This window comes from Tachysurus vachellii, chromosome 2, assembly GCF_030014155.1.
Source record: "Tachysurus vachellii isolate PV-2020 chromosome 2, HZAU_Pvac_v1, whole genome shotgun sequence".
In the NCBI taxonomy this organism is placed as follows: Eukaryota; Metazoa; Chordata; class Actinopteri; order Siluriformes; family Bagridae; genus Tachysurus; species Tachysurus vachellii.
The window spans coordinates 23455267-23516214 of NC_083461.1; the positions used below are offsets into that span (position 1 = coordinate 23455267).

A 60948-nucleotide genomic window follows, 5' to 3' on the forward strand; every position below is an offset into this window, starting at 1 on the left:
GTCTACCAAGTATATTTTTATTGCTTAAACTAATTAATTTAATTAAACACAAATAATTTCTGATGCTAATCTTCACTCTAGTTTCAGCAAAACTAGCTCACCATCGTACAATTGGTACAAGGAATCATTTGAGGAAACTGTGTGGATTTATTGCTTTACTGTGTTATATGTAAGATACTATATACACACATTAATGTTCTATCTATCTATCTGTCTGTCTGTCTGTCTGTCTGTCTGTCTACACAACATTACACATATAAGCAGTTGCATGAATAATTTCTCAATTTTTAAGTATTTCATGTTTTTAATGCTCTACTAATTTCATGTTGCACTTCCTCTGGTTTCTCCTTCATCAGAAAAGTTGAAGCCCTATAATTCAAATCAAAACAACACTAAAATGATGTTTTATCACACGTCTTTCTGCGTAGCTTGTACATTGATTGGCCAACATGTGCTCAGTCCCCCTCACTGACGTTCATTACACCTGCAAATGAATCCGACCCACAACATTCTCAAACACAGCTGATGATGTGTTCATGACATGCCTGAAAATAATCAGCCCTCTCACCCCCCAAAACAGTCTGGTCCAAAAAAAAAATATCAGCCACAGCCTTGCTTCTTCATCACTGTGCCTATGTCCAGTGTAGTTAAATCCCAAATAGTCCACATTAAGACAGCAAATAATCTGATGTGAATGGGAATAAAGATCATAAATCATCATATCATATTATTTGTGCCATGTAGGTCTGGAAAGTAGACCCTTTATAAGACCCATTGAGAGTGATCTTTAGCCCTCAACTGATCCCTGTGTTCTGCTGAGGTTCGATTAGACCCTCCTCATGTGAACAACATTATTCTTCAGTCCATAAGACTGACAGTGACTAATCAAAGACAGCACACAATACTGTATGAACGCTTCTCTTCAGGCTCTGAACTTGCAACGTGTCCATGACACAACGCATACTTTCAAATAATGCCAATTCTCTCTCTCTCTCTCTCTCTCACTCACACACACACACACACAACATTTTCTTACATGTTGCATGTTTAACATAAATGCTTCAAATCACTAAGATGCTGACATACCCCATGTTCAAATACGATTTCTTTTACTTCAAATTGATATTTTTCTGAATGAACAATAAATGACTCCAGACAAATAATGAAACGTAGTAATAAAGAGGAGGAAGATGATTCTCGTAGATGCCATTCTGACTTGTGCTACTATAAAAAAGGGAAGCAAAAAAAACAGATTATTTAAATTTGTTAAATATAAAACTAAAGTTTATTAAGATTCTTCGTTACGCAAACCCTGCAGCCCAGTTTCTGCCGTTCAGACCACCCTTTTTGATAAAAACATTCATTAGCAAGTAAATAGTAGGGTCAAAACCTGCTTCAATCAAATACCAGAAGAAAGTCATGAATTAAACAAATCCCCCTTAAACAAAAGCTTGTGTAATGACACGCAATCTTTTAACAGCATGTTTTGCTACTTATTACTATTTGAATGTAAACCCAAATAAAAAGGATGGCTTTCAGAAATAAAAAAAATTCCATGTCCAATAGATTAAATAAAGGTAAAAAAAATAAAGCAACAACATGACTAACAGTGCAATACGATATGTAATAAAGTTCCCTGTTAGTTTGTATCCACTGTTTTTGGGCTGTGTAACATATCATGAAGATGCACATGTGTTCATCTACGCCATGTTAAATCCTGGTAAGAATCGTCCACCTCATCACTCAAAACCACTCAAAACTTCCACGTTGTCCTACAACTGAGTTCTCTAGACATGGTTTTATTCTTTCTTGGTGAAGGAGGGGGTCTCTCTCTCTCTCTCTCTCTCTCTCTCTCTCTCTCTCTCTCTCTCTCTCTCTCTGTTGAACATGCTTAGGATGTTGAGCGCCTCCCTAACACTGCTGGCAATATAAAAGCCAGGATGAGGTGTGTGTTTGGGCAGTAGGGAGTGTGTGTGTGTTGGGGTCTGGGTTTGGACTTATAACCTCGACGTGTATGATCGGCGCCTGCAGGAACTAAAGACACAACACTCTCGCCTCAAAGAGTCTACATGTCTAACATTTAGACATGTTCAGCTTTGTGGATATCCGGTTAGGGTTGTTGCTCGCGGCCGCGGTTCTCGTGGCGAGAGGACAAGGCGAGGATGACAGTGAGTACCGTGATTGTGATTTTTCTTTTTGTTTTAAATATGTTTGACAAAAGGAGAAGATTAAAAAACTGAAAAGTTGAATTTACATTTAAAATTACATTTCATCTTGCATTTGCATTTACAAGCTTGCCGCATCTTTAGCACAGCTCCAATTAGTAACCCGTGTACCAAATGAGGATAAATAATAATGATAATAATAATGATAATAATAATTATTATCATTATTATTATCATTATTATTATTTCCAAAATAAAAAACTCACGCAGCTGCTCTCAACTTAGCGATTCTATTTATTTATTTATTTATTTATTTCAAACGTCGTTATTATTATTTTTTTTTTTGCCTGACAGAGAGGGCGAAATTTATGTAGCGTGAGACAGATGTGAAACATCTGGACAAGTTTTGAAGCGCAAATCAGGTGGAGATCTCAATCAAACAGATGCTGATCTGTTCTAAGAAGAAATGTAATCCATATTTAAAATGAAAACAAAATGTTAAAGTCGATGGAAATCAGTGACTGCGCTGATGTCGAGAGAAAAGTTAATAGGGTTTAATCGATGATGTAGTCTGGGCGTTGAGGTCTGTTATAACTAATCTTAGTCAATGGCGGCGCCTTGTGGCCGGTTTGTGTATTGCATAAAGTCGGATTTTTTTTTCCCCAGGGGGCGTGGTGTCTTTAGTGATAAGTTCACGCCCATTGAACGAATATTGTGGGTTAATTTTCTGAACTAGACTTCAGTTGACATTTTAATTTAGCCTAAGCCAGAAAAGTCATGACATTGACATAAAAAGTGATTTAAAGTACAGGACTGTTTTAGTAGAAGTGAATTAAAAAATGCATTTTTTTTTTTCAAACAGCCATAATATCTATATTTCCAGCTCATTTCAAAGCCATTCAACATTTCAATGTCTGGTCTGTGTGTGTGAGAGAGAAAAAAAGCAATTGGTGTTTGTGAAAATGTCTAAATCATTAAAACGGATTAACTGGAACTGTGTAGAGTTGCATAGAAAGACACATGGACGTTATAGATAACATATAAATATATAACATATAAATGTTTAGTAATACCAAATGAATATGAAATATCCTCATTTATTAGCCAGGTTCCATTATCTATATAAATATATCCTGAATACAGATCGTTCGTAACTAAAATGAAATATTTTAACTCCAGGTGAAATATTTTTAAGGTATTATTCAGAATATCAGGAATGAGTGAGGAACCTAAATGAAATGCTCATAACTCACGTGTTCCTCTCGGTCTTTCATTCGTAGGCATATTCAATAGCTGCACATTAGAAGGCCAGTTGTACAATGACAAGGACGTATGGAAACCTGAGCCATGCCGGATTTGCGTGTGCGACAGCGGCACTGTCATGTGCGACGAGGTGATCTGCGAGGACATAACGGACTGCGCCAACCCAGAAATCCCCGATGGCGAATGCTGCCCTATTTGCATCGACGGTATATTTGCCACATCACCATTCACTCGCTCGCAGACGTGCTAGTTTTATGTCGCCCTCTAGCAGACTTGTCGCTTTACCTGAGCCCGGAGATATTAAAAGCAAATGAAGTGTCTCTCCTCCGATGGCCGTCCTGCTGGAAAGGTGCACGGTCTGGGAGGGCGCTACTGCGGATCTATTTTCACACACTGGATTAAGATTACATTTGGAATGATTTGGCAGATTATTCACATATCGATTTTTAGGAACACAGTGGAGCATTTTTTTCATGATCAAAGAGATCATTCGTTATCTTGGGGCAATATATATCTGCCAACATATATATATATATATATATATATATATATATATATATATATATATATATATATATATATATATTTAAAATAAACAAACAAACAAAAATAAACAAACAAAACAAAACACATAATCATAAGGAATATGTGTCCAAAAAATGATAGACATTCAAATCACTAATTTTGATTTGTATTTCATTTCCCAGGCACCGAATCTCCAGAGACCTCTGGGGTCAGTAACAATACCAGCTTACTCTCTACACACGTGTGTGTGTGTGTGTATGTGTGTGTGTGTGTGTGTGTGTGTGTAAGTAATTGTGTACAAAAAATACAAAAACTTTCACTTTAAGACAAAAAGAAATCTATATTGTTGACAAAAAGCATACATATACATATGTTATTGCTTCTGAAAATATTACAGTTATAATTATATAAATATATATGTGTATTTGTAGCCTTCTGGACCCAGGGGTGAGCCCGGACCTAAGGGTGAACCGGTAAGCACAGATTCCATCTTTATCTCTTCCTTTTGTCTTTGTTGCGTTGCTTTGAGGTTGCATTTATTTCAACCAGCCGTCTTGGACGTGTTACTTGAATTCATCTAATTTTTATATTATTTATGTCAAATGATTGAAGCTATGTAGTAAATACTTTATCCATGAAACACACAATCAGTTGTTTCTATAAACAATTCGTTCTGTAGGTTATACAGAGTGAAGAAATGACCTGACCTGTGTGAACTTTAACCTCTTTGACCTCACAAATGAAATTGGATATAAATTTGATGTGTGATTTCGACCTTTTTAAACAAATCCCATATCCCAGATGTATTTTATTCATCCTTTATAATCTTCTGTTATATGTTTACAATATTTAAACAGAATTAATTTGGAATTCCATTATTCCTAAATGGATATATGCATACATAAATATATATAAATTACATTTTTAATTATTTTCCTATTTAGTTTCATCCTGTGATTAATCTGAGGTTGACTGACTGTTACTAAGCATTTAATCTATTTATAGAATTCTAATATAAATGGTGCTGTGGTTTGACAGGGTCCCGTCGGACATCCCGGCAACGACGGCATTCCCGGAGAGAACGGACTTCCTGGACCTCCCGGCCCTCCTGGACCCCCTGGTTTGGGTGGAGTGAGTGTATCACTTTATAATAGTTCCACAAATAATGCTGTCAAAAGCAAATCTATACATGTTTAAGACACAAAGGCTCAAAGACAAACTCCTCACAGCATTCGGTTAGTGGGAAAGACGCTGTGATGTTGTTGTTGGTAAGCGATTCTGTAATGTCAGACCAAGAGCTGCCATTTAAATCAGCGCCAGTCAGATGGAGAGCAGCTTTAACTCATGACAACAAACCATAACTAGAGAAAGCTGTGATTATGAGAATAATATAAAGAACAGTGATGCTGACGCTGTGAGTGAGAAATACAGCAAAAGAAATTAAAAAAATAATCTTTTTAGTCTGGTGATCAAACTAAATGATGTAGAAGAACAGAGTTTTAATAAAGGTGTGATGGATGAATTATTATTGCTAATAACTTGAACTTTTTGTTTGTTTTTAACAGTATAACTTGCCCCAGCTGTCTTATGGTAGTGAGAAATCCAGCGGCCCAGCTGTTCCTGGACCACCAGTATGAGTCTCTTCTCTTCTCTTCTCTTCTCTTCTCTTCTCTTCTCTTCTCTTCTCTTCTCTTCTCTTCTCTTTCTGCATTTCTTCTCACTTCTCTTATCTCCTCTGTTCTCCTTTTATCTTCTCTTCTCACTTTTTCTCTTTTCCTATTTTCATCTCTCCTTTCTTCTCTTCTTGCTTCTTCTCTTCTCCTCTCTTCTTCTTTTCATCTCTCCTTTCTTCTTCTCTTCTCTTCTCTTCTCTTCTCTTCTCTTCTCTTCTCTTTCTGCATTTCTTCTCACTTCTCTCATCTCCTCTGTTCTTCTTTTATCTTCTCTTCTCACTTTTTCTCTTTTCCTATTTTCATCTCCCCTTTCTTCTCTTCATGCTTCTTCTCTTCTCCTCTCTTCTTTTTTCATCTCTCCTTTCTTCTTCTCTTCTCTTCTCTTCTCTAGAATTATGCATGAACACATAAAGACTGTGACCTTTTTCCATAATTCTCTCTCTCCCTGTCTCTCATTTAGGGACCAATGGGACCCCGTGGACCTCCTGGATCTGCAGGTTCTCCTGTAAGTTTTATTTCCAGTGTCTAAGAGAAATCCACAAATAATAAAACCTGCACTATTTTTGACTAAGACCATTATAAAGAACAGACTTACAGCTAGTGAATTACAGTCACTGAGGATTTTCTCTCCTCATTGTCCCTCTTACGTTTTCTCAGGGTCCTCAAGGATTCACTGGTCCTCCAGGTGAACCTGGTGAGCCTGGCTCTCCTGTGAGTATTTACATCCTGTGACATAATATCTCCTTGTTCTGGTGATGTCACTTCCTTTCCCCTAATGGTGGAACCTTTGTGTTAGGAACAGATTTGTGTTTCTTGTGATAATATCTGAATGTGTGTATATTCTCAGGGTCCGATGGGTCCTCGTGGTTCCCCTGGACCTCCTGGAAAGAACGGAGATGATGTGAGTCTATATTGTATTTTAATCTAACAGAATTGTTCATAATCTGATGAACCACATTCTTCAGATTTTGTGTAAATGTATCCAGTATATTTTTGTTCTGTTTTATTACACGTCAAGATTTTTCTCCGTTTTTTTAGGGTGAGGCTGGCAAACCTGGTCGCCCCGGTGAGCGTGGTGCCGCTGGTGCTCAGGTCTGTATACCTGGCTGCAATTTTGAATTTTTCGTTTTCACGTTGCACCGAACGAAAGACGGACGTTCACATCCTGAATATATATTTATTATTAATTAAAATCAAATCAACCCTGATTTTATAAATTCTGTTCTTCAGTTTAATCACTAAGGGAAATCTCTCTCTCTCTCTCTCTCTCTCTCTCATAAACACACAGGGAGCTCGCGGTTTCCCTGGAACCCCAGGACTTCCTGGAATCAAGGGACACAGAGTGAGTACAATGTATAAAGTGCATGAAATCCCTGTTATTTAACCTTTAAACCCTCTGTGACATCTTTTTATCCCTCCATCCGTATTTAGGGTTTCCCTGGTCTAGATGGAGCTAAGGGAGATTCTGGCCCTGCTGGACCTAAGGTACGATTCTCTCTTTAAACTTTGTGAACATTTAAGAAGTAGATAAAAATATTTAAACTAACTGTTTGATCTTAGTTGAAATTATTTCTGTAGAATTAAAAGAAATTGTGTGTACATGCAGGGAGAGCCTGGTTCCCCTGGTGAGAACGGTGTTGCTGGTGTTATGGTGAGTCCGTGTTTTGTTTTGTTTATAATCTGTCAGCTAAACAGAGACATGGACCAGTTTTAAAGAGTAAAAGATTGAAAGATGTTTTTTGTTCTTGTTATTTTCTAGGGCCCTCGTGGTCTGCCTGGTGAGAGAGGACGTCCTGGACCTGCTGGACCTTCTGTAAGTATCTTTGTCTTCCCTTCCCTTTAATTTGCATTACAGATTAAAAAGAATTTGAAAGAATTTTGTTACACAAAAGCTTCATATCTTGCGCATAATATCAACCTGGGATAAATAATAGGAAATTAGAGGACCAGATGTCATGAAACCCAAAATCTGAGGTGATAATCTGCCAATGCTGAGTAATTCTTTGGAGTTCAGTAATTAATTAATGCACAGGAAGCTACAGCGTACTGTATTCCTACATTTCATGGAATATTTCTTCCTCAGATAATTCAGATATTTCACTGCTTAATCTGGTGGTTTTTAGGTAATACAGTTTTAATGATATATATCTTTCCTGTTTGCTGGCTCTAGGGGGCTCGTGGTAACGATGGCAACTCTGGACCTGCTGGATCTCCTGTAAGTGTTACCTTAAGTATTACTCTTATTAAATACAACAGAGATACTAAGTAATAAAGCATTGTCCAAAACTGTTGATTGTAGCATACGCATAGTGGCTTTTTACCACTTCCGCAAGATCACATGAAAAATATAAATGTTTTAAGCTTGAGTGAGTTGAAGCCTCTCTGGGAAGTTGGATGAAGTGATTTGATTGGATTTTCTCTTTTAGGGACCCACTGGTCCTTCTGGTCCTCCTGGATTCCCTGGAGCTGCTGGAGCTAAGGTATGTCTTAAGCCTCTCCAAGACAGACAGACACACACACACTCATCATGGCTATCACCTCTGTGGTACTCATTTGTTGTATTTATTTTTCTGTTTCCATACTAAGAAATACATAATAAGCAGAATTCCACCTAAAGTATTTTTCTCTTTAGAGACACTTTTTAGTCGTTTTTAATTTTGTTTATTTTTTCCTTTTGTATACAAGCCACACTATTTAACTTCTCAGAGCTTAGCTTCTATATTGACCCTCATATCTGCTGCATTGGTGTTGGAACTTGCATTTGGATTCATGTGGATCACAGAGCAAGGGCATCTACATTAACCTTTCCCCCCCCCTGCAGGGAGAGACCGGCCCTGCTGGAGGCCGTGGCTCAGAGGGACCTCAGGGAGCCCGTGGTGAGCCTGGTAACCCTGGACCTGCTGGAGCTGCTGGACCCCCAGTGAGTCACTATATTTATTTATTTATTTGTTTGTTTGTTTGTTCTAATTCAAATGAAGAGATTTGAGTCTGAACTTTTCTGCTTCTTTTTCCAGGGTCCTCCAGGTACTGATGGTAGCGCTGGTAGCAAGGGTTCTCCTGTAAGTAATTGAATCGTATCATTATGATTAGACATTATGATAGAGCACTGTTTAACCATCACTTTACATAGACACTGACATTAAATCTTGAATGATCTTTCAGTAATTAAGGATTTAAATGATCTCAAATTATTGCATCTTTAACGATGGTCCTGGAGCAAAATATTCCTTGAAATAGTTTAGATATAGGTTAGTTTTAAACCAGATTGACAACAATAGAAGGCTAAAATCCAAAAAATGAGCAGATTGTGTCAAGGATGATTTTAGCCGTCTGTGTATAAGTAATTTAAAGATCTATTATTGTATTTGTTAAGGTGTAAGGTTGCTTGATTTGGCAAAAAGCTTGATATTTGGTTAGAAAGTTGTCATATCATATCACAGATGTTTCACAGATTCTTCAATGAAAATTCGCTTCTCATTTCTTTGAACATCTGTAGGGTCCTGCTGGTATTACTGGCGCCCCTGGTTTCCCTGGTACTCGTGGACCTGCTGGACCTGCTGGCCCTCTCGGAGCTGTTGGACCTAAGGGTCTCAACGTACGTAGAACGTTTGTCTGAACATTAAATTTGTCTAGGTTTACAACACCTATAGCCAATATGATGTTTTAAATCAAGCTAATTTATAGATGGACCTGATTCTGTATAATATTTAGTATATTTATCATTTCACATTAGAGAAGATTAATAAGTTCTGATATTACTTTGTTTTTGCTGAACACAGGGTGATGCTGGTGCCCCAGGAAGCAAAGGAGAGCCTGGTCCAAAGGGAGAGCCTGTGAGTATGCTTAATGTTTACCAAGAGATGTACATGACAGCTGATGGTGTCTAAAACTGTTGATCTGATTCTCTACCGTTCTGTTATACAGGGACCAGTTGGACCTCAGGGTCTTTCTGGACCTCCTGGTGATGAGGGTAAGAGAGGAGCTCGTGGTGAGCCTGGTGGTCCTGGACCTCTTGGACCTCCTGGAGCTCGTGTAAGTTTAAAACTTGATATATTTTTGTGTTTTGAGCATTTTTATCTTCCGAATATTGACAGATCCCTTAGAAATAATCAGGACTTATTTGTTACAAAAACACAAAAGGAAATACAAAAACAGGCATACTTGGTTGACCCACAAAATTCACCAAAAAGCATCATTTATAACTAAAGGTTTAGAGCTAATATTCAAAATTCTCATTCATATGTACATAAACAATCCTTCGATCAGAACTTTTTTACTTGAAACATTATTCCAAAAAAAATATTTTACCATTTAATGCATATTCATACATATAAAAAACTGCACACACAATGTTCTTTGTTTCTTTCCTACTTATTCTTCTAATTCTTATTATTAATAATTTTTTTGTTCTTCAAACAGGGTGCCCCTGGCAATCGTGGTTTCCCTGGTGCTGAAGGTGGACCAGGCCCCAAGGCAAGTCTTTCAAATGCATAATTTTCTATTTATTATTTCAGTCATGTACCAGTTATAAGTGGTAAATCATCATCATTCTGCTAACGAGGCAGCTGCTACATTAAGCCCATTATACAATATGAAATGGTCAGAATTTCTGACTTTCTCACTCTGTCCCTTGTTTCATAATGAAGTGACTTAAAGTGCCTGTATGGTCTAAAAAAATTGTATCATGAATTGTTTTAGGATTTATCGGGTCACAGTTATTCTCAGAACATCATTCTAATGACATCAAAATCCTCTAAAATGTCCTCACAAAAGTGTATGTAAATGTGAATCTTTAGAGCTGTCCATGGTGCTGGATTAGAGCAGCCACAATTGAGCGAGTATAAAGATGGATATCTATAAGTATATATATTCTTTCATTGTAGGGAGCCCCTGGTGAGCTTGGACCCAACGGACCTGCTGGAGCTCAGGGAGCCACCGGAGAGTCTGGACGACCTGGAGAGCCTGGACTTCCTGGATCCAAGGCATGATTCTTGTCCTTTTTTAATCTTGATGATTATTTCCACATTTCTAGTCTTATCTTACTCTCCTATGTCTCCTATTAAGGGTGTGACTGGTTCCCCTGGTGCTCCTGGACCTGATGGCAAAACTGGACCTGCTGTAAGTCAAGATCATAAATTAGTATAATACAGTTCAGTGTGTCAGCATCAAAATTTACTCATGGTAACTATATGTCACACAGGGCAATGGGTAATATTTTGCACACACTTGGTGTTGTTTCCACAGGATTTAAGCATAGTTTAATGATTCTTTTACAGGGTGCTTCTGGTCAGGATGGTGCTTCTGGGCCTCCCGGCCCTGCTGGATCTCGTGGTCTTCCTGGTGTGATGGGATTCCCTGGACCTAAGGGAACTGATGTATGGAAAGAAAAAACAACTATTATACTATTAAACCATCAGCATTCAAGTTGTTGCTTAATATTAATGATAAAAATGAGTGTATTCTGGCTACTCATTGAGTTATACTTCATTTGAAGTTAGTAAATTTAGAGCCTGGAAATTTATGCAAAGCAAAAAAAATAAACGAGAGAAATAATTACAATTTTATCCTTTCTTAGGGTGAGCCTGGTAAGCCTGGTGAGAGAGGAGTTGAAGGACCCACTGGTTCTGTGGTGTGTACTCTTTTGTCTTACTTTGTGTACCTGAGAGAATTTTAATCACATAGACTGCTTTTCATATCATTTGCTATTTTAAAGTCTATATAAACTTGAGTAAATTTTGATTGATTTTTTTAAAGGGTGCCCCTGGAAAAGATGGTGATGTTGGTGCTCCTGGACCTAGTGGACCTGCTGTATGTTGATCATTACACATTATTTAACATTTAATCATGTTAATTACCTAACAATTCATCATAAAGCTTTATTCTGATTATTTCCAATGTTTCTTGGTACAGGGACCTTCTGGAGAGAAAGGAGAACAAGGACCTGCTGGAGGTCCTGGATTCCAGGTAACGGTTAACCCACACAACACAACATCCCCTCATGTGTTAGCATTACTGAAATTTTTATTAATAATTAATTAAGGTCACAATCAGTCACTGTCATGTTTTTATTACTACTTTTGCAGGGTCTTCCTGGACCTCAGGGTAGTACTGGCGAGACTGGCAAGGCTGGTGAGCAGGTGAGTGCCAGCACAGTGTGGTAGACATGTAAAATTCATGACTTAATATAATGTAAGAGTCAGAACTTTTGTCTGTTACGTTCTTGCATTTCTGTTAAATATAGGGCTAACATAGACAGCCAAGGGATTATCTTACATTATCGTAGTAAGCCCCATAGTATTAACTGTTAAATGCTGTCTATTTCTCTGTATAGGGCTTGCCTGGTGAGGTTGGTGTTCATGGACCTCCTGGTCCCAGAGTAAGTATCACCATTGTCACTTTTTCCCTCCAGAGAATTATTAAGAATCTGCAATTATTCTACGAGTATTTGGTGCTTAAATGTAAATCCTTTCACTTCAGGGTGATAGAGGTCTTCCTGGTGAGCGTGGTACCCCAGGCTCTGCTGGCCCCACCGGCTCTCGTGGCTCTCCTGGAAGTCCTGGTAACGATGGTGCTAGGGTAGGTTTTGTATGGCTTGCAGCCTTATAAGAAACAGAAATATATTCTGCATACATTTGTGGAAGGATGTGTGTGTGCATGTGTGTGTTTTTAGGGAGATCCTGGTGCTGCTGGAGCTCCTGGTGGTGTGGGTGCTGCTGGTCCACAGGGAATGCCCGGAGAGCGTGGTTCTAGCGGACTTCCAGGCGCAAGAGGAGATAGAGTGAGCACTAACATCACCTTTTCATATTATCCCCTCTGATGGCTTTATGAACACAGTAACTGTAATCTGTAGCTTAAAAGATTTTTAATTGGAATTGACAGCTACATGTTACAAGTTAATACATGACAAGGATAGACACTGTCTCAAATGCTAGAGTAGAACCTGTTGTATTCTATTTAGCTACTAGTTACTTGTAAATTGTAAACAATGAAGCATCCAAATTTAAAATCAGCTGAATTATATCAATATTGAAATTCTATATCATCTATATGATATAGCATATTAACCAAGCCCTATTGTAATAGATAGATAGATAGATAGATAGATAGATAGATAGATAGATAGATAGATAGATAGATAGATAGATAGATAGATAGATAAATAGAACCTTTCCCTTAAGATTAAAGAATGATGTATAATTATGCCTTTACTAGTTTTGTCTTCCATTGATAGGGAGATGGTGGACCTAAGGGCCCTGATGGTGCTCCTGGTAAGGATGGTGTGCGTGGTTTGACTGGTGCAATTGGTTCCCCTGGACCTTCTGGTACTTCTGGAGAAAAGGTTAGCAAAGCTAATTGAGTTTTTTTTTATTAGATGGTGTGTCAGTTAGAAACTATATTTGGATTATTAGATTATTTGATTGTGTGCATTTGGTTATAGATGTTCTCACTTAACTGTCAAGGTCACTAATCCCATTCCAACCAATTTTATTATATAGGACAATATTATTTAAATCAAAGCACATTATTGAAGTTCTAAAATCTGTGATCACATCACGGTAATTGAATTCAAACAGAATAACCATTGAAATAAAAATATATGGAAATAAAGTGACAATAAGGAATATGGAAATGACATGCATATCCTGTCCTGCTGCAGGGTGAGCCTGGACCCGTAGGACCACCTGGATCTACTGGACCTCGTGGTGGACCTGTGAGTTATTTATTGCTATTCTACAAATGTGACTCACATCAGTGAGTTGTCAATAATCTGCACAAAACACACAACAAATAAACAGTGAACATACACTGTCACCATATGATGTGGTAAAAACTAGGTGGTGTGCAGATGATTTTCCATATTGGTGAACTACAAGAAACATTTCAGCAATAACGTGCTATCATGTTTAGCAGACTTGCTTAGTTGACCTTGGTTTTGCTCAAAATCCAAATCCAGAGATCTTGGAAATGGTTCATCATTATACTACATGGATTTAGGGGTTTCGTTGATGATAGCTTATGTTTCCAGATTGACTATTGAAATGAATTAATATTAAAATGACTATTGTGACATCTGGCTTAAGAAGTAAGAACAGGAAATGCTGAACACATTTAATAGGTCCAAAAATCAGGACACCTGACCATCACGTCCATATTTGCTTCTAGAACGTCGCATTGCAGATAAAGTTTTTCTTTGCCTTTATAGTAATATAAACTCTTCTTTAAAGGCTTTCCACTAGATGTTGGCACATGACTGTATGGATTCGTGATCATTTAACTACAAGAGCATTAGTGAGATGTTAGACCCTGATATTAGAATGAGGTCATGGGTTCCGTCTTTGTTCCAGTTCATCCCAAAGGTGTTCAGCTGGTTTGAGACAGCATCAGGGCTCTGTGCAGGACACTCAATTTTTTCCAGTAGAACCTTAACACACATTTGCAGTACATTAATGGCATTTGGCAGACACCCTTATCCAGAGTGGCTTACATTTTTTATGAGCGATTGAGGGTAAAGGAGCCCAGATTGGTCTGGTATTTGAACTCAAAACCTTCCAATCACTAGTCCAACACCTTAACCACTAGGCTACCACATCCCAAACACACCATGTAGTTTGCTTGGTGCACAGGGGCAGTGTCATGTTGGAACAGGTTTTAGTTGCAGTGAAGGAAAAAATCGTAACGCGATAGCACACAAAGACATGCTATACTGTTGTATTCTTCCAACACATATGGGTGTTCACATACTTTTTTTTTGGTCAGATGTTTACATACTTTTGTCCATTAACAGAAGAATAATTGTTCTTCAGGTGACTGAGAATGTTAATGCTGGATGACATCAGACTGACAATCTATCCAGAAGCAAACAGATGTAGTATGATACTATAATAGCATCAGGGTCCATAAGAAAGTAAAGTAAGACACAGTAGTTGCTTTTCACTGTCTGTAACATGTACAGTGAATGTTTTCACTATAACCCGAAATGTCCAGTAGATTAAATCAGAAACAATTTTGACAAAATTTAAATGGCCATATTTGATATTTTAAAGACAGACATGTCAAATTATATATATTAACACATCTTCAGATAACAATTCTTCCAGAACTGGTAATATATTAGAACAAAAATCATAGCTAGCTAATGGTGATGGTAATCATGGCATTTTCTCTACCCAGGGTGACCGTGGTGAGCCCGGATCTCCTGGACCTGCTGGATTTGCTGGACCTCCTGTGAGTTTTCTAATATTTTCTCTAATTTAATAAGAAATGCGGTCAATTATTTTTCAGGCAAAATCCAGTATAGAGAGAGAAATACAAGTTTTTGCTTTTTACCTTGACACAGGGTGCAGCTGGTCAGCCTGGAGCCAAGGGTGAGCAAGGTGACTCTGGACCTAAAGGTGATGCTGGAGCTCCTGGATCTCCCGGACCTGTCGGTCCTGCCGGTCATCAGGTATTGAGTTGAAAACTGATATCATGAGCGTGTGTATAATCAGAAAAATGGATAGGCATAAATGTAGAAACATATATAACATATATATATATATATACATATATATATGTGTTTATTCTTTTTTCTTTATCAAGGGCCCACCTGGTGCTACTGGACCCAAAGGTGCTCGTGGTGGTGCTGGACCCCCTGTAAGGACCTGGTTTTAAACACCTAGTTATATTGTTATTTATAAATTGCATATATGCTTACAAGTTTATATGGATAACTCTTGAGGAGTGTTTACAACTTTATTCTTTGTAGGGTGCCACTGGATTCCCTGGTGCTGCTGGTAGAGTTGGACCTCCTGGCCCTGCTGTAAGTTACTTCATCACAAACACTTTCATCTTCCTCAGTCTGGTTGTACCTGTAGTGCCTTCCCAAGAATGCATAATTATAAGCTTGTAACATATTAGCATTAAACATACAATGTTTTACATTACATTTAAATGATCTGCTCATGTATCTGTTCTTCCTAGGGTGTTGGTGGACCTCCTGGTCCCGTTGGCCCAGGTGGTAAAGAGGGACAGCGTGGTGCCCGTGGTGAGAAGGGAGCACCTGGTCGCCCTGGTGAGGTTGGTGGTGTTGGACCCCCAGGACCTCCCGGAGAGAGAGGGTCTGCCGGTGCCGACGGACCTGCCGTATGTAACTCCTTCACTCCCCTCTACTCAGATTGAATTGAATTGTATATTTTGTAATAATGAACATTGAAAATGGGCAAAAAAAAAAGCTAAAACTAGTTAAAACCCCTTTGTCTTTGTAACATGGTGTGGAACAAATAATTTAATTTAAACAAAGAAATTAAATATTCTCATCCTCTGTCCACACAGCATCACAATTGAGTGTACTGGATTGGGTATAATGGAAATGACGGTAAGATGCCATTTGATTTGTTTTGTCTCTAGGGTCCCGCTGGTGCCCCTGGACCTCAGGGTATAAATGGAGGCGGTGGTATTGCTGGTAGCCCTGGACAAAGAGGAGAGAGAGGCATGCCAGGTCCTTCTGGCCCATCTGTAAGTCTGGCACTAACTAAGAGTCTAGCTTACATTAGTCACTTAAAACTTTAGGCCTTAATTTAATTTCTAATCTAGTCTACATCTTTTCTGAAATGAATTTTACTTAAACTTTAAATTAAACTGATTGTGTATCCTCAATTTAGGGAGAGCCAGGAAAACAGGGTGTTACTGGTGCAGCAGGTGAGCGTGGACCTCCTGGCCCAATGGGACCCCCTGGTCTGAGCGGAGGTCCCGGTGAAGCTGGCCGTGAGGTAAGAAAACCACCTATATAGATTTTCACATTCATGTTTCATTACTAGAAAAACACTGGTACCTGAAAAATATGAAAAGCTAGCATTGGACTTATTTTGTACAATAACAGCCTGTTTTGTCGGTTGATATTTATGGTGATATTTAGATAAATTAACTTCCTTTTCCTGTGTGATGTTACAGGGTAGCACTGGTCATGATGGTGCCCCTGGCCGTGATGGTGCTCCTGGCCCCAAGGTGATTTATAGTGTCTTTGCATCAGTATCTTTAAGCTTGTATTTATTCTTGTAGTGCCGTAGTTTAAACTGAATTATACCCTTCCTTTAAAAGAACAAACATATCAAAGGACATGGTAGTCCTGCATTATGCACTGTAAATATGTCGATATTCCAAGAAAGATAATGAATTATTTGCAATTATTCTGCATGTGTGTGTATACAGTAAGCATCGTGAAGCCATTCCAGTACTTCATTTTTGCAATTTTTCTGTTAACCTCAGGGAGACCGTGGTGAGTCTGGACATCCTGGAGCTCCAGGAGCTCCTGGACCCCCTGGACCTCCTGGACCTGTTGGAGCATCTGGCAAGCCTGGAGATCGTGGAGAGACTGTGAGTTTCAAGAGCTTATTTAATATTTGTTTTTTTTTTTACTTTCACATCTGGGAGTTTTATATAGATGGTATTATTTAGAAGGTTTATCTAGTCGTTGACTTACAGCTAAAATAAGCATATACTTTAAATATTGATATTAATGTTATTCATTAGTAACACTGAATAGTTTAATCAAGTGTCTTTCTCTCTCTCTCTCTCTCTCTCTCTCTCTCTCCCTCCCTCTCTCCCTCTCCCTCTCTCTCTAGGGTCCTGCTGGTCCTGCCGGTGTTTCAGGTCCCGCTGGTGCACGTGGTGCCCTGGTGAGTGCAACATAGCTTCTGTCTTTTGCATCTCAAAAAAACCCTTTTCTCAGTAGTTTGATATATACATATACTTATGTTTATCTCTAGGGCCCTGCTGGTCCTCGTGGAGACAAAGGTGAGGCTGGAGAGACAGGAGAAAGAGGCATGAAGGGACACCGTGGCTTCGGTGGCATGTCTGGATTGCCTGGACCTGCTGTAAGTGACCATGTCAAATCTACTGAGAGAGAGAGAAAGAGAGAGAGAGACAGTCAGCCCAAGCAGAGAGGCTAAATGAACCTTCATAGAAAACGTACTGTGTTATATTTCATTCAAAAAATAATAAATTTCTTATCTTTTTGTGCACCTTTAGGGCCATCCTGGTGAGCCAGGACCTGCTGGACCTACTGGCCCTGCTGGACCTCGTGTATGTCTTTGATACTAAATCTGCCATTTAATTCATAAAGAGATTCTTAGGAAATAATTATGTGCCAGTTAGCTGGTCATTTCAGTGCTGACTGCTACTGCCATTCTTGTTATAGGGACCTGCTGGCTCTACTGGTGCTCATGGTAAGGATGGTATGAATGGTATTCCTGGACCTGTTGGACCTCCTGGACCTCGTGGACGGACTGGAGAGATGGGAGCTGCTGTGAGTGGCTTAATCTCTTTTTTAAGTTTTTCCACACATTCTTCCATGCATCTAGTCCTTGCTGAAGTCCTGACCCACATGATTGTTTTTATAGGGTGCCCCTGGTCTTCCCGGGCCCCCAGGTCCTCCTGGTCCTGCAGGCATTGGTGAGCCATTCCCCATCATGCCCCAGCCTGAGAAGGCAGCTGACCCATTCCATGGCTACAGAGCTGATGAAGCTAGTGTGCAGGACCGTGATGCTGAGGTAGACTCCTCCCTCAAGACTATCAGCCAGAAGATCGAGAACATCCTCAGCCCAGAGGGAACCAAGACAAACCCAGCACGCATGTGCCGTGACCTCAGGATGTGTCATCCTGAGTGGAAGAGCGGTGAGTCAGGAGATATCTACAGAAATTAAATGTCATTTCCTAAATATTTAGTCAAGAAACCTAGTAAAGAACTGGTGAAACATTCATTGTCATTATAATTGCCTACACATTATAATTGCCTAGACAAGCAACTTCCAAATAAGAACTTTAACCTTAGTCTTCAATCTCCCACTCTTCTCTACAATCTTCTGTTTGCTTAAGGTTCTTACTGGGTGGATCCCAACCAGGGATCTCCTCTGGATGCCATCAAGGTCTTCTGCAACATGGAGACTGGTGAGACCTGCGTCAACCCGACTCGTGCCAGCATTCCTCTGAAGAACTGGTACATCAGCAAGAACATCCGTGAGAAGAAGCACGTCTGGTTTGGAGAGTCCATGCCTGATGGCTTCCAGGTAGGGGACGATGATGTAGGCCAAGATGTTAAAGCAAAAGCCTGCAGAGGAAAAAAAAATAATGGATGAATTGAGAGAAATAATGGAATGAAATAAGAATGGCTAGATTATCGGTGTGTCTGAAAGGTTTAAAGATGTCAAGTTATATTTGGTTCGAATGTTTATATATAGTTCAGATCTTCCAAAGTGCCTTCATGTGTGTGAGGAAATATGGAAGGCAGCAAAAATACATATATATCCACTGTACTACTATGCTCTATTATCCCCAACAATATGCTTCTATCTTAATTAATGGATATTAATTTGTTTGGTGAGCATCAGGGTATGTTAGTAATCTTGCAAAATGATGACATTTGCAGCTTAGGAATCCTGTCTCAAACCATTACCTTTAATATTAACCATTAACAATTACCCTTGCTGTCCAAGCGTATGGATTAAACCAAGCTCTCTGTCTCATCCGCAGTTCCAGTACGGCAGCGAGGGTGCAGACTCTGAGGATGTGAGCATCCAGATGACCTTCATGCGCCTGATGTCCAACAAGGCATCTCAGAACATCACATACCACTGCAAGAACAGCATTGCCTACATGGACGAGACCTCGGGCAACCTGAAGAAGGCTCTGCTCCTGCAGGGATCCAACGATGCCGAGATCAGGGCCGAGGGCAACAGTCGTTCCACGTATACAGTCACCGAGGACGGCTGCACGGTGAGAAGTGGCTCTTTTCTCTCAGCATGGTGTTCTTGTTTTCTTACAGTTTTACGTTCCTTCGATTGCTTCTCGTTTTAGCCATGACATAGCTGAGCTGTACAGTTTTTTCATTTATTTCGGCTATTAATTTTCATTTATTATTATTTACCTGTGTTTCTATTACTAGTGTATTTACTAGTTTCATCCTCCTGCACCTTTTTAAACTTAAGAGCATAATAAGTAAAATTGTTACTTATATATATTATTAATTGCCTCTTGATGCTCTGGCTCTTGATGTTAATGGACTGATTCCACCTTCCTGTCTCCACAGTCGCACACTGGCACTTGGGGCAAGACAGTCATCGAATACAAAACAACGAAAACAACTCGTCTTCCCATCATTGACATTGCTCCTATGGACATTGGTGCTCCCAATCAGGAATTCGGCATAGAAGTTGGCCCAGTCTGCTTCTTGTAAAAAGATAAATCTGGACATTAAAAATGTTGTTGTTTTGTTTCTAGCAATCATCTCCAAATCTTTTTCTATGCATTAAAAAAACCCCATTCGGCTGCAATCAGTCCACGTGCTTACACTTTAACATCCTTGAGGACGATGCTTGTTGTGATCTCGAGACGTTCTGCTTTTCTTTTTTTTTAAGAAAATAATTTTGAGGACCACTATTGCCAATCAGCGTCAACATCATGGACACTTAGAGAGATTTTTTGTGAGTCATTTGGCAACAAGAAAATAATATATACCTGTACTTAAACTAAAGTGTAAGATCACCCCCCTCCTACTTCCCCAAAGATTCCACAAATGAGCAAACAACCCTAAGGGCATGAGAATGACTTTTTTGCCGTTTTTTATTTTTATTTTTTCCACTGCAGAAGGACAATGAAAAAAAACACAAGTTCTAATGTACCATTTTCTGGTGTTGAATAAATCTGAAAAATGACAATTAAGACAATGTCTTGTTCTTCCAGCCAAAGAGGAAAAGATGTCAGCGTCCCATCACTGTGTCACACAGGCTCTAGGCTCAAAATTGTAATGGCTACCTCAGGACAACCAAATCATGTTACCTATGGGTGTTTGGGGGACACTAAGGCAGGTTATAACCACCCAAAAAAAGTGCATAAACAAAATAATACCACTAGTAACATTTGTGAAACGGTGCTACTTTAATCTCCAGGTCCTAACTGTGGTGTATATGTGTTTGACCCAAAGAACAGAAAATGATTTTCTTTTTTTAATTATTTCTGTCTCTTGTGCTTTATGGGACCTGTTTGGTGCTATTTCATCTTGTTGTCATTATGATGCAATTTCTTCTCTCATTATATTGTTGGCTGAAGAAAAAATAAAAGCTGAATGCGATTGTTCAATGTAGGTGAATGAAGTAAGTGGACCGATTGCCGGACATTTGATTCCCAGGTTCCCCGTAATCTTTGGGAAAATCTTTATTTGTGTCTGCACATGGCCTCCCGACTGTCAATTGTTTTTCTTTTTCCACTTCAATTGCGTTTTTTCCTTCTTTTTGTTTTTTTTTTCGTTAAATAAGGTGGCACAGAAAGAAAACCACAACCAGACACTTTAATGGTTCCAAACAGAGGATCTGTACTTATTTTGTACATGTATAATATTTCGAGATGTTTTTAATTATTTTGGATGCTGAAATAAAGCATGTTCAAAGTGGTCAAAGGAATGTTCGGCATGTCATCTTCTTGCCATCGCCTTCCTAGAAAATTAAGCTTAATCTTTACTGCTTAGATTCATTTAGCTGAATAATATTTGGTTTACTGGACTGACTGATATATTTGCACATTTGGGTGGACGTAGGACATGTTTTTGTCATGGGAATTATAAAAAAGGCACATTCTACAGGTATCTATTCATATATTTTCCTATATAAATATAAGAAATATATATATATATATATATATATATATATATATATATATATATATATATATATATATATATACATATAGATTTCAAATATTAGAAATAGAAACTTTTAAAAGAGGCACTTGGTGCACTTAAATCCACATGGTATTGCAACTTTTCTATAATGGCAGAGGAATAAAATCAGAGCAAGCAGAAAAAAAAAACTCCAGCAAATTGTGATCCTTCATTCAGTTCCCAAGAGCCAGATTTTCATTTCCTAAGAAAGCAGAAAAAAGAGCTTTATATTTATAGTTATACAACTGGATCATTCATTAAGTGAAAGATTTGAAATGAAATTAAATGAAAGTTTAAAAAAAAATAATAATAATAATAATAACAACAACAACAACAACAACAACAACAACAATAATAATAATATTAAAAAGAAGAAGAAGAAGAAGAAGAAGAAGAGAGATATGGATTACCTGGGCAGTGTGTCAACATTAGGCTCCCTGTAGAAAAATAGAAGAAGAAAAAGAAGAAAAAGAGAGAGACGTTCCAATAAATATTAAATCTGAAAATTTATGGATCACAAAAGGTAAGGAAGGTTCCACTGTGTTGCACATTTCCTCCATCAGAGGTCATTCAGATGCTTGAGCAGAATTGATAAAAAGAAAAAAGAGCAAACTGAAAAATTTGAAAAATTCCCTTAAATTTGAAGATAAGAATAATAAAAATTAAAATGGGATCATCTACATCTAAGGCAGTTTTGGTTAATTACCAAGGTTATGGTTATTTCTCTTGAGAGTGCCCTCTGCTGTCACATGGGTGAGTTACACTTTCATTTAAAACAGCACAAATATTCAAAAATTCAGTAAACACTTACTGCTGGGCCATGATTAGTGGGATATGGACGCTGTCTGAGGGATACTCCGGAGGTGCCCTATCCCCGGTTCGGGTGTTGAACATAGGCAATGTAGACAGGGGCTGTGGCACACTACTGCGGCTTCCTGCCATGGTCCTCAGCTCACTGCTGTTATCATGGATGGTGTGGTGATGATAAAGCTGGAGCCTGAGCGTTACAGATTACAGAGGGATGTGAGAAAAGAAAAAGAAGGAGAAGAAATATGGAAGGGAAGAGAAAAAGAAACGTGAAGAATAACAATAACACAAGAAACTGATAACTGGATAAACAACTGATAAAATCAGCTCAAGCACCTGCTCTGAATCCGAGTAAATACTGACATAACTTTTGAACTCGTCAAAACATCCATGAAGTTATCTAATCAGCCAATTATATGGCAATGGCTCACTATGATCAGACTCTTTCTTCATGAACATTAAGTGTAGCTCTTGACCTGTATCTGTATCGTGTTTGTCTTTTTTAATGTGAAGGTGTTCCTAATAAAGCGGACAGTGGTTGTATAATGAAAACTAATAACGTCATGTTGTGTACATACTCTGGAGTCATGGCATCCCGTTTCTGACTGGAAAAAGGAAAAAAAACAGAGCAGTGGAATATTAAGTCTGTGTAAACTCAGAAACGTTGTTTATTTCAGAAGTATTTTACAGGTCAGGAATGAAAAGAACTTACACTCCTTCTCTCCTGCAGCACATCACGTAAGCTAGAAGGAGGCAGAGGAGGATGGCAAGAACGAAGGGCACAATAACTGTAACAATGTAGTCAGGGATAAAGTCTCTCTCAGGTGGAGAAGCAGGTGGGATAAACTCTCCACCCCAGGCCAGAATTCCTGAACCTACGGTCGGTGCCGGAGGAGGAGCAGGCATGGAGGAATTAATCTGAGGAAAATAAAGGAATGACTTTGAGTGTGTGTATGTGTGTATGATTGCGCTTGTGATGTTGAAGAGTATAAACAGTAGCCTTGAGTACAGAACTCAGCATTTCACTCTGACTTCATTCAGGAACATTTCTGTCGTATTTGACTTTTATAGATCATAAGACTACTGGAGGTGGGAATGCAACCTGGGTGGAACACCAGAACACATAGACACACACACATGCACACAGCGAGAAACACACACACACACACACACATATATATGTCTGTATATTTATCTGTATGTGTGTGTTTGTCTGTGTTTTATATATATATATATATATATATATATAAACATAAACACACAGACACAGACAAACACACATACAGATAAATATACAGACAGACACAGATACTGTACACAGACAGACAGACAGACAGACATTCAGTCACACAGACAGACAGACAGACAGGAGCCATTTTTAACATAGCCATCTGGAGAATCCAGAGGAAACCAGAGAAATCCAAGCAGACATGAAGAAACCTACAGACATACAGAGACTCACACAAACAGTAATGTGATTCCAGGACAGAACCGAGGACCCTGGATCAGTGAGACGGCATCACAGCCCATGGCACTGCCACGTAACTCAAATATACGAGTCTTACGGAAATATGCCTTCTAAACCTTCACAGAAAATTTCCATAATCTTTACTTTCACTGTTCACTCTTTCACAAGCTACACATAAGCGTTCATACACCGGGCTCAAAACCGACCACATAATCCTGGGATTTTACACTTAAACTGTGACGACTTCAGTGATATCAGTGATACATAATCTTAACCTGTTTTTCAGAGATCTCTGCTCACACTTATTCCCCACCAAAAAGAACCGGGTGCTGGTTCAAAATTGGTTCCACTGGCGAACCTTCTAAGAACCGATTTGCCTTTCCATCGGCTAGAGAGCCGTCACAGGGCCGAGTCTGACGTCACTGTATACGTGTCACGTGTCCCAGCAACTTTAGCGCAGCAGCGGCAAACACAAACACATCAACATTGGCAGATGTTGCTTTACTGTTAATGCTCATGGCTTTGTGAACCTACATTAGCATCCAAACGTAGCGAATCCAACGAATACGTGCAGCTCCATGTAATCTGTATAAACGGAGGTTGTTATCGAGAAAGTACATAACGTTATTTTATCATTAACACAGAAAAAAGTTAGCCTTAGCATGTAGCTACTTACTATCATGTGTGCTGATAATGTATCATATCGCGGTAAAGTAAAAGTGTATTAAACATTAGTATACTTAATGTACATTATCAAACGTGCTAACAGTAGCCCCGCCCACAAGCGGTTCTTAAGTGTAGACCAGCAACGTTTTGGTGCTACTTAAGAACCACTTTTCCTGGTTCAGAGCCGGTGCTTAGGCTGTCGAAAAAGAAAGAACTGGTTCCAAATTAGGCTCTGGCTCCGAACCAGCACTCTAAACTGCCTTGGTGGAAAAGGGGCATCTGTGATGGTGTAAAGACTTACCAGAGCTGACTTACACCAGGTCACACAGTTAGCAGGGATACTGCAAGAACTGCAATCTCCGCTGATCTTCCCTCCAGCCTCACACTCTCGCCGATGATCTGCTGTCTGCAGCCTCAGCAGACATGTGGAATAGGGTTGATCTGACCCCAGCTTCACATATACACTAACACACACAAACACATACACCTTTACACATAGTGAGCCTTGATGACGATGTAGATTGTCTTCCATAAAGGTCTTTACGAATGAACTGTTACTATAGAAACCATGACCTATTCGAGCGAGAGCAATAATTGTTTGAGAATTTGATATTTTTAAACAATTCACCCCTCATAGTGTCCTGGCAGAGGCAGAGGGACACGTCCACCACGGTCCAGAGCAGAGGTGATGTTCACATATTCGAGCCGATCTGTTCCCCAGATCATCTGGATGTCCTGCTTTATCTCTTCCTTAATGTCATGCGGTAAGACCTTCTCAATCTCTCTCAGACCGATGAAGAATTCAGCCTGGTAAGGCATCCGTTTAACTGGAAGCAAAAACAATTCATTTCAATTCAATTGAATTTTATTTGTATAATTTGGATTTTAGGATAGAAATTTGGATTTATCCTTAATGAGTAAGCCTGAGGCGATGATGGTGATGAGAAAAAATGATATGAGGAAGGAACCTTCAGAGGAACCAGACTCAAAAGTGAGTGTGATTATAAAATTAAATTCCATATAACTTTCTATAACTGTTTACTATGTGGGGAAATTCATTTTAGTCTTAACATGAAATCTGTCTGTGGCTTTGTATCGAGTACAGTCCAAAACTACACGCCATGGTTTCTCAGTGGTATCATCCACAGTAATCTCACGGAACTCCAGACTGTCCATGTGACTCATTTTCATCAGCAGTGAGAAGCTCCAACCACGAATAGGACGTCAGAATAGATCGGTCCGGTTCGGAAAGCGGAAGGGTTTGGTTATTTTATTTAAAGGCCATATTTATGAATGCTTTATTTTGCTCACCTGACATTTATGTTTTTTTATTATATTTCTGTTGAGCATTTATGTTTTTTAATGTTTTTAAAGATGTAATGTATTTGATAATGTAATAAAGAAAATGTATTTTCCACAAACTCCACAGACTTTGGGGGGCAGGGTGGCTTAGTGGTTAGCACGTTTGCCTCACACCTCCAGGGTTGGGGGTTCGATTCCTGCCTCCGCCTTGTGTGTGTGGAGTTTGCATGTTCTCCCCGTGCCTCGGGGGTTTCCTCCAGGTACTCCGGTTTCCTCCACCGGTCCAAAGAAATGCATGGTAGGTTGATTGGCATCTCTGGAAAAATTGTCCGTAGTGTGTGAGTGAATGAGAGTGTGTGTGCCCTGCAATGGGTTGGCACTCTGTCCAGGGTGTATCCTGCCTTGATGCCCGATGAAGCCTGAGATAGGCACAGGCTCCCCGTGACCCGAGTAGTACGGATAAGCGGTAGAAAATGAATGAATGAATGAATGAATCCACAGACTTTCTATCCCCTTTTACAATAGATGTGTGGGTTTTAGTTTTTTTACCTGCAGGCCCGACATTTATAATAAGACGGTCCTTTACAGTATCATAACTTCGTTTATTTGTCACATAAATCTGTGGAAAAAGAAGACAGGCATCAGTAATATAAAATAGTGAATTCAACATTTTGTTCAGTTGAAGTTTTCATACCTCTATGATGTTCTTGCCCAGGTCCTGGGGCAGCGGTGTGCCGTATAGGAAGCCTTTGTCGTACAGATGACGTTGTGTGAAGCGCAGCCAGTGGGGCAGGTCTGGAAACTGCTGCTTGTTGCACTTGAACATCAAGGGGTCATTATGCATACGTCCTGGTTACACAGAGGGAGACCATGTAGGGATACAGGCAGGAACTTATAGATATGTGATGTTCCAACAATCCTCCTGGAAATTCTGTAAGCCCCACTGAAAGGTGTTGGGTGGGATTTGGCTTCGTATTCAAATTAAGATGCGATCCAAAGCAAACAGTATCACTAGCTGGTTAATGTTAGCTAGTGTGGAAATATTAATAGAATAAATTCAGCCGATTATGTTATATTTCCCAATGCAGCTTACCATAGTGGTGGAAGGGTTCAAACTCATTCTGGTAGATTTCTCTCTCTAGTTCATACACAAACAGTTGGCCCACTGGGGCGTGCACTAAGATGTCCGCTTGGACCACCAGCAAGAAAGTTGTACATACTGCGGAGAGATGAAATGATGCTTTATTTACGTTTATTCACTGGACGGAATGTTTTAGGTTAAAGCTTATACAAGCACAAGATGAAAGGTCCATTCTCTCTCTCTCTCTCTCTCTCTCTCTTTCTCTCTCTCTCTCTTTGCCAGTCTCAAGCTGGACTTCATTCGTCAGTCGAACAGACGTCTAGGTAAGACATTTATACAGTTTGTGAATAAGGCGAAATCAAACATTTCACATGGCCATAATTAAAAAAAAGTCCAAATACTTGCCTGAGAGTGTTAAAACCCAGTTCCCTCTGTCTGCCATCTTGTTTTGAAATGTGACTGACAAGAGCAGATGGACTAGACAGTGGCATCCCCATTGAGTCTAAAAGAGAGGCTATTTTTGCATCATCCATAAAGCCATACCAGAGTGTGTGTGTGTGTGTGTGTGTGTGTGTGTGTGTGTGTGTGTGTGTATGTGTGTGTGCTCTATTTTATTCCATAATTGGAACTGCACCCTTTGGTCTTACGAAGTAGACAGACACAGTGCCTGAAAGTGACTTTGGGTGAATTCTATATTTCATCTGAAATTTATTTATCAGGCAGAGAGGATGGAATATCCCAGAGTTCCTGGGAAACACTCTGGATCCACTATGACCTTGACCAGGATAAAATCCTTACTATAGATGAACAACGATGCAATTTCTAGCACTATGTTCAGTCTATCAGCCCTTTAACAAATGTTAATCTCCGTAAAGTTACCTATATCTTTCAGTTGATACACGAATTATCTATTTTGAGTGACAACTGAGTTTAAAAATGCTGCTATATGATTATTGGTAAAAAAAAATAATAATAGTAATTTTTTTAATGTCAACTAAAACAAACACTAACAAATACTCATGCTGAAGGATCAGCTAGTTTAAAAATACCCCACAGCTGCTATATAACTGGAATTAAAGCTAATAAAGTGTAAACAGTGCATCCATGATGCTTGTTCATAAGCTTCTAAAATTTGAAGGTATTATCCCACCAAAACCCACCAAAGGTAAAAATGCATCTATTCTCTTTCTAAGTGTGATTTGTTTTTGCTGTATATTTGTTATGTTCACAGTGGCTATTATAGCTTATCAAAAACGAGTGGAAATCATGTCATTTTTTTTCTATACTACATTTTACCATCAAATATAGGTAAAGTGTACGTCACCGCCCCCTGCCGGCGCTGCTTCTATTTGAAACCTAGTGTTTGTAGGGTTTATGGTGCTGGATAAAAAGATGAAGTTTTTATAGATAGCATTAAAGATAAAACAACTCACATGAAAGAACTTGCAACATTACTTTCATGTGTTTCATTTGATTTACTTACATTTTAATATGACTGAATATGATCATTCTGCTTCTACCTGCATTTAAGCCCACCTCAAGCTTCCATCAATTATTTATGATAATTAATGAGTATGTATTTTATTTATAAGTATTTATTTTCAGCTCAGTTATAAAAAAATAATAAATAAATATCCTCTTCTATTTGTAGAATACTACATAATAATGAATATTAACATTAATATTATATTTGTAGTATATTGATGTTAGCCTTGACCCTGATTCTAAATTTAGTCTTACACGATTGGCTGATGCATCGAATGATTGACACTGTCTGTTTGTCCCGCCTACTGGTTCTACAGGTCGTGTTTGAAGTAAATACGGTAAATAAAGAGTCGGTAAATGTATTACCGCTACTATCTAGTAAAGGCGCACTGTTGATCTACACGACACAGAGGGCATTTAACAGCCACAAAGATGAATCCCGGACTTTGTGTAGCTCTTGAGGGGTTTATTCGGTGATGCGTGAATTGAAGTTAAAGATATAAGTTTGTTCTCACGGCTTGGTGCGGACAAAAAACAGTAAGTTTACTGGTTTCTTTCACTTCTCCAAGTGTTTTTATTTCGCCAGGATGAAGACAGACCTGAGGAAGAAAACTGCTCCTACATACATACTGTTTCGCGGTAAGTTTCACTCTTTTCAGGAATTTATTTATATCTGGTTTTTTTCCTCTCCTTCACTTTGACCTGGTCAGTCTACATATGGTTTATAAATATAAGCTAGCTGCTAGCTGGTTTAAGCGACAAGAAGGTCTGTGGAGTGAAAAGGATTATTGACTTTGGCTGAATCCCAAATCGATCCATTCTCCCTATTTTAGTGCACTCCGTAGGGTACATACTAGAGGGGTTACGCTCTATATCTAGTGCACTACATATTGATTTAGGATTGAACCCAAAAACGGACAGTGAGGTGTTTTGTGTTTTTTTTTTGCTCTGTTGATGAAATGTGTTGCTCAACATTAAACTGAGACTCTTATTAAAACGTAATTAATTAAAATAATAATAATAATAATAATAATAATAATAATAATGTATTTCTTCTATAATTTATTTTCTTCTGCAATATTCTACCCAGAATGTCAGGGTTGTATGCTAGCATGGAGTTTATTTGGTATATTTAGTAGAGTATTATTGCTTTATTCTATAAATAACTATAAATATGTAGAACATGATTCTTAAAAAAATACAATAAATAGGTTGGAAGATGTATTAAGTGAAAACCGAGTTCCTGTCCAGAATTGCTTGTTTATGTTTAGATAAGCGTCTCGTCGGTCCTTCCATATCTAAGATCATTTAGGTGGGGCTTCGTTTAAAATGGGCGGGGTTTATTCAAATGAGAAACTATTAAAGCTCCGCCTATTTGCTCCAAAAAGCAAGCTTCTAGTGTAGAAGGTGTGGAGCTGATAAACAATGAAATTCCAAAATGTAGACGTCTTGCACTTTATGGTTGAGATTCAGCTCGGCTTAGATATCTACGAGGTCAGGAGTAAAGGTACTGCCGTACATCTGAGATACAGAGTGTAAGGCAAACATGGAACATTTTTAGAACAACGGCGAGATAAGTTATTGAGAAGAGATCTGGTAGAAACCTAAAGAAGCACAACTCCATGTCCATCTTTTGTTAGCGAAACTAAACTACTTTGTTTAATGCTCTTGGCCAGATGTGCCATGTTGTTTGATGTCACTTGCGTACCTGGGGTTAAGGAGTAGTGTTTCCTAGTCGCCTTGTAGACGAACGCGGCACTATATCTTGGCTTATAAGAACTCCTGGCTGGTTCAGCTTCCAGTGTGCACATCTGTAAGCAGTTGAAGCAGAAATCCAGTAATCACTCCCATGGATGGCACACGCTACTGTTTTTTGATGTCATACTTCTCTGTTATAGTCATTTTTTTAACATTTTGTTTTTTTCTCCATTCGGTTTTGAGCAGAATGCAGCTCGTTCCACTGAAGATGGGTGTAGGAGAGGAGAGGTGGCTGAGCCCAGGCGGATGAGCTCAGGAAGAATGCATTTGCCTCCGGTCGGCACGAACAGGTGTTGTTTCCTGGCCTGTTCGGCCCTCTGTGCTGTCGTGCTGCTGTTGATCCCAACCCTCCAAACGCCACAGCGGCAGGGCGAGCTGCCTCGACCTCTGCCCCATACCAGGCCTACAAGGGGAGAAAACACCACTCACTACAAAGGTGCTAGTAACTCCAAGCCCAGCAGTGACAAATCCCAAAGAGACTCAGTCAGTGCTGACTTCCACAGCTCACGAGCCAAGGAGCCTTTAGCAATGAAAGACATTTTTATTGCAGTCAAAACCACCAGGAAGTATCACAAATCACGTCTGGAGCTGCTTTTTCAGACCTGGGTGTCAGAATCCAGCGAGCAGGTAGGACACACTTGACTAACATTTTAAACATGGTAGAGTTAGTCAGCTGTTCATACAAAACCTACAAAAGTCATGGAGTCTGCAACGTGACATTCCATTTCCATGAGCTGGTAGGAGCCGAGAGTAGGAGTCTAGAACAAAGGTTTGTTTGGAACTAAACGTTATTCCTTTGCCTTTCTTTGTATCCCTGCATGCCTTTCCTGATTTGCTGCACACTGGGCTTTCAAAACACACGTTCTGTTGTTCATTTGAATTAATAAAATGACTTAACGGGGGCTGTGAGGCAGGAGCACGATGAGTCCAGCAGTTTTAAAGGTGCAGTTAGGGAGTGCCATAGGGGAGCACAGGAAGCAAAGCTTTGGCAACATGCCTACTGGGAAGTTTTAAAAAAAGCAAAAGTCGGGCGGCGAAAAAGGTTTTGTGTTTGTTTTTGTCCAAATCACCAGCTGAGGCACTGAACACGCTGAGGCACTGAACACACCAGGTCTGAAAGTTTGACCTGGTTGATTTACTGCAGACTGAACACGCTATTCATAATCACCTAAATGACGACTCAACAATCGGCCAGTCCTTAGTTAGCAAACAGGGTTGGCAAAGAAAATTCTTCATTTCTACTTTGGCTCCACATAAAATTGACTTAAGTGTTGAGAAACAGCAGTACCCAGAGAGAACTGTTTCGCAATCAGATTATGGCTCCCGGTTAAATCACACAAAGGATCTTTTCACAGATTTTTCCCCCGTCTCAGAGTGTCGGTGCATTAGTTTAGCTGCATAAAGCCACATACAGGAACCTATCCAGGTTTTAAAAAATCCTTTAATTTCAGCTTTCATCCAAAAGAAGCTCTCGACGTTAGAAGCATCCAAGATTATATAACAGAATTAATTTTCTGGAACTGAATCACGTTGAGTGTAAAAGTGTCAAAATGAGGCACTCTGAAAGAAGCTTTTGTTCAGGCAAATTACTTTGAAACAGCGTGCAGGTCAATCGTTTTTCTGTGGAGAACATGGACAAGAGCTTTGTTCCGGAGAAGACCGATTACACTAATGCTGAAACCTAGCTCAGACATTCGCAACCAACCAGTCTAGCATGTGATAGCATTTGAGTTCAGTCTAACATTTGATGTTGGATATCTCAGTGTTGCACCAAAGTGCTGTCCCAACCTTCCAGAAGCAGAGAGAACCACCTGTTTTATATTACTGTGCTCGTTCTTTGTTGATGCGGAGACATTTTCTGGGAAGATAAGTTTATGGAATGGAAGGAGTCTCCAGTGCCAGGTTTCACACCCACACGAACACCAGCTTTGGTGTTTAGAACCGAAACGATCTATTCGAAGAGGAATATGAACGATAAACAATGAATAATAATGGGGATGTGGGCGCTTAGTGGCTAAAATTCATCTTAGTGGCTTTATTCACCTGGAACAAGTCCAGATTCGCTTGTCATGTCACGGTAAGAAGAGCGGAAAATGTTTAAGCGTTCAAGTTCCCATAACGATGAAGTGAAGCACCTATTATGCCTAGAGTACGAACCTTTTTTTTTAATCCTCCCTGATGGCAATAGCTCAAGATGCCAACGCTAGGATTCATCATGTTTACGGCTTCACAGAACCACTGGTCCCTGGTGTGGATACCTCCGATTAATAATGTGCGTCTTTTACCCGTAGCTTAACCGGTGCTAGAGTTGAATGCCGCTGGGAATGCTAGTAACACTTTGCTGAGTTCAGAGCGAGGGAGAAAGACAAACGTTTGTAGCTCCAGCATGGGAGCCCATGTGTTTTAAACTCTATTGTTCTGACTTTTTCAGACATTCATCTTCACCGATGGTGAGGATAAAGAGCTGAAGAAGAAAGCAGGTAAAGTACAAAAAGCACACGGAGCTGCTTTTTTTAAACTCCCAATTAATCCAGTCAGCACAAGACATGATTTTTACTCCTCTCTCATCTCTGTGTTTTCTTTCCCCTTTTTATTTCATTCTTCCATCGAAGGAGGCAACGTCATCAACACCAACTGCTCAGCCGCTCACACGCGCCAGGCGCTGTGCTGCAAGATGTCTGTAGAGTACGACAAGTTCATCGAGTCACAAAAAAAGTTGGGTTTTTGGAATCACCGTAATAAACACATTCGGTGTCAGAGTTAGCTTGGAGTAGCAGCTTGGTCCTGGGTATAAATAAAAACAGGACAAGATGCACAGAGTTGGAGTCGACATCAAGACATACTGATCTTCATGGATACTGGGAAACTTTTTGGGACTAAGACCACTCCAAGCGAATAGAACGGACTTAACGTGCTGTATAGTAAAGCACAGCTTTTCAAAATGAACTATCCTCTGCCGTTACTTAGAAGTCTGATTATAGGCTTAGAACTATAGAAGCTTAACAACTGAATCCATGCGACAACAGTGGGGTGCGATTTCTGTAGCTGTACTTCTTTTGTGTCTTTGTTCTGTGCACTGGTGGCTCAGCAGTTTAGGCTCAGGGTTACTGAGCAGAAAGTCAGGGGTTCCAGCCCAATCACTACCAATCTGCCACCACTGAGTCCTTAACCTTCACTGCTCCAGGAGCGCTGTGTCACGTACTCTCTTACCCCTTTTCCACCAAAAAGTACCGGGTGCTGGTTTAGAGCTAGCACTGGTGCTGGTTCAAAGTTGGTTCCACTGGCGAACCTTCTAAGAACCGGTTTGCCTTTCCACCGGTTAGAGAGCTCTCACAGAGCCGAGTCTGACGTCACTGTATACATGTCACGTTACACAGCAACTTTAGAGCAGCAGCGGCAAACACAAACACAACATCAACAATGGTGGATGTTGCTTTACTGTTAATGCTCATGGCTTTGTGAACCTACATTAGCATCCAAACGCGGCGAATCCAACATGTACGTGCAGATCCATGTAATTTGTATTAACAGAGGTTGTAATCGAGAAAGTACATAATATTATTTTATCATTAACACAGAAAAAGTTAGTCTTATCATGTAGCTACCTACTATTGTGTGTGCTGATAATTGATCATATTGCAGTAAAGTAAAAGTGTATTAAACATTAGTATACTTAATGTACATTATCAACGTGCTAACAGTAGCCCCGCCCACAGCCCCTGACACAAGTTACTAGAGTCTAGAGTTAAGTCTAGACCAGCAACGTTTTGGTGCTACTTAAGAACCACTTTTCCTGGTTCAGAGCCGGTGCTTTGGCTGTCGAAAAAGAAAGAACTGGTTTTAAATTAGGCTCCGAACCAGCACTCAAACTGCCTCGGTGGAAAAGGGGCATAAGACCCCAACTCCCTATCAAGCTGGGATAAGGCATATGTGATAAAGGCTTTTTATTTATCAATAGTAACTACATTTAAAAATAACTGACCCCAGGACAGGATATCGCTGAGCAGTTAGACCATCCATAGGACCCACCGAGGTCGTTGTGCCTGTTCAAAACTGCACCTATTGGATGTAAAAAAAAAAATTTATAACTGTGTATATATAACCTCTATTGTGCGTTCTAGATGGTTCTGTCACGTGGACGACGATAATTATGTTATCCTGCCGAGTCTGCTGCAGCTGCTCTCGACCTATTCCCACACGCAGGATGTGTACCTGGGCCGGCCGAGTCTCGATCACCCCATAGAGGCTCCCGAGAGGGTCAGGAGCGATGGATCGGTGAGGAATTCCAACTCTCTTCCAGATCTTTTGAATCAATTCACACAAATCTTAAAATTTGTGTGAATTAGCCTGAACTGAAGCACAGGACAAATAGGAGTTGGATTATTTCATTGATTTATTTGTTTTTATGTACTGGGTGTAACTGGGTAACAAGTAGACAGGTTTGTTTCTGTGGGATCGAGGGAAACGTGGTGTCAGAATCGTCACTACAGGTGCTGTTATTGAGCAGTTGATGAGTAACGATTGTCAACATTCATATGCTTTCTTTTCCAGACCTCTGTCAAGTTCTGGTTTGCTACCGGAGGCGCTGGTTTCTGTATCAGTCGAGGCCTTGCGCTCAAGATGAGTCCATGGGCAAGGTACTCAAATACATAGAGTTCGAATTCAAATTCTTTCACATTTTAATGATATCCTCCACCATTCTGAATTTGCTAAACGAAAATTTTTGTATGTGTATAAACACTCACTGGCCACTTTATTAGGAACACATGCTCATTCGTGTCATTGTCAGTCAGTCGTGTGGCAGGAGCACAGTGCAAACCAAAATCTTACAGCTGCAAGGTCAATGGCTTCAGTTAATGTTAAGTAACACCAGAATGCGGTAAACCGTGGCATGGTTGTCAGTGCCAGGCAGCTAGTTTGGGTATTTCAGAAACTGCTGCGATTTTGAAGCACAACTAGTCTATACAGAATGCTGTGAGACCAAAACACCCAGTGTGCCACAGTTCTTCAGGAAGAAACACCTTGTCGATGAGAGAGGTCAAAGAACGACAATTAGACAGGTTAGAGCTGAGCAGAATTGCATGCCAGAATGCACAGTTTGAGGCTCAGCTGAAGACCACATCAGATTCCACTCCTGTCAGGCCACAGCAGGCACAGGCTCACCCACTTGTATGGATTCTTTCACCTTCTGCGCAAACTCCATGAACGAGCAGGCATTTCTATTTAAGAAGCTAGCGAGCTCAGGCGTTATTATTAGCATCGCTGTTGTTTCTTTGTTGCAGTCTGGGGAACTTCATCACTACAGCAGAGAAGATCCGTCTCCCAGATGACTGCACGATCGGTTACATCATCGAGGCGCTGCTGGAGGTTCCTCTGGTACACACCGACCTCTTCCACTCACATCTGGAGAACCTGCAGAGGATGCCTGCTGAGGACATCCTCAAACAGGTCTCTCTTACTTTTTTTTTTTTTTTTTATTAATCGCACACGACAGAGAGGCTCGAGGGAATGAGGTATGATAGGAGGTGATTTCAAGAGTAGTACAGTAATGCTAGAAGATTAATGACGTACAGTATGTGGCCCTTACAGTATATAACAATGGCACTCGGTGTTCCATTAACCTTTACGTATATTGACTTACAGCTATCACACCCCTTACTGTGTAGTAAAAGATACAATACTCAGAACTATATATATCTCTTTCTCCTTCCATAAATGAACGTTATCTTGCATGACCTTGCAGAACTCGACACAAAGCTGTGTAATCTTTCACTGTGGTTTTCTTTTTACGGTCTGCTCACGTTGCGTTTGCTCCCCTCCGTAGGTCACCCTCAGCTACGGCGGTTTCGAGAACAGGAGGAACGTGATACCTGTTGCCGGAGCGTTCTCCTTGACCGAAGACCCTTCACGGTAACATTCTACAAGTTCACTGAGAAGAATGTTCACTGTATCAACAAACGGTGTGACGTAATTTGCATCAACATTACTTCCTTGATTTACATATCACTTGCACATTATTTTTTCCCCCTTTTTCAGATTTAAAACCGTTCACTGCTTACTTTATCCTGAGACTGAATGGTGTCACCGTAGCAGTCATCGCTGACCTCAACGCAATCTTCTGGAGACAAAGCAAATATCTCCGGTCTTGTCTGAACTCTCGATCCCAAAAGGCAACTTTCATGCATTAATACATCTGACTACCAGGCTGATGACCCTGTCAATTGTTGTTTTTTTTTATATATATATATATATATATATATATATATATATATATATATATATATATATATATATATATATATATGAGGAGGAGGTCTGAGGAGTATGAGAAATGCCAAAAGAATATCCTCTTGAGACCTGATTGTCCTCATATGAGGACATAACATTTTATCACACTTCATTGTCTATATATATTTATTGTACCAACCTTGTATGAGGACTGTTGGGTATAATTCTTTTGCCAAACTGCTTCCTTGAAAACACTGATTAAATTTATGGTTATCAGCTATGAATTAAGAGAAACAGTCAGTAGAAATTGTAATGTACACAACAGTAGCATACGGGTCTCAGGAGGATATACATTAACATTTTTAGTATTTTCCCCCAAGCTTATCACTATCTGTTTTTCTTTTTTTTTTAATTCGTGCCAGATCAAAGCTTTTATTTGCTGAAATTAGATGTTCTTGTAAGCATGCCATGCAAGAGGAAATATCAGTTTAATCTCTTTGGGAGTCTGGTGTCACCTCCAGAATGACTCAGAAACAAAAATAGAAGTCACGAGGACCTTTTGAATAGGTTGCTGTTTAGACAGGACTTTAATCCATGGGCTCCTGGAAGCCTGGAGATGAAAGCTACAGGATATCTGAAGTAGATTTTTACTGTGATGATAACACGAATGAATCGAGTCGTCACTTGCAAGGTTAAGTCCAAGTACGGATTCATACACATCAGCTGTCCTAAAGGTAAAAAGAAAAATGTCTACTGTGCATTATAATGGTTGCACTAAATGATGCCTTAACACTAACATATTCCAAAAAAGCTGCCAAAATGTATGTATTTTTTTCTACATTTTTAATAATGCTTCTGCACAAACATGGCTTTTCATTGCTGGTCAGTGATTCATGTGAACTTGCCAAAAAAAAAAGACTGGGGTATTTTACTTTCTTAGTTAGTGATGACAACAATGTTTAAACGTGTGAACAGAAGAGGATTAAGCAATGCCAAGCTGCTGCCATATACTGCTGCTGTTTGCCTTTTGTCTTGTCTGTCTCTTCTCGTGTAAATAAACCATGATGAATTTTTTTAAGTCTTTATTTATCGACGTATTGCAGTTTTTTGGGGGGATGAGTTAGTGTACATTTATACGGCCAAAGGTTTGTGGACACCTGAGCATTCCGACATGGCCGTAGGGATTTGTGTCATTCGTTTGTGCTGGGCGAGGAGTCAGGGTTTTGTGAAGGACACTCAAGATTTTTCACTCCAACGTTGGTATATCTTGTCTTCATGGAGCGCTGTGCTTTGTGCACAGGGGCATTGTCATGCGAGACTAGTTTGGGCCTCTTAATTCCAGTGAAGGGAAATTGTGAAGCTAAGACATTCTGTACAACTGCATGCTTCCACCTTTGTTGTTTGGAGAAGAACCACTTATAGGTGTGATGGGTGTCATGAACGTTTGGCCGTACAGTGTAGCTCATCTATTGTATATAGTTAAAGATATAAACTATATGTAAAGGATAGAATTGAGATTCAGTCATTGAGTCAGTTCTCACGGTTGATGTGTTGGAAGCAGGTAAAAGTGGGAAGTGTAAGGATCAGAGACAAGGTTTACCTACCAAAAGGGCATTAAGGGAACTAGCTGGTTAATCAGTAACAGGGTCATATGCAGCCAAGTCTTGCTGATGCACAGGGCTAGAGAACGCTAGAATGTCTGGTCCGATCCCACAGAAAAGCTACTGAAAGTATTAATGCTGACTATGATATAAAAGTGCAGGACACACAGTGCACCACAGCTTGCTGTGTATGGGGAAGTGTAGCTGCAATAAAGTCCATGCTGACCCCAGAACTGGATCATGGAGCAATGGAAGATGGTGGTTTGGTCTGATGAACAACATCATCATCATCAAATCCATCATGTGGATAGAGTTCATGTGTGTTAGAGTTCAAAGTGTTGATGTGGCCTCCAAATTCCAAAAATATCAACCCAATCAAACATCTGTTTGATGTGCTGGACAAATAAGTCTGATCCGCAGATGCCCCCGCCTTGCGATGTGCAGGATTGAAGGATCTGCTGCTAACATCTTGGTACCAGATCCCACAACACAACTTCATGGCACTTAACTCGTCGGATCACATGGTGGCACAAGTAGAACCTACACAAAGGCATGAATGTTATGGCTGATTAACCCAAGTACCTGACAATCACCGTAAAACCTTGTGTATATTCACCGCACAAAAAAAGAGCAACCCTGATAACAGGTTGGTTAGAAATCCGAGTAAATGTTTAACCTGGAGTGAATTTCAGTGATTTAGTCCATTGTAAAAGCACAAGCACTTTGACCCTCAAGTTACCCTTGAACTTCCCCTAGACATGACCCACCCCACCCCGCTGTTTTCTTCCTCCCTCCCCCTTCCTAACGCCCCACCCTCCCCCTCTGCATAAGCCTTGCTCTCAGCTCAAATCCACTGCCACGAGGGAGAAGGTACATCCGAGACACTTTCATGCTTTTTAAACAGCTAATAAATGCTAACATGCTAACTTCTGGTTTCCCCTGATTGTCTCCCCGTAGCCATGGAGATCTCGTTCACCGGCAAGCGCGCGCTCGTCACGGGAGCCGGAAAGGGTACTTATTTTTTCCCCTTATAAAGACAGGGACATGTATACAGACGACGAGTTTTCTAAACTGAATCGTTTCCTTCATGTGTACAAACGCTTTAATTCCCTTTAATGACTCGCACTGACAGGAATAGGACGAGCCACAGCTCTGGCTTTAGCGCGCGGGGGCGCGGAAGTTGTAGCGGTCACACGCACACAGGCCGACCTGGACACGCTCGTGCACGAGGTACTAACCTGTTAAGTGGTCACTGAGCCGGCCGCGGCACACCACCGCTAGGAGATGAGGCTACATCAATTTCATTGTAACTTTTAAGCATTAAATCCTCTAAATACACGGTTATGTTATATATTGTTTGAAAGCTTAGACTCTTAGGATTTTATTAAGCCCACACACAAAGCATAATATGATTTATAGCAGTCATAAAAATGTAATCAAGTTGATAGTCACCTGAACTAGGCGGCGCTAGTTCAGTTTGTTTACTTACCTTTAAACTCTTCCCTTTCTTCACTGGGGTAATATTTTCCAAAACAAATATTTTTCATAAATCCCCAAGAATATCTAAGCCTTTTAATCCAAAACGCTTTGCTCGCCTCACAATAATTACATTTCTGACCGAAAACTGTAAACAGTAGTTCACTTCCGTCCATTATTTCAATTGTAGAAAACTACAATTCGGTGTCAGATTTGTAGTCCAGACTCTTAGGAATCAAACAAGCCCTCACATGAGCCAATAGGTGCCCGTAGGGCAGAGATAGACAGCTTAGAAGCCAATGATGTCTCTAAATTCTATTCGGAACACCCTCCGTTTGTTTGACATTTGTTCCAGCCAGTAGCAATTTCATGATCCGGGACCCTGATATCTCTTTTGCCAATAAGGAGACGATTCCAACGAGGTGCGACACGGGCCATCTGGCAAGGGGGGGCTGCCAGCTAGAGCCCTGTGAAAACAGTCATGACGCAATTCTCGAGCTGTATTGCGCAATCCTAGAGCGCACACACAGAATTCCTGTGTTTTTTGAGCAGATACTACTGCCTAGTGGTCTAGTCAAAGGGGTTGAAAGGTTATAGGCCTTTCAAACTCTTGTTTACTCTTGTAAACAAGGTTTATTTGGGGGCAAAAAATGGGCAAAAAATGAAAAACGCACAGACATATCTGTAGAAAAAAATTCATATAAAATCCATTTTTGAGTCTTTTGACCAATTTTTTTCTGGTGAAAGCTAAGACATGTGGCTATGACCTTGAGTTTGTCTTTAGCTCCTGACATGTGTTTACAGTAGTGTTTTTTTTAGTCAGTTTACAGTAAAATGATTTGGGCGGAAATGAAACCCTCCATTCTAGCCTCTGTAACTCTGTGCCAGTAAGGCCTAGAATCACCCTGATACTTGTATCTGAAACTTGAGATTGTCTTCTTTCCAATGAGACCAGGCACACCCCTGAGTCAAAGTATGTGGGAGCTGTACCACTTTTTGTTTGGGTATGTCATGTAGGCGAAAAACATGAAAATCTAGGGAGTAACCTGCTAATTAGTAATATTTTATTTCAGTAAAAACTGATCCGGAAATCTTTTTATAATAATAATAATAATAATAATAATAAAGAGGGTAGTGTACGCATTTAAATAAAAAACATAGGAGATATATTTATGCCCTGTTTATATCTGTCTATCATTCTGTCGATCTATCTATCTATCTATCTATCTATCTATCTATCTATCTATCTATCTATCTATCTATCTATCTATCATTCTGTTTGTCTGTCTGTCTTTCTATATATCTGTCTGTCTGTCTATCTTTCTGTTGGTCTATATATCTATCTATCTAGTCATCAGGAAACCTCTTTGTAAATCCTGTTCTAATATTTTAACTGATTTTTGATACCTTCATCTTCTCCTCATCCCCAAATCTGCAGTGTTCTTCCATTAAGCCTGTGTGTGTGGACTTGGCGGATTGGGATGCTACTGAGCGTGCACTGAAAGACGTGGGTCCTGTCGACCTGCTGGTGAACAACGCAGGCTGCGCCATGCTGGAATCCTTCCTCGAGATCACGCAGGACAGCTTTGATGTGTAAAGACATTTTCACTTCCATACTTACATATAAATATCCATTCCACAATCTCACACTTTTCGACATACCGTGCTTGATCTGTAATTGCAGGTCTTTTGGTGTGAACGTGAAAGCAGCCCTACATGTTGCGCAAGTAAGAGGGTGGAAAAATAAGAAAAGAAAAAAAACAGAACCAATACTTTCTCATAAAAATGGCATTTTGACTGTACTTGGTGTTTAAATATAGATTGTGGCCAAAGGAATGAAAGCAAGGGGAAGTGGAGGCTCCATCGTGAACATCTCCAGCCAAGCTTCACAACGTGCCTTTAAAGACCATGCTGTGTACTGTGAGTAAAAAAAAGGTCAAAATAATTTTATATTATTTTAATATAAAATATAAACATGTATAATAGAAATACAGCAGATTTAATGAAGTCTAGAATGAAGAACCGGAGGCTTCACCTCACACTCCGCACTGATCAGGTGCTGGACCTGAAAACTGGTTTCTATATAGTTAGGACTTTGTATCTTTATTAATCTATAGTGTCTGTTCTCGTTGGAGTTTATAGTGCAGTGTTATGAGTGTTATGGCTTCTACTTGATTTATGATTTGTTTATTGGGACATTTTGTGACTTTATTAGGTGCAATATATTAGTGTGTCTAATACACTAGCAACTCAGCATATTTAATACCAAAACGAAAAGGGAACAGCGCACACTGAAACAAAACTGAATAGGGAACAGCTCACACTGAAACAAAACGGAAAGGGAACAGCACACTAGAACAAAACTGAATAGGGAACAGCGCACACTGAAACAAAACTGAATAGGGAACAGCGCACACTGAAACAAAACGAAAAGGGAACAGCACACTGAAACAAAACTGAAAAGGGAACAGTTGTTTACATGCACAGGAAATAGGATCGTAATTCAAATGAAATAATAGGTTTATTCGTTTTACTTTTAAACCTGTCACTTCCTGTTGCCTCGTACTTAAAATATATCCGAATATACTGTTATCTGACATGGATATTTGTTCACTGTTCATTAAGGTGCAACCAAAGGAGCACTGGACATGCTGACCAAAGTGATGGCTCTGGAGCTGGCGCCGTACAAGGTGAGTCGCCGATACCTCATTAATACACTCACATCTCGTCAGTTACTCCACTGCGAAAAACATCTCAAACATCTCAGCAAGCTTTGATTTCATAGAGTGTAGGTGTGATCTCAGTAAATCCAGTGTCGGTTAAATAAATGAGTTTTCTCCCCGCAACAGCAAGCCTAGTGATGGTCTAGCTTGCTGTTATAAATTGGTGGCGGTTTGTTCCAATGGAGAAAAGGAAACTGATTTAGTGGACATTTTAAAACAGGATAAACAAACATGTGTGTGTGTGTGTGTGTGTATATATATATATATATATATATATATATATATATATATATATATATATATATATATATATATATATATATATATATATATATATATATTACACATGTGTATTTATACATATACATGTGCGTGTGTGTGTATGTATGTATGTATATTATTATTTTTTGTATTATGTATTATTTTTTATTTTTAAAGAGTATAGTCCCATCTCCTGCTCAATGGACAGAAACCCAAGTGTCCTGACTAATCTTATAACAGACTTTCATTCATTCATTTTCTACCGCTTATCCGAACTACCTCGGGTCACGGGGAGCCTGTGCCTATCTCAGGCATCATCGGGCATCAAGGCAGGATACACCCTGGACGGAGTGCCAACCCATCGCAGGGCACACACACACTCTCATTCACTCACACACTACGGACAATTTTACAGAGATGCCAATCAACCTACCATGCATGTCCAAAGTGTTGGGGATATATATATTTTATACTTCGTTTCTTTGTAATAGGACACACAATAAAATTATACTATATAATCTGAGAAGGTTAGGTAAAAAGAAAAGAAAAAGAAAGATGTTTTTGCTTTCATATGAGCCATTAATCACCACTGTGAGGTGGGAAATTTAATCACAATGTAGTTCAGTTCTGACTCAAGCCCAAAGCAGAAGGAAATTTTCTGGCTTTGTTTAAAAACAGTAAAATCCCTTAGTTAACCCAGTAATACGTTTTTTACCTGTATTACTGCTGTAATGTGAAAGATTAGGCGGGATACTGTTGGGTTTCTGTAATTAGTGTGTGTGTTTCTAAATTCTTGTTTTTTTTAATAATACAATTTGTGCAGATCAGAGTGAATTCTGTAAACCCTACTGTGGTGTTGACAGACATGGCAAAAATAGGATGGAGTGACCCCGTAAAAGCTAATGCCATGATCTCGCGTATCCCGATGGGCAAATTTGCTGGTGGGTTATATGACTTGGGTCAGGTTCATGTAGTTATATACAAAACACTGGCCTATATATCTATCTATCATTTTATATATATATATATATATATATATATATATATATATATATATATATATATATATATATATATGTATAGGCCAGTGTTTTGTATATAACTACATGAACCTGTAGAACCTAGATATAGATATGCAAATATATTATTTATTATAAATAAGTATTTTCAGTTATACGTAATATCTGTTAAGATAATTTAGCAATTTATGTTGTTTTGTTATTACAGAAGTGGAGGATGTGGTCCACGCCATACTGTTTCTGCTCTGTGACAAGAGTGCCATGACTAACGGAGCGTTCCTGCCGATAGACGGAGGCTTCCTGATCTCTTAAATCGGAGTCCTTTTGTGGAAATCTCCAGAAGATTTGACGGAGCTTGAGGGGAAAATAAACAGCACTACAGTGTACTCCACATGTGTATTAAATGGTTTTTGTAGCTTCTTGGCCCGTGATATTAATTCACAGTCGAGTTTTTGGGCATAAACTTCATACTTCATGATGTACTGCCAAGACAAACTATTATAGGGAGGTCAGAGGTGCTAATTTTTCTATTGTACTGAGTAACTGTGAAAATCTATAACACTGTAATGAAGGATCATAAAGTCATCGAGTATTAAATAAATGGACTAAAACTAGTATGTGTTGTTTTATTACATTTTGTTTGTGTAGCACTTTTTATAATGAACGTTATAGATCGACGGCTAATGAGCAAGTCGGAGGTGAAGGTGGTGAGAAAGAAAAGAGGAACCTGTAACCTTCCTGAGTAGCACAGGCCAAGACGCCCGACTTTTCCCATCTACCTGATTCCAATTGGCAGAATGGGACACAAGTCAAAAGGCATTTCCATTGAGTTATGGAATGCGCTTGGAATTTTGTTATTGAGAGACCCGATTGGTGCGACGCTCCGACATCTGACCCTTAATTCAAATCACTGACAATGAATGAAGCGTCAGAGTTAAGAGTGAAAGCCTGTCACCACATTCCATTCATTCCATTGATCAAAATCGTTTGGATTTGGCCAGTGATATGGAAATTCAGGACAATGCTAATCGTAATTTTTTATTATATGAATTTTTATTTTAATATATCCAGTATGCTTTGTTTTCATCCATCCATACTCAGTAAGCTGGAGCTCCTCTCAGGTCAGCAAGACTGGAACATAATTGTTGGAATCAAAAGCTTTTGTTGTCCTTCAGCTGCTCCCTGTTTGGGGTTGCCAGGATTCACCCTTCCTGATTCAACCCTCATATATTCTCCAGGCTTGGGACGGGTACCAAGAGTTAACCCTTAAATGTTTGGAGCATTTTGAGCTCAGAGGCCCAGCAGTGGCAGCCTAGCAGACCTGGGATTCAAACTCAGTAGTCTAACACCTTCCACTCCACTCTAAACTGAATGGTTGATATACACGTGTATAGATGTTCATAATAAAGTGGACAAAGAGTGTATCATTCAAGATTTGACCTTAGCAGTAAATGGGTTCTTTTGTACCAACAGTATTACAAGTGTGCTTTGATATTTTGTTGTCAGGAAAATGGACATTTACGACATTTTTTTGCAAAGATTTTATTATAGAAAACAAATAAAATCAAATCGAGTTTTAAAAAAAAACTTTGAGAGTGCTGGGATTTACTTCTTTTTGCTTTTCCTGAGATACTGGAAGGTTGCTGTAAACGATTTACTTGTTAAAAATAAAAATTTCATTTTGAATAAAAACGTATTACTCCTCTGCTTTTAAAATGACCTCAGACACAGTGAAGGAATTCGGTAGGTTTGATTACTGATTGAGCAAGAGTCATTTTTTTGAGCTGTACTGTCCGATAGTGGAACCTTGAACGTAAGTGAGGATGGCGTTCTGAAGCAAACTGGCTCTCTGCGCCTCGTCCTCGCGGATACGCTGGATCTCCGCTTCCCGCATGCGCAGGCGCTCCTGTAGAGACGAGATCTCGCTTTCTTTGTCTAAAAGAGCCTCTCGGTGAGTGGTATGAAGTGCTGTTCCAGGAAGAAAAGATGCTAGCTTAGCCTCAGTTGATTGGTTATTAAAACACTTTATGCAAACTCTTAACATTGCAAAGTCTTCTACATTTCACCATTTCTATTTGAGAACAAAAACACTATTTGATAAGCTACAATATTTTAGCTGTGAACTGTTACCCTTCATCTCCCTCTCCAAAGCAGCGATCTTCTCCTTTAACCCGCTCTGTGCTGTCCTCTCGGCTTGCAAGTGGCCGATCTGTTCCTGCAGCTCGACCTTAACCCGTGTCACCTCCGCCACCTTCTCCTGCTCTTTCCCAGCAAGCTCCTGAGGATGAGGACGGTGGAAGGAAGCAATAATGACGTGGTGTTAGATAGACAGCAAAGTTGTAACTTTAACATAATCGGCTTTTGAGGATTATACTAATTAAGGAAGTATTTATTTTATGGATGCTGTTATAGTGCATAATTCCATATAAACCTGCAGGTTTTTAAAGGGCTCTAAATAAACAAACAAACAAAAAAAAGCATTTCCACTCTTTGCTGGAGAAAACCTCATTTTGTGAAAATATTTTGTCCTGTCCATGTTCGTTAACTTTCAGAGTCTGTGCAGGATAATTCATTCTGCATGAACGTGAGAAAACCTGGGTGCAACCTACAGTATACATCTAATGAGAGTAGCGCACATGATGCTCCCACCACCATGCTTCACTCACAGCCAAAAACGTTACGTTTTCTTTCTTACTTTTCTTACTGCCATTCTTACAGCTGTCTGTCTGTCAAAGAAGTAAAAGTTGTGATTGTGGTCCTTTAGTGAAAGTAGAAAGATAATAGTGAAAAGTGAATATGACGTGACATACGGCTAAGTATGGTGACCCATACTCAGAATTTGTTCAAAGTACACACACACACCGTGAACACACACCCGGAGCAATGGGTAGCCATTTATGCTGCGGCGCCCAGGGAGCAGTTGGGGGGTTCGGTGCCTTGCTCATGGGCACCTCAGTAGTGGCCGGCCCGAGATTCGAACCCACAACCTTAGAGTTAGGAGTCAGACTCTCTAACCATTAGGCCATGACTTCCCATGAAGATGGTCCATCATATGGATTTGGGCCAAACAGGGTAACAAAATAGATTTCTATAAACTGAAAATAGCAAATCTTTAGATAGAATTGTTCAGTTCCACAGTTGTTCTGATGGGTTGGGTGTTTTTTCCTTAAATCTGTCATCCGTCTTTATGTTTACATTGTGACTCCGTCATTAGCGCCGCACCTGCTGCAGCTCCTCTATCCTGCGCCGCAGGGCATCAGTCTCAATGCTCTGCTGGCCTACTCGGCTCTGCAGCTCGGTGATGGTCTGCTTCTGCTGCGTGCAGTGGCTCTGAGCCTCGTCACGTGACTGACGCGTGCTCCGTAGCTTCTCCTCCATGCTGTTCAAATGCTGCTGCTTCGGGGTGATACAGAGAGAAACAACTATATTTGTATACTGTATAAAAACATTCATAAGATGCTTGTAGTTGTGACGATCAGATGTGATGCATCTTCAGGAGATTTCTTTCGATCTACAGTAATTTTATACTTCATAAAAACAGGAAAACAAAATCTCATGCTAACACCACCATGCTTCACTCTGAGGGGAAAAAGTGTTACGTGCCATTAATGTGCTATGATTTCAGGTGAAAAAGGCTTTTATTCATGTTTAATCACTTACAGCTGTTACTTTAAGAGAGAAAAATGAAGTCGAGTACAAGTCGTTTAGCTGAAGTGATGGAAGATTCTTGGAATTATGATTATACACATAATACATCCTGAGGTGATTTCTTACATCTGGCTTTAAAGAACCTCAGTTCAGATTATCCGGGTGTGTTAGCCTTCCCTATGTTTCTAAAGGTCCATACCTCTTCCAGGCGCGCCTGAGCACGCACTCTCCCGAGCTCCTCTTCTGCCTGAACCCTCTCCGTCATCATAGCAGCCTTCATTCGGCTCAGCTCCTGCGTGGCGGAAAAAAATCAGATTCGCAGGTCAAAATCCCTGTTTTGTCAAACATTTCAGTTCTCAACTGACTTCCGCTAGGGTTCAGCCACTCACAATGAAGACTGAACGAATAGGCTTCCAGTCAGTTCATGTCCAGAAGCTAAACGGACCGTTTAATATCCCGGGAATGAAGCTTGAAATGGTGGCTTTGGAGATCTTGATAAACATTTAAAGGTGGGGTCTCCGATATTTGAGAAATGCTTCAGAAAACTGAGTCGGGACGACAAGCTAAACAAAAATCAAAACAATCGTGTGGCCAATGAGCAGAAAGGGGTGGGGCTTGTCAATATGTGTAGAGAGAGTGTTCAGTGCCCGTGTGTGACATTAGCATAAAGCGGTTTTAACATTGACATGGAGGATAAAAATAAAGAAAGAAAGCGAAGAAAGGCTTAGGATAAGGCAAGAAGTAGGACCCGTGTTAATATAGGATCAGCTTTCCAGCGCTCGAGAGAACTGAAGGAGCAGGAAGTTGGCCGCATATTCACAGATTGGAGTTTCCCAAATCAATAACTCCTGAGCTAAATGCTGTTACTACACAAATAACACCTCTTTTCTATCGTAGTAATGTAGAGAGGCAGCTACAACCGTGTTTTGCTAGTAACAGCGTTTAGCTCAGGAGTTATTGACTCGGGAAACTCCACTCTGTGAATATGCGCACATGCACACATGCGCACTGAACACTCTCTCCGCCCATATTGACAAGACCCGCCCCTTTCTGCTCATTGGCCACACATTTGTTTTGATTTTTGTTTTGTTTGGTGGCCTAACGCAGTTTTCAGAAGCATTTCTCAAATATCAGAGACCCTACCTTTAAGACATGGATGTGCGAGGAATAGAAAGTAGACCAGTATCAGTGGAACGGAGAGAGTCCTAAAGAAGTCCTTGAGAAGTTTGTACTGATCTTAATGTTGGACTGATCTTACTGATGTTTGGTTTAAAAGAGGAGTTGATGATGTAATACCTCTTCCAGCTGAATCCGCTGGCCCTCGAGTTTGAGAATCCGCTCTTGTAGAGCTCTCTCTGTCTCCTCCAGTTGCTTATTGACACGATCGACCTACATGAGAACACACGTCGGAGAGGTTCACTGCCTCGTTTGGTGTATACTGAGAACGCTCTGGTGTGTGTGTGACGTGTGACGTGAGACGTCGTGTGACGTGAGCGACTGAACTTCAAAACCCACCTCTTTCTGACGCAAACTGTCCATGTCTTCGAGAGCTTGTTTGGATCTTCTCTTCTCCGTGTCCAGGCGTTCTAGTGAAAATGGACATGAAAAAGTTTTACGTTAAAATAAGCGTGTTTGTGTGTGTGAGTGTGAGTGTGTGTGTGTGTGTGTGTGTGTGTGTGTGTGTGTGTGTGAGACGCTACGTTCAGCTTGGGACAGGCGTAATTTTAGCTCTGCGGTGGCGTTGGTCAGCTCCTGCTTTAACTCAAAGATTTGCTCTTGTTGACCTTTGCAGCGCTGCTCAGCCTCCTCCAGCTGTGCGCAGAGGACACAGATGTTAAAATACACCCTACCTCCTCCAATACTATCTAACACTCAGTGCTAACCCTCAAGCTCTGCACCTTGTTCTTCAGTTGATGGTTCTTTTTGGTCAGACTGTTCACTTCCCTCAAAAACTTCCCTTCGCGCTGAATACTGTCCTAAAAAAAAACCAACAACAACAACCAAAGATCAGCCAATCAGAAACCAGAATTCACCGGTGCGCTGAAATAATTTGATTTATCCTATAAAAAAAATGATTAAAAAAAAGAAATAAAAAACCTCTTGCTGTTTCTTCAGCTCTCTGGAATGCCCGTCCATGAGCTCGGTCTTCTCCATTTTTGTTTTTGTCAGAAGATCTCCCAGGTTATTGACCTTCTGCTCAGACAGAGCCAGAGCAGCTTCAGTCATCTGTAACCTGCACAAGCGAAAAGCAAATAAACATCATGTCTGATCAGGTATCTGAAGAGAACCTGCTGTTTGAGAAGGTATCGTGTGTGTGTGTGTGTGTGTGTGTGTGTGTGTGTTTGTGTGGGTGTTCTGCTTACTTGGCTGTGAGGGAATTCACGGCTGATTTACGTTCGCTCAGAGCTTCCTGTAGCTGCCCCAGGCGTACTGATGAAGATCTGAATCAGACATAAGAAATCCCATGTCTCTCACTCTCACTCACTCATTTGATGCCTGAGATAGGCACAGGCTCCCCCTCCCGTGAAATCCCATGTCTAATATTTTTAATTCATCTCACTGGGGCCATCATTAAAGCGTAATAACATCTGACCTGCTGCTCCTCCCCATCTCATCCCTCTGCTTATCAATGGTTTCCATCAGACTTAGAAACTGAAACAGAGCAGGACAAAGTGTTACAAATTCTTCCTGAAAGGTAAAAAAAAAAATTGACCAGGATTTAGAGCCCCTTCTCTCAGGATCGGTAACCTGACGGTTCTTCTCCTCTTTGAGGATCTGGATCTCTTTACTGAGCACCTGAGACTTGCTGTGGCTTTGGCGCAGGGTCGAACGTCTGTCTGCGTTGTGATCCATAGATTGCTCTGTAAAGACAAGAATCAAACACATTTTATTACAACTCTAACCATTTGGAGTCTAATATTTTTTTAATAAATAAAGCTATGTAATATGTGGTTGTCCTCTGATTGCTTCCTGAATTTTCAGACATTTATTGATTCCATTGGGAAATTTGGGAAATTGTTCACATCTTGTTGTATTAGAACCGGTGTCTGACCGATGGCTTTGAGGACGTCGCTGGGGATGTTGTTGCCGGCCATGCTAAGCTGGACGAGAGTGCGGTTCTGCTGTAGAGCTTCTAGCAGCGAGCGGCCCCCTAGCAGGCCGATGTTATTCCATCGCAGGTCTGCGTTCAGAAAAACAATAATATTTGTTACTCAGAAAAAGACCAGACAACTATTTTCCTACAAGAACAGACTTCTTTTGAGTCTAAAACCAGGGCAATGCAACGGGGACACCGGGATTAATCTCTAGGACCCGGACCACAGAGAAATGATCGCCGTGTCTACAGGTCAACACCCACCGATCTCTCGTAGGACAGAGTTCCTTTTCAAGGCCAGCGCGATCTCAGCTGCTCCCTGATGGTTGATCTGGGTGTTGCGCAGGTCCAGCTGAATAAGAGAATTATTAGAAGCCAGACCTTCACAGAAAACGGAAAAGCCTTCGTCCCACATCCCTAAAGCGTTCCACTCCAACACCAGTCTGAAAAGGGGATTAAAAAATGCAACAGGACAAATTTTAACAAAACCAAGTACGGGATTATTAAAGCATGCTCGTAAATACACCCCTGTACACTCACCTTTGCAAAGTCTTGTTTCTTACCAATAGCTTCCCCAAAGCTTCTGCTCCGGCACCTCTTAAGTTGTTTCCCTAAAAACAGAAAGACACATACAAATGCGTCCAGCGTCAAGATCGGACTGATCCATTACAGACAGCATTACCTTGTGAACGCCAATGTTTACCTTAAGATCCAGCAGTTTTACTGTGGTGTTGGAACACAGGCCTTTCAGGAGAAGCTTAGTGCCTGTGAATGACAGACATGGTGACATAACATATGTGTCAGCTAAGTCTGCAAAACACGGTTGAATGCAAAAGTCTTCAGGACGACAAGTACGTAGTCCAAGGTTGGAGAACTAGAAATGTTTGTTGAGGGGAATACTTACACAAGGCACTGTATATCAACTTTCCATTTCAGCTTCTTGATTTAAGGAACATGTTCCTTATTTTTCCAGAAACCATATACGAAGGCTGAAAACTTTCTACTCAACCGTTGTATGTGCTTGTTAGATGTGTCTAGACAGATTAATTAGTCACCTTCCTCGCTGAGCATGCAGTCGCTGAGGATGAGCTGAGTGAAAAGCGTGTCATTCTGCAGCGCCTTGCCCAGCATGGAGCACGATTCCACCGTCAGGCTCTGGCCGCTTAGGTCCAGTTTGCTGCTGCTGGCTGTGGCTCGGACCTCCTGCAGCTGAGCCAAGACCGACTCCTGGGGCTCCAAGTCTGCTTCCTTACACAGCCGCTGGTAGGTTCGTCTGAAATCCTCCATCGCCGGATGAGGAGAAGCGTCCCACTGTGGCCGTCTTATTCACTTTCACAAGCACATGCGATGCTGCGGAAGAACACAAGAGATGGTTGTCTCTGACCCAGTTTATGCTAATCATCTCAAGCATGCAACCGATAACATGAAAGATCTAAACTTAAACTAAAAATCCTTTCCACACACTTACACATGCATGCTATAATGAGTTAGAATCTCACTATTCAATGTCACACACAAGAAGATGAGTTCTCTTTGGATTCCAGGAGATTTGTTATTTTGGATTCAGGGAGTTTTAGGATTTTGGATTCAGGCAGTTTCTGTATTTTGTATTCCGGGAGTTTCAGGATTTTGGATTCAGGGACTTTCAGGATTTTGTATTCAGGGACTTTCAGGTTTTTGGATTCAGGGAGTTTTAGGATTTTGGATTCCAGGAGATTTAGGTTTGTTGTCTAAATATACATATATACTTGCTGCCTTGAAACATGCTGGTGGATTATCAACATTAAATTATGCATTAATATTGTGTGTGTGCTCTGTAATTCACAGGCATCTCATCTAGAGTGTATTCCCATTTCAAACCCAGTGTTCCTGGAACAAGCTCAAGATCCTGTCCGACCCATCCTGATGCCCTACTTCAGTTTTGGATGATACCACAAAGAAACCACAAGGATATCTGTATTTGTTCTTCCTTTTGCTATCCTAATTACTACAGCTCCTAAGAACAGTTGCTTTTTTAATTAGACTTACATTTTAATGAATGAATGAATGAACAGAAATGGGGGGCATGGTGGCTTAGTGGTTAGCAGGTTAGCCTCACACCTCCAGGGTCAGGGTTCAATTCCCGCCTCCACCTTGTGTGTGTGGAGTTTGCATGTTCTCCCCGTGCCTCGGGGGTTTCCTCCGGGTACTCCGGTTTCCTCCCCCGGTCCAAAGACATGCATGGTAGGTTGATTGGCATCTCTGGAAAATTGTCGTGTGTGTGTGTGTGTGTGTGTGTGTGCCCTGCGATGGGTTGGCACTCCGTCCAGGGTGTATCCTGCCTTGATGCCCGATGACGCCTGAGATAGGCACAGGCTCCCCGTGACCCGAGGTAGTTCGGATAAGCGGTAGAAAATGAATGAATGAATGAATGAATGAATGAATGAACAGAAATGGCTCTGATGATCATGCTTTCTAAGTTGCTCATATGTTCCTGTTTACATGACTGCACTTTTTGCATCTGGTTCCTCTCTTGGGACACATTTATCATGTCGCAATATAGATCAAATTAGATTAGATGGGTTAGATTAGATTTAATACAGGGAGTGCAGAATTATTAGGCAAATGAGTATTTTGACCACATCATCCTCTTTATGCATGTTGTCTTACTCCAAGCTGTATAGGCTCGAAAGCCTACAACCAATTAAGCATATTAGGTGATGTGCATCTCTGTAATGAGAAGGGGTGTGGTCTAATGACATCTACACCCTATATCAGGTGTGCATAATTATTAGGCAACTTCCTTTCCTTTGGCAAAATGGGTCAAAAGAAGGACTTGACAGGCTCCGAAAAGTCAAAAATAGTGAGATATCTTGCAGAGGGATGCAGCACTCTTAAAATTGCCAAGCTTCTGAAGCGTGATCATCGAACAATCAAGCGTTTCATTCAAAATAGTCAACAGGGTCGCAAGAAGCGTGTGGAAAAACCAAGGCGCAAAATAACTGCCCATGAACTGAGAAAAGTCAAGCGTGCAGCTGCCAAGATGCCACTTGCCACCAGTTTTGCCATATTTCAGAGCTGCAACATCACTGGAGTGCCCAAAAGCACAAGGTGTGCAATACTCAGAGACATGGCCAAGGTAAGAAAGGCTGAAAAACGACCACCACTGAACAAGACACACAAGCTGAAACGTCAAGACTGGGCCAATTAAGACCTTAATATCCTTTAGAAAGAGTCCCACGTTGTCTGAACGTCTAACGAGTAAGTCGGTAACTACTTGGTAACTATTTGAAACTACTGAATGTAAACAAACACTTAGCTAAATAAGCTATGCTAACTATGCTCTTAACTACTATAAGAACGTTAGTTTTTTTTCAATTATTATTATTTTAAAATGTCAATAAAAGTGCCTTACCGTGCATTATGAAAATACATCTCTGTTTTTCACTAATTGTTTCTTTTGACAGTTGAAACGTAACCAGGAAGAGAAGAGGAATATCCGCAACAGGGAATTTTGGGAAATGTAGTAGTAGCTGTTGCATGAGTGCTAACCATCGTTTATTGTAGCTCTTTTTATTTGCTGAATATTTGAATAATGCAGTGATAAAAAGCGAATTTCTTCAGAAATCCATTATTATATATTACATTATTATATAATGACACAATTAGTATTTAATTAGTGTGTATACAATTAGCCTTTCCCATTTTTCTCATCTCACCTGTAGTTGGACTGCTAAATATAATAAAAAACCTGTATCACAGTCCTCAAGGCCAAAGCTGAGGATTAATGAAGTGCAATCATGCATTTATGTAACCAAGCAGGAAGAGTTTTTCAGCAGGTGGAAGGTCTGTTAGAGGACATTGTGGGGATTAGTGAGAATGTGAGAATTGCAGAGTGGAAATATGTTCTGGAGAATTTGTCCCCCTTTAACAGGAACCCCTGCGATCCTCGATCATAATACGGACATTCATTATACCTTCTCAGAAGTGTTAATTTCGTCAGACGAGATGAGACAAAATGTTCGTCAACAACCTTTTTTTTCATGACTAAGACGAGACGATGACAAGACTGCACCACTGTCCAAAAACGCTGACTAAGACTAAATTAACATGCATTATTGTTGACGAAAAAAGACAAGACGAAAATGTTTTGTATAAAATAAAAACTAAGATAAAATCTCTCTTCATTTTCGTCTACAATTGTCTCTGCTTTTTCATCAGCTGTTACGCCTTTAAAATATTCACGAAGTTCGCGGCTTCGCTGTTGCTCAAGTTACAGGTCCGCGAAACGGATCCCGCTTATTATATTGCTACCTACCAAATAAATCAATAATTTGACACAAAATAATGATTTAAAAAGAAGTTTATTGATTTAAAAACAATTGTATTGTTTCCGCTAAAGAAAATAGTGCGCTCCGTCTCTACATTTAGAATCCTGTGTGTCCATGGCAACGCTGTTTTTCATGGCAATGGTGTGTTATAGTTCGCAGCGGTCTGTTATCAAGAAATAAAATAGTGTGTGCGTTGAAAGAATTTGTCCACACGCCGCTCAAAAAAACCCCCCCAAAAAAAAACTCCTGAGCGCAAGTCCACCCCTGGTCTAGGGGTCTTAAATTATATTTCCTGTCGCTGCGCAGGCTATTTTATTGTATATGACAGCTTATGTCCCGATGACCGGTCTTTGCATTACGATTAAAGCAGTATCATTAAAGTGTGATGAATGTGATGTGCAGTCAAGTTTGAGTGTATGCACTGTTTAAACGAGTGTTCTCAACTTCTCACTGAAACTTTTGTGATTAACAGAGTTTTATAGCCTTGATATTGTTTCTTATTCAAAAGTGGTGACAGAAAAAACTCAGCACCCCCAACCTGAAACCTCTTCCCACGCCCCTGTCACAATCACATCATAATCAAAATTAATAATTAGGCTTAAAAGCAAATGTATATGTAAGAGAATCAAGTTTAACAATTACATGTAATATTGCTCCAAATATCATCAATAATGGTGTGTGCAATACCATGTATAACTTGCATTAAGTCGGTAATTTGTATATATATATATATATACACACACACACACCTACAGTTTTGATCTTAGGCTTTTCATTAAGTTATTTATTTCCACTATAACACTTGTGTTCCTGATATTATTGCATTTAATGAGGCCTCATTGTATTTGTATACCACCCCGCTGCTGCGATCCCTCCACTGGCTTCCGGTAGCTGCACGCATCAGATTCAAAACACTGATGCTGGCCTACAAAGCCAAAAATGGACCAGCTCCCTCTTACCTCAAAGCCCTCATAACTCCTCGCACTGCACCCCGCACCCTCCGATCTACCAGCACTGCTCGACTGGTTCCACCATCTCTCAGGGTAAGAGGCAAGTATACTACAAGACTCTTCTCTGTACTGGCACCAAGGTGGTGGAACGAACTTCCCCTAGAGGTCCGGACAGCTGAGTCACTGGCTATTTTCAAGCGGCGGTTGAAGACCTACTTATTCAGGAAACACTTCAACTAGCACTTCTTTCATTATCTTTTGCATTTTAAAAAAAAAAAAAAAAAAAAAAACACACCTTTGACACTTTCATTGTAACTTTGAACAAATGTTTTAAACTCATGGTATCTTAAGTATGTAACTTAGTGAGCCAGCATTAATGTATTCAATGTTAGAGATTTAAGCACTTATGTACGTCGCTCTGGATAAGGGCGTCTGCCAAATGCTGTAAATGTAAATGTAAATGTGAATGTAAAATTGGACTGATCATTAAATGGCAGAGAGGTCAGAGTTGACCTGGATTAGATTAGCCTAGATTTGAACCAACAAGAAGGCTATGGAAATTCACATGGTCTCAATATACATGCATCACACATATACACACCGTATAGGTTTACTGTCCAATGACATTTTTTATGATAGAGAAAAGTAATGCAGAGCTTGTCCTGGTGAGGTCAGTAAAACATCTCAGTGCTGAAGACCACTACCAAGTCCTACTGACTAAATACTCTGTCTGTCTGCAGACACTTCCAGCAGAGGCTGAAGAGCACCAAAATCCATCCCCAACAACCTATACAGACAGATAAAAGATAGCATCCTCCCAGGTATCTCATTATGTGGTACAGGGTTCAGGTTAGCTGCAAGACCCCACAGCGGATTGTGAGAACAGCTGACAAGACGATCAGGGTACTTTCTGGCCACCATCGCCACAATCATACAACTACCACTTCATCCACAAAGCCACTAGTATTGCAGACGAGCCTGATCATCTATCTCATGGACTCTCTCTCTCTCCTACCATCTGACAGAAGGTACAGGATCATCCTTGCAACATTGCTGCTACTCCACCAATGGTTTACAGTCTCCAGACCATCTTCAAAACCCTACTTGACAAAACCCTCTTGACTCGCTTGAACTGTTCCTTCACTGATTTGCACATTTCATCTCATGCTTGTCTTCTCTAGGAAGAATTTAAAAGTCATATACCCACATAAACTCACAACATCTTCCACAGTTAGAGACTTGTTTAAACTAGTATATTTGTATATTTAGTGATTGTTCCAGCTCCAGTTGTGTTCCATGTCATGAAGATTTCAGACCTTCTTTGAGGTGAGGCCAACCCTTTTAGGATCCTGAGGCATCCAGAGATGTACCAGCTCCAGTTGGACTCTGCTTCTTGAAGTATTCTAACATTCTAAGGGGAGATGCCAACTCCAAGTGAGGACAACAACCTCCTCATCAGTACACAATTGTCAGACTGTGTATCTGCAATCACACCCTTCAGTGTCACCCAAATGAGGATGAGGTTCCCTTTTGAGTCTGGTTCCTCTCAAGGTTTCTTCCTCTTCCAGGGATTTTTTCCTCACCACAGTCACCTCAGTCACCTCAGGCTGGTTCAGTAGGTATAAAAACACATTTAAATACAAGTCTAATATTAATCTTGAGCTTTTTGTACTATATTAATCTTTGTATAATATTAAACTTTTTGTATTATGTTTCTTATGTTCTCTAAAGCTGCTTTGAAACAATATCCATTGTTAAAAGCATTATACAAATAAAACTGAATTCAATTCAATTGAATTGAATATGTTTAATTGTATATATCTATAACATAACTTACATCATATTTACAAACTGTATGTACTCACCGCACTGATCCGATGGTAGATCATGTCATCGTGTCCCCTCTTGCTCCTCCTCCTCCTCTTCATCCTGCTCTCCTATTTGCCAGAAACACACATTTTAGAAACCACTCACACACCCGTCAAAGCAGAGACGAGAGACAACAGGAGAACAAGGGAGGACAGTTCAGCAAAGGAGATTCAGCGGAGTTTTATATATGTTAGTCTTGAAGCTAGGTGAGATAGATAAAGTCTATTTGAATGCATTATGATGTAAATAAAATTTAAAAAGTCATGATCCACTTATTATACTCTAACATATCAGTAATAGTAAACTGTTTCTAATTTTGTTACAAATAGAGTGCTAATAACTTTTTTTTAATAGGACCTAACTCTGAGCTCTTACTACGTCTTGAAGTTCAGCTAAACCTCATCTACCTCAAAGCCATGACTGCTTGCATCTTCATACGAGGAGGGAAGATTGTAAGTAATTCCACATCTTTAAACAATTTGCATCCTGTAAATATTAAATATTTTTATCTGATTCTGTACAAGAATCATAAGATATGTACAGACTTTATCTGTCTGTAAGAGAGATCCTAGAAATAGCATTTATTTTTTTGTTTAGTTCTACTTTGAATAAGCTTCTTCACATCACAGATGTTTACAGATTTTGTTAGCTGGATGATCTACGACTGTTTCAATGTTCTGCATGTTTAACAGGGTTCTAAACACATTCCAGCAACGACTATATAATTTTGAGATCCATCTGAGAGACTATTACAAACGCATATATAAGATATTTCTATGCGTCCAAGAAGACACAATTTACACCAATTTGCACCAATTTATTCATGCATACTGTGAATTAGAGTTCCTGATATAGAACGTAACTTCGAACCCGTTTTGTTTTTCAGGAGAGAGAACTGGCAGATGATGAGATTGAAGGTAAATTTCCATTTTAGCATTTGATCTATTCCTAAATTAGTTATCTCACAGAGTAAGAGAAAGGAAGTCACTATGCCTAGACCCCAGTTTAAGTCCCTGTAATACTGAATACTAAAATACTTAATACTGTATGTATAGTATTGTTTTATAACCAGAAACAAATCATTTCCTTAATTATTGACCTTAAAGCATTTCTTTGCATGTGACTTATTCACAGTAGTGTATAAGATTGGCTCATCTTATGTACGTAGAGTAAGTATGTATGAAATGTATCTCTGAGGTGAGCTGTACGTTGGACAAGCTGTACGTGGTTTTGGTTATCAAGTTTACGAGCGCTAATATCTCTTGTACGTTTAAGGTGATTGGATTCCTGTAGTATTTGAGTGTTTGTGTCTCTCTGCAGAGCTGCGTGAGGCTTTTGAAGAGTTTGATAAGGACAAGGACGGACTGATCAGCTGTAAAGATCTGGGCAACCTGATGAGAACTATGGGTTACATGCCTACGGAGATGGAGCTGATTGAACTTGGACAGAATATCAATATGAACCGTAAATTTACTAGTGTCTTGTTGCATGATGCACAAATTTATAAGATTCGTAAATATGAGGTCTTTATTAGTTTGTGATTAGTACATGGCTAAGCTCTTCGTTAGTTTGTGATTAGTCCATGCCTTTTCTCATCTTTAATGCATGATTCGCTCATGGCTTAACTCTTCTTTACAATGTAATTAGTACATGCCTTAACTCATATTTAATGCATGATTCATTCATCTTTAGAGCCTGAATAGTACATGCTTTAACTCAGCTTTACAGCGTAATTAGTACATGCCTTAACTAATCTTCAAAGCCTAATTAGTACATGCCTTAACTCTTCATTAGTTCATGTTCAGTACATGTCTTATCTCAAAAAGTGTGTGTGATTTGTTCAGGCCTGAACTCATCTTAATGTATGATTTGGACATGACTTAACTCAGCATTGGTTCATCTACAAAATACAAAATACGCTTGCGGTGCTTGTGACAATAGTAGAGAAATATTCATAGCCTTCCTTTTTTTTCAAATCAAAATACTATTGAATTCTATTTTAATACATTTGTGACTTTCTGGCTTGCAGTGGGAGGACAGGTGGATTTTGAAGACTTTGTTGAACTGATGGCACCAAAACTCCTGGCTGAAACAGCTGGCATGATTGGCATGAAAGAGCTGAGGGATGCCTTCAAACAGGTCAGAAGAAAAGCTGTAAATATCTGTAAGGTTGTGTATGTGTAATGTGAGTATGTCAGATTGGGTGATTTGCAGGGAAAGTTCTGGGTATCCTGCTTAGGTCAACATTCAGTTTATAAAGGTATCTTATGCCTCCTAGGTTGCCAGATTATTCTTGATTAAAATATTAGAAAGCATCTAAACCAAAGCACTTCCTTTTAAGCCTAAACAAATCAGGGATAGAAAATAAGGACTGCTCTCAAAAAATATTTAAGACAAGTCCATGTGTTGTCAGTATATTGCTGGATGAACAATAAACACCTTCATGGCTCCAAGTTTGGTTTAATTCAACAAAATGACTTCCACTTTTAATCACATTACACAGCCTGAATTTCTGACATTGGGTTCTGCATTCAACCCTAGACCTAGACTAGCGTTCCTTGTCTTGGCTTGACTTCAGGCACCATCAAGTTAGCAAAACCATGAGATACTAGCATGTGGCCATGGGCTAGTCTGTCTTGTTCATGGGATGTAATATAATTTAATGTCTGTGTTTTTTGAGTATTAAACAAAGTTTAATAAAAGTTTTTATCAAAGTTTTTTATTGTTAAACAAAGGCTCTAGTCAATTTTGGACGAGAAAAATACTCCATCTCCATTTCATGTGCAAGTCTCTCAATATTTCAGTTTGTACGTAGTAATTGTTCTTCTTCTGCAGTTTGACATGGACAACGACGGAGAGATCACGACAGAAGAGCTAAAGTTAGCTATGAATAAGCTGTTGGGGGAAAACATGAGTCACAAAGAGATCGACGCCGTGGTCAGAGAGGTCGATGACAACGGTGATGGAACTGTAGACTTTGAAGGTGTGAACTAACAACAGCCATTGTTCATCATTTCCATCATGAGAAATATCACTAATGGGATAAAATGGGATCATTTTGTTTTTTATTTTTTTTGCAGAGTTTGTGAAGATGATGTCAAGCTGTTGAGAGAGGTACGGAAGTGAGACGTGACGACACAGTAGCATTACTGTCCTGTTTAATTGTTTTTTGTTTTTATCAGTCTGCACCTTACTTTCTTTCCCATAACAGTTTTCATCTTCTTCCTCACTACATTTTCTCAGCCCTTCCTCGATTAACCATAGACGGGATTTGTATAACTGTGTATAAGGAGTTGATCAAAATGTATAACTCGTCTAATCTTTTACAGTGAGAATAAGACCTAAATCAGATCATTATAATCAGTCTGTTACTATGTACATGTTGTATTCAGCAGGGCAGATTATAGGGCTAAGCTATTAGCATTCAGCTAGCGTTTATCTTAAAACTTACTAGCATGCTAGCTATTATAGCTTTTTTTTTTTTACTTCTTACGTTCCTTGGTTTCTGTTGTAAATTGAATGCAGAATTTGGAGCTTTAAACTTAGTAATAATTCAGGAAGCTGGAACGAACTGACTAGATGGTGTGAAAGTCACGAGGATGGAAAACAGGTAAAGATAGAGGAATGTAGTTTGGTATTTGAAATGCTAATGATCCAAAATCTCCTCTTGTCTGGAATCATCTCAGTCTTTGCAATCATAGGTTCAGGTTTTTCCTTAAGTTTGTCACTTCTCTGAATCAATGCACATCTAAACACATTTTCGACTATGCAAAAGTCTTAAAAGGCTGTTTTTTGTTGTTTTTAAAATACCATTATATGAGACTCAAAATTGCATATATCATATTCTATGTTGATAATATACTGTATCCAGGACAACATTTATTAATA

At 39.9% G+C, this 60948-nt stretch overlaps 6 protein-coding genes across 9 annotated transcripts; 4 read left to right on the forward strand and 2 right to left on the reverse strand.

Moving 5' to 3' along the window:
- Positions 1–1949: 1949 nt before the first annotated feature.
- On the forward strand, positions 1950–21053 carry col1a1b (collagen, type I, alpha 1b). Its single transcript, XM_060863886.1, has 51 exons — positions 1950–2168; positions 3446–3634; positions 4136–4161; positions 4385–4426; positions 4992–5084; positions 5519–5584; positions 6087–6131; positions 6284–6337; positions 6474–6527; positions 6665–6718; positions 6915–6968; positions 7058–7111; positions 7233–7277; positions 7386–7439; positions 7797–7841; positions 8053–8106; positions 8448–8546; positions 8641–8685; positions 9123–9221; positions 9406–9459; positions 9551–9658; positions 10046–10103; positions 10514–10608; positions 10691–10744; positions 10903–11001; positions 11202–11255; positions 11381–11434; positions 11537–11590; positions 11710–11763; positions 11958–12002; positions 12104–12202; positions 12297–12404; positions 12858–12965; positions 13284–13337; positions 14798–14851; positions 14964–15071; positions 15206–15259; positions 15372–15425; positions 15587–15748; positions 16013–16120; positions 16267–16374; positions 16556–16609; positions 16871–16978; positions 17227–17280; positions 17371–17478; positions 17633–17686; positions 17802–17909; positions 18004–18277; positions 18479–18669; positions 19133–19375; positions 19689–21053. Exons 1-51 carry the CDS (start codon positions 2087–2089, stop codon positions 19833–19835), a joined length of 4341 nt encoding a protein of 1446 aa, XP_060719869.1. The 5' UTR covers positions 1950–2086; the 3' UTR covers positions 19836–21053.
- sgca (sarcoglycan, alpha) lies at positions 20000–39453 on the reverse strand. Of its 3 annotated transcripts, none has more exons than XM_060863890.1 (11): positions 39200–39450; positions 26651–26776; positions 26252–26406; positions 26107–26176; positions 24884–25082; positions 24557–24719; positions 22834–23039; positions 22700–22726; positions 22126–22311; positions 21725–21751; positions 20000–21516 (listed from the first exon to the last, which is right to left on the reverse strand). In XM_060863890.1, exons 1-11 carry the CDS (start codon positions 39360–39362, stop codon positions 21510–21512), a joined length of 1329 nt encoding a protein of 442 aa, XP_060719873.1. In that variant the 5' UTR covers positions 39363–39450; the 3' UTR covers positions 20000–21509. The 3 variants fall into 3 exon arrangements, with proteins under 3 accessions (XP_060719873.1, XP_060719875.1, XP_060719874.1); XM_060863892.1 differs by lacking the exon at positions 39200–39450 and adding an exon at positions 27044–28179; XM_060863891.1 differs by lacking the exon at positions 20000–21516 and having other exon boundaries at positions 21721–21751; positions 39200–39453.
- Positions 28514–37194, forward strand: rfng (RFNG O-fucosylpeptide 3-beta-N-acetylglucosaminyltransferase). Its single transcript, XM_060863893.1, has 9 exons — positions 28514–28762; positions 30068–30508; positions 32313–32361; positions 32494–32596; positions 34003–34156; positions 34433–34518; positions 35164–35329; positions 35706–35791; positions 35918–37194. Exons 2-9 carry the CDS (start codon positions 30128–30130, stop codon positions 35982–35984), a joined length of 1092 nt encoding a protein of 363 aa, XP_060719876.1. The 5' UTR covers positions 28514–28762; positions 30068–30127; the 3' UTR covers positions 35985–37194.
- On the forward strand, positions 38514–43803 carry dcxr (dicarbonyl/L-xylulose reductase). The gene is made up of 9 exons (XM_060863894.1): positions 38514–38580; positions 38668–38721; positions 38843–38940; positions 40625–40779; positions 40871–40913; positions 41007–41106; positions 41812–41876; positions 42994–43111; positions 43398–43803. Exons 2-9 carry the CDS (start codon positions 38670–38672, stop codon positions 43499–43501), a joined length of 735 nt encoding a protein of 244 aa, XP_060719877.1. The 5' UTR covers positions 38514–38580; positions 38668–38669; the 3' UTR covers positions 43502–43803.
- A 958-nt stretch (positions 43804–44761) lies between these two features.
- Positions 44762–53420, reverse strand: lrrc45 (leucine rich repeat containing 45). 2 transcript variants are annotated; one of them, XM_060863889.1, is made up of 18 exons: positions 53326–53420; positions 50987–51281; positions 50635–50696; positions 50472–50542; positions 50196–50374; positions 49890–50018; positions 49634–49698; positions 49431–49489; positions 49201–49278; positions 48935–49070; positions 48736–48813; positions 48538–48649; positions 48353–48423; positions 48134–48226; positions 47037–47129; positions 46412–46585; positions 45320–45467; positions 44762–45157 (listed from the first exon to the last, which is right to left on the reverse strand). In XM_060863889.1, exons 2-18 carry the CDS (start codon positions 51216–51218, stop codon positions 44961–44963), a joined length of 1977 nt encoding a protein of 658 aa, XP_060719872.1. In that variant the 5' UTR covers positions 51219–51281; positions 53326–53420; the 3' UTR covers positions 44762–44960. The 2 variants fall into 2 exon arrangements, with proteins under 2 accessions (XP_060719872.1, XP_060719871.1); XM_060863888.1 differs by having other exon boundaries at positions 49586–49698.
- Positions 53421–57166: 3746 nt separating this feature from the next.
- Positions 57167–60671, forward strand: cabp5a (calcium binding protein 5a). Its single transcript, XM_060891365.1, has 7 exons — positions 57167–57266; positions 57415–57512; positions 57947–57977; positions 58381–58524; positions 59090–59199; positions 59896–60043; positions 60141–60671. The coding sequence occupies exons 1-7, from the start codon at positions 57248–57250 to the stop codon at positions 60167–60169; spliced, it is 579 nt and encodes a 192-aa protein (XP_060747348.1). The 5' UTR covers positions 57167–57247; the 3' UTR covers positions 60170–60671.
- Positions 60672–60948: the final 277 nt, after the last annotated feature.

Coding starts and splice junctions, on each gene's coding strand:
- col1a1b (XM_060863886.1), top strand. CDS start 2,087: ATGTTCAGCTTTGTGGATATCCGGTTAGGGTTGTTGCTCGCGGCCGCG. Junction 8,686..9,122: donor CTGGTAGCAAGGGTTCTCCT/GTAAGTAATTGA, acceptor GAACATCTGTAG/GGTCCTGCTGGTATTACTGG. Junction 10,609..10,690: donor CTGGACTTCCTGGATCCAAG/GCATGATTCTTG, acceptor TCTCCTATTAAG/GGTGTGACTGGTTCCCCTGG.
- rfng (XM_060863893.1), top strand. CDS start 30,128: ATGAGCTCAGGAAGAATGCATTTGCCTCCGGTCGGCACGAACAGGTGT. Junction 30,509..32,312: donor TGTCAGAATCCAGCGAGCAG/GTAGGACACACT, acceptor TGACTTTTTCAG/ACATTCATCTTCACCGATGG. Junction 32,597..34,002: donor TTCATCGAGTCACAAAAAAA/GTTGGGTTTTTG, acceptor TGTGCGTTCTAG/ATGGTTCTGTCACGTGGACG.
- dcxr (XM_060863894.1), top strand. CDS start 38,670: ATGGAGATCTCGTTCACCGGCAAGCGCGCGCTCGTCACGGGAGCCGGA. Junction 38,941..40,624: donor TGGACACGCTCGTGCACGAG/GTACTAACCTGT, acceptor CCAAATCTGCAG/TGTTCTTCCATTAAGCCTGT. Junction 40,780..40,870: donor ACGCAGGACAGCTTTGATGT/GTAAAGACATTT, acceptor CTGTAATTGCAG/GTCTTTTGGTGTGAACGTGA.
- sgca (XM_060863890.1), bottom strand. CDS start 39,362: ATGGACGGAAGTGAACTACTGTTTACAGTTTTCGGTCAGAAATGTAAT. Junction 26,407..26,650: donor TGAACCCTTCCACCACTATG/GTAAGCTGCATT, acceptor CTGTGTAACCAG/GACGTATGCATAATGACCCC. Junction 22,727..22,833: donor TGCTGCAGGAGAGAAGGAGT/GTAAGTTCTTTT, acceptor TCCTTTTTCCAG/TCAGAAACGGGATGCCATGA.
- lrrc45 (XM_060863888.1), bottom strand. CDS start 51,218: ATGGAGGATTTCAGACGAACCTACCAGCGGCTGTGTAAGGAAGCAGAC. Junction 48,424..48,537: donor ACGCCTGTCCCAAGCTGAAC/GTAGCGTCTCAC, acceptor CATTTTCACTAG/AACGCCTGGACACGGAGAAG. Junction 46,586..47,036: donor CTCAGGCGCGCCTGGAAGAG/GTATGGACCTTT, acceptor ATCACCCCGAAG/CAGCAGCATTTGAACAGCAT.
- cabp5a (XM_060891365.1), top strand. Junction 57,513..57,946: donor TCATACGAGGAGGGAAGATT/GTAAGTAATTCC, acceptor TTTGTTTTTCAG/GAGAGAGAACTGGCAGATGA. Junction 59,200..59,895: donor TGAGGGATGCCTTCAAACAG/GTCAGAAGAAAA, acceptor CTTCTTCTGCAG/TTTGACATGGACAACGACGG.